General features: G+C 38.9%; 2 protein-coding genes across 3 annotated transcripts in view; both read left to right on the top strand.

Annotated features, from left to right (window-relative positions):
• Nucleotides 1-11,941, top strand: part of trappc9 (trafficking protein particle complex subunit 9) — a 211,984-nt gene extending 200,043 nt beyond the window's left edge. For both annotated transcript variants that reach the window (XM_053333925.1, XM_053333924.1), the window contains 2 exons: nt 9,118-9,341; nt 10,777-11,941. In XM_053333925.1, coding sequence (XP_053189900.1) covers nt 9,118-9,341; nt 10,777-10,956 — 404 coding nt within the window. In that variant the 3' untranslated portion in view covers nt 10,957-11,941. The remainder of the gene's footprint in view (nt 1-9,117; nt 9,342-10,776) is intronic.
• A 13,157-nt stretch (nt 11,942-25,098) lies between these two features.
• On the top strand, nt 25,099-68,200 carry kcnk9 (potassium channel, subfamily K, member 9). Its single transcript, XM_053333926.1, has 2 exons — nt 25,099-25,711; nt 67,317-68,200. Exons 1-2 carry the CDS (start codon nt 25,099-25,101, stop codon nt 68,198-68,200), a joined length of 1,497 nt encoding a protein of 498 aa, XP_053189901.1.
• The last annotated feature ends 3,889 nt before the right edge of the window (nt 68,201-72,089 follow it).

Raw genomic sequence — 72,089 nt, 5'->3', positions numbered from 1 at the left:
CGTGTTCTATACCAAACCTCTGGGGCAGATTCCCCTTCTAGGGAGCAATGAACTGAGCAAACTATGCTTCTGCTACTATGATCATATAGACAAATCTGTTGCTGTAGACACATCTCTTAATATTAATACACAATGATGATTAAAGAAATGATCATCATGAAACAATCTTCAACCCATATATTGTCAGTCTGTCAGCATATATTTGTATTCATTCATTATTTTCCTATTCTTACTTATTCAAGAGTCTCTTCAGATCTATTGTGATTCTCTGTTAGAGCACCGCAGAGTGTACTCTTATTTCCACTTGTCATAGTCCGACATGTTACAATAACTCGCATTGTTAACTGCCTCAGTAAGTGTGTGTGTAAGCATCTTTACGCCTATATCTGTTTCTATCTGTTTAAAAGGCTTGTTGAGTGTGGCTGGAAATGAAGGATAAGGATGCTAAGCAATGATAACCTTGGGTGCCACCATGCAAACAGTGAGCCGGTAGAGTACACTCCAGTTTTCTGAGAAGGTGAATAGAGATCGAATGAAGGATGGGGAGGAAAAAAAAGAGAGAGAGAGAAACTATTATTTGAGTAAACAGAAGTCACTGCCAGTTAGGAATGAGAGTGATGTTTAATGTTTTGGATGAGTAATGTTGTTGCTCCTGTGGTCATGATGCTGACAGAGCAGAGATGAGTGTGCACAGGCTGGAAGCAGCTCAGCACAGTTAGGTGTCCTGCGTGGAGACAAGCCAATATTAGTCTACCGAGCTTCTAAACTGTTGCTGTAACATAACCCACAATCTTTCTGCCTCACGCCTGGATTCCAACGAGCGAAGCAGTTTGATTCTATCCCTCGCATGGTGTCATACCCCACTGGGAACATTTCAGAAGTGGCGTGGGTAGCGTTTCGCTCTGGCAGGAGCAAAACACTACCTATACCTGGAGAGGAAGCCAGGGGCCACAGCAGCAGTCACGGCAGCAGCAGTGCCATAAAATCTTGTGATTTTCCACTTCCAAGATGAACCTCTCGTCGTCCGTGGTGACAAATATCCTCTGACCGGTTGACTTCTGGCCTGGTGCCACCGGTTATAACGTAATGTTGGTGTAGTGATGTGATATACGATCGGGAGTCTGCACAGGGGGTTTTATTATGAAAATTGACTGGATGCTCTATGTGTACCGTCTTGACTTCCTTTCTGGATCGTCAAAATTAGACTGTGTGTATGTTTAACAGAGCAGAGAGCCACTTCTGGGACACTTCTAGAGCGCTTCTGAAACGCGCTGCGGCAAGTCTGGCGGGATGACAAACATCGACTACAGTGTTTCAGTAGTCCGAGTTTCAGCCAGAACTCGTCGCAGACTCGCCCGGTGGAATCAGCTGCTCACTGCTGATTTAAATGATAGCACCCGAGCAGGTCTGCTTGTTTTGGGGTGAAGCTTCTTAAATATGTCCCGTTAACAGTGAAATAATTACTGAGTCGGTGTTGGATTTCAAAGAGCGGCACAGATGGACAGTGATGACTCAGACCCTTTAGAAAAATGCTGCAATAGGAGAAGTTTTATCTGTAAATTTATGGTCAGTTCGTGTTGCCTTCACCAGTTTGCTATCTGTTAGACTGCATATGTTGCTACAGAGAAGTCCAGAATTACCAGAGCTATGCAGTTCAAGATGTAAAGGCCTCCTGGTTCAAACTGATAAAGGTAGAATTGTCTCATGTCCACCTTCAGTGATTCTGAGAATATCCGAGGTTTTCCTGGCTTCTTCTCATCAGAGCAGATGGAATCTTTAAACCCTTGGTTGAAGGCAAAGACAACAGATATCAAGTGAGTGGTTGTTATGGGGATAATTATAAAAGGGGCAGATGGCTTAGGGGTATATCAGAGGCTGCAAGGTTATTTTTAGACCTACTGCAGCACACCGCAACCTTTTAAAGCTCATCCTCCGGCTCCATCGGAGCATTCATCAATGACCCTGCCTGGGTAGCGGCCACTGGCCAGGATGAGCTGTTAAACCCTGATGACCTGGTCATCTGGGCTGGAGCACAACTCTTTGTTACTGTTCATCCTCGAAGAAAAAAGACACTGCCTCTGGAGTACAGTCAACCAGCTCTAGTTTAGTCCTGTGTCTTTATTCTTTTTAATGGGAATATTTATTCTTATTTGAGTCTTGTTGTAGTCATCATGTTTTCTGTTCCAGTCACTTTGAACAGTCTGCAAAAGGAATTTAAAATTTATAAATCTGATTTCTCTGGCAGAAATCAAGACTGTCATGAATAATCCATCCAGTCTCTTCTTAGCCTACTTTTATTTTTATTAATCTATCTGTTTTGCATCTTTTTATGCCTCTATCTTGGCTAGGTCTCCCCTGGCCAAGAAGGGTTTTCAAACTTCATGGGACTTATCTGGTTAAACAAAGGTTACATTTAAAAGTATAGATATATATGAATCTCTACTTTGGGATTAGAAGCAACAAGAATGCACTAAGCTCACTGTTCTTATAATAAGACCTTAAGTTCCATCATCATTCAGGTCAAACAGATAGAATGTTCTTTTTCATTTTACTACTTTAGTATTGATACATGTGTTTTCATCTTATTACTTTCATTTTTTAAGGGTCAGTGCTACATTTTTTTTAAATATGCACATAGGTTTAGATTAAAGTTCTGTTTTACTTAAAGTTTTTTTTGGGAGGGGGGGGTGTTGGAGAATAACTGTGTCTGTGGGTGTGATTTATGAATTTGTTTGTACTGTATATCTACCAAATGTAATTAACCACTGGCTGTAAAGAAATGTATAATATTTCATTTGCCTTCTCTGTGTCTGAGTGAGTATTTCTGGCACATTTCCATTTGTACAAAAACTAACTGTCTTTTGAAGAACTTGCCAAAAAACTGGACTTACAATTGCTTGCCCTTCACAACACACACACACACACACACACACACACACACACACACACACACACACACACTCCTGCACTACATATACACAGTAGCAGATTCCTGATGTAATCACTTTAGCAGCAGACTAACACCCCCCTTTGTTTAATGAACATCATCTACACACTGTACACTCCGGAGATGTCATCACCGAACCTCTCTGAGCATTTTATGTGAGGTGTGATGAACATGACATCTATATTTGTTTGGATCTGATTCGATCGCGCCCCCCCTCCCACCCCCCCTCTCGCGCTGCACAATATTTGTGAGTGAATGTTAATGAGCTGAATCGGCAGCCGGCGTGACGCACGGCATAATCGTGTAAACACTGGCAAATCTCCGAGTGTCGGTCGTTATCTTTATCTTCACCTGCGCTCGCACTTCACGACTGACAGCAATATGGTGAGGGGCGGAGAGGCTCGTTGAATCTGCGAGCTGTAGTTTGATCTGTGGCTTCCATACTCATATAGGAGGGAGGTGTCATCTCTCTCTCTCTTTCTCTCTCTCTCTCTCTTACTGTTTCTCTCTTGGTTGCTGTGGCGACGCCTGCCGCAGCGCTTTGCCTCTGCAGACTCCAGCAGCAGCAGCATCTGGGCAGAGCTGTGTGTGTGTGTGTGTGCGTGTGTGTTTGTGTGTTTGTATGTGTGTGTGTGTGTGTGTGTGCACTAACATGAAAGCAGAAGCCAGCTACACGTGTTATGTAACATGTTGTACTGTACCTGCACGTTAGCACAGTCAGGCTTAATAAACAGATCAATTCCTCTCAATGTATTAATGAAGCTGCCACAACACAACAAATCAGTCTATTCAAAATGAGATATGGATTAGTCTCCCAAGTCAGTTCTTAACAGAGCTCTCGTTAATGCTACCACACTCTCCTTAATATAAACACGCACACACACCCTGAAATGTACTGTACCTGTTGCTTGTGTAGCACTTGTTGGAGCAGTATTTTGTCGCAGTGATGTTTCACCCTCCAAATCCTCATCCTCCTTTCTTGCTGACATTTACTCTCCCTGTGTTTTGTGGTCTGTTTTATTAGTACAATTCCTCTAACAGGCCAAACTGCTCCACTACAGCTCACTTATCTCCTCATTTTCTATTCACCTCCCCAGCTCTCCTCCTTTTTTCCTCCTCCCTTCAGTGAATATCATCATCATCATCATCAGGCTGGGAAGAAACTCTTTCTGACTTGAATTTATTTTGTTAAAGACCCTTTATAGTTGTAAACAGAGAGCAAAAGTGCAATTTTCAAAATTGCATATGAAACCAAACATACAGTTAAATGTCTTAACAAAAGGAAGGAAAAAAAGTTTAGTTTAGTTTGCAGCCTTTAGGGATTGTACAGTTCAAGTGGAAATGTATATTTAATGAATACAAATCAAAACTCCCTGCACATTATTAGTTGGTATTACAGTAATCAGATATTGTGTGCATGCCTGGTCTTCAGAGGAAGAGGATTATCCCTGCAAAGCAGTCCAGTAGAGTACATAATCAACCTCTGTTAACATGTCCTCCCCTATTCCCCAACAGTGCATGTTTGCACCGGGGCAGCTGTGGATCAGGAGGCAGAGCGGTCGTCCACCAATTGGAAGATCAGCTGTTTGATTCCGTATGTCTATGTGTCCTTGGGCAACATACTTAACCCCCAATTGCTGTGCCCAAAGGCTGCGCCAATGGTGAATGAATGTGTGTGAATGGTTAGTCTCCTCTGATGAGCAGGTTGGCACTCTGTGTGGTAGCTCCTGTCATCAGTGTATGAATGTGTGTGTATGGGTGAATGTGTGGTGTAAAAGCACTTTGAGTGGTCATGAGGACTAGAAAAGTGCTATATAGGTACAGACCATACAGCACAGTCCATTTATCATTCACCATTTACATGTAATGCATATATAATAAGACAGTCACTGAAATGACATGCAAACTGCTGACAGTCCATGATAAATAGAGCATGTATGTTTGAGGCAGATTAGCTGCAACGTCACAACTGCACTTGCAAAAACCTCTGGCACTATGTAAGAGCAGACTGGGCAGAGTGACTTTTACAACACAAACACTCTAAAGTGGATGCTTCATTGTCACCAGTAAATGACAGCTAGTGAATAGAATTGTTGAAAACTCCCAATTAAACTGTTGTATTGCCTAAAAAATTATTTAAAAAATGATAATACTAATACCAATCCATGTACCCTTAAGGGTTATAGCTGTTGTGGCAGTGGGCCAATCACATGTCGCACTAAACCGATGAATGCTTGCGTTGATTGGCTGTGAGCAAGTCCATATAAATAGTCCTATTTCCTAGCTCTGGGTGCAAAGAGGATCAATTGCAGGTATCGTTTGATGGGAGATGTTTCAATACTATTTGGTATCAATTTATTTCAATCAATAGCTTAAAGGTATTGAGTAGCGATACCCAGCTCTAATAAGTGCATACATGTACACATGCATGAACGTGCAGTAATGTACACTTAAGGGGAAGACCTCAACAACATTCTGAGGTAGAAACAATAGATGGTAGATTATGCTTAGTACAATTAGAATGACCACAAATACACACCTCTAGGATCATTTATAGAAAATAGTTACAAAAAACATAAGTGTGTTGTTCAAAAAAACATCACTTGACATCTTCCTTTCTTGAAATCTATTTCCCTCCATAAGCCGGAGGGATGTGACCTATGCTTACTCAGCCTCCACAGATACTACTCTCCTGGACATACCTACTGAACACACAGGACTGTGGAGATAAACTGCAGCATGTGTACAGTGGTGCTACAGCACTCAGCTCTGCACGCCAGGAAACACACATCAGATGCTTTTAAAAAGCAGTGTTTTGTTTTGACCTTTTTCAGTCCTCTCTACAGAGATACAAAGTTGTTTGCTGAAGCTCCAGAGGGAAACTCAACCTCTCCGTTCTTTCATTTATAAAAAAAAAAAAAACTGGATACTAGCCAGTGCATCCCATCTCATCAGTGCTACCTTGCCAGTGACAATTATGATAAAATGCAGATTTTCCTTTTTTCATAATTACAAATAAATGGATGTATTTCTGAACAGTTTTCTCTCATCAGAGCAGGCGCCGCTTGTTTATCTGCATATATGTTACCTAAATGAGTCGCTTGACATGCTGCTGATACACAATCCAGGAAAGCAGAGTAGAGCAACTCTGTAGAAAATGTTGCGGCTGTGGGTGTGTGTGTGTGTGTGTGTGTGTGTGTGTGTGTGCGGCTGAGGCTCGTGTGTGTGGGAGTTCATCAGCTCATTACAGACTAACCATCCTCTTTTGTTCGCTTTTAATGTGAAAGAATTTATTTCCAGTTTTAGAGCCAATGTAGGCTACCTATAATTTGCACATCTCCTAGCAACAAGACTATGAACAAACTAAATATAACTACTTGCTTAGGTGTCACTATAGGCTGAATACTAATGGATATGAAAGGGTTTTTTATGTGTGTGTGTGTGTGTGTGTGTGCATGTACTGTATGTATTTATGTGTGTGTGTAATTGCACCATCACTGGCAAACTGTTGCACTTAACAGCAGTGAAAGGTACCTGACATTCCATTGAAACTATACGACAAATGGAAGAATGAGCAGCTCATGGCATGAGGTAGACATGTTAACATAGACACAGCATGGTTTATTTTACAGCCATCCATTGAAATTGGAAAATTCCTGTCTTTTTCTGACAGTTTGCTTTGACATATGGCTCTAAATACGGTAATACCCATGAGCCACTTCAAAACGCTTCAGAGTTGTAATTGGGAAGAAAACACTGCATCAGTTGCTTAATTAATCCAAAAACAACCCAAAAAACCACCAGAATCTGAGAGTGAACTGATATAAACAGCTGAATGTTTTGCAAAGCATAAACTACAGACACACATACCAGAATTTTAAGCTCAGTGATTGGATGATTCTTAATGAAATGCTTCCCAAGAGAGGCTTGTAGCTTTGGCGTCTAAGAACAGATATTTCTCAACACAGGTGATCTAATCTTTTGAGTTTCATGCCCACTGTGGCCAAGAGGAAACCCTGGCGCAACATGAAAATAGTGAGTTCCTTCTTCCCATCTCCCATCTCCACCAGCAACAAGGATGTTCAGTCATTTTAAGGATTTTATTTAAGTATTATGACCTCAGGGTGGGAGTACAGCAACATAAAAGTCACTAACCTAACCGAAACAGGAGAAAACCAGGATCAACAAACAATGCTACCCTCCCCTTACAAATCCTGGGCTGACTCTCAATACACACATAACAATACATGCCAGGTTGTCACAATTTCACATGTCTGGTCAGTCGGTTGGAAACCAGAAACAGAAGGAAAAGCTTGAAGGAGCTGGATGAAGCTGGCATTGAAGTTGCACGATTGGATGCTGAAACCAATCAGCTCCTTGGTACAACCTACACACTTAATCAATACATTCATCCAGCTCACTCACAACCGCTCCACTCTGATACCACAACAGGATCATCCTATAGGGAGGAACGAAAAATAAACATACATAGCATACTAGAGCACACTGAAACAACAACAAGACACTCATACGACTTCTTGGTTCTAACACCATTGAAGTTTTGGAAGTGTTCCACCTGTACGTCACTTGGGTGAAATGAATAAGTGTCATACCAATCTCACCAGCCTTGTTTTGCCTTCATAACATATGTTTTTGGGATATTTTGGATCATTTCCAGGGCAATTTTATCAAATGATGAGAAATACCTTCATTCTATGTTGCATAACAGACCAATATTCAATGGATAAAAACAAGACGAATATTCACTCAAGTCTCTGAGTGATGTCTGTCTCCTTCTCTTTTGGCTTCTTGACTGATTCTTCATATATTTAGCTTCTTTTCCTTGTCATTAACAAAAAATCTTCTCCCAAAAAGCCCCTCTTTAAAACCCTTCAGTGAGTGCTGCTGGATGTCTGTGTTGACTGAAGTGTGTTTTTAATACAGACATGGAGCTGAATGTCACCCTCCTGTAGCTCCAGCCTCCCTGGGGGGGTTTCTCTCACTATGACTATGACAGCGCGGCCTCGGCCACCCGCACGCCCACGCTCGCTTCCCCCACCTCCTGCTGGATTGTCTGTCTATCTAGATACCCCCCCCCCCACCCACCTACCCTCCTCGACACACACACACACACACACGCGCCCCCCCACCCCTCCCTGTACGCAACAGATCGGCGCACCGGCGGCACCGAACTCCAGCTCGCCTCTTTCATCAGGCTGTCACACAGGCTCAGCCGCTCTGACTCACAGTATTTATCACAGCCACGGGCGGAACACTAGAAAGCGTATGACATTCGGTTTGTGCATGCCTGTGTTTTCACATGTGTGTGTTTGTGTGTGTGTGTGTGTGTTTGTGTGTGTGTGTGTGTGTGTGTGTGTGTGTGTGTGTGTGTGTATTATTCTCTAAGGAGTCATTATTTGGGTGATCTCTTCGGGCGCCCTCCTGAATCCCCCCATGTTTCTCCTCAACCCCAGCCAGGAGCGTACGGTAGCTCAGTTCAGCGGGCTTGTTGTTCAAAACAAATCATCGTGTCTTCCCCCCAACCCCCCCACCCCACCCCACCCCACCCCTGCACCTTAACCGAATAGGGGGCCGCATCAGGAGTGACTGGCCACACATTAGCAGAATTGAATTGAGCTCAGTCTGTGTTTCTTGGTTGTTTGTGACAGGAGAGCAGGAGAGAGAGGGAGAGGTACAGCCATGTGAAAAGAGAAGAGAAGAGAGAAGAACAGAAGAGGGGAACGTATTTGGGATTGTTCCACCTATCTCATTTGGTCCTTCCTAACAGAAAATTAGTCATGCATGAGATTAACAGGAGGAGAAATCACTTTAATACCCATGGCTCCGGCACTCTCCCCTGATGTCAATAAAATGTATTTTGGGACAAACAAAGCCTATTGATCCTCCACCAGAAACAGTATGATAGGCCATTTATGGGGGGCGGAGGGGGGGGTTTGGGTTTGGATGAATACAAATGAAGAGAATCCTGGGAATGAGCGTTGGAGCCGTTGCTTGCATTTGAGTGTTGGTTTGAAAGGTCTTAATTCTTGTTCCTGTCAAATTCCTCCCGAGTTTCATTATTGTACAAAATGTTTAGACAAAAGAAGTCCCCCCCTCCCCTCCTCCAGTCATGCTAATCCCCTACTTTCTGTTTTTTCCCCTCTTTCTAGATGTGTTGGTGAATGGGGAGCCATGTGACTGCGATGTCATTGCCGACTGTAAAGTGGGCGACGCCGTGACGCTGGAGGTGAAACTGACCAATCGGAGCAAGAACGCAGTGGGTCCCCTAGCCCTGACTGTTGTACCCTACCAGGACTTCCAAAACGGGGTCCAGAACTACGAACTGGAGGACGCCGTCACCTTCATCGGCTCCAACACCTTCTACATCGACACGGTCAGTCGGTGGCTTCGGTGCTACGCTGATGTAATCCCCAGCAGGCAGCATAAAGATACATTTAACACAGTCACATCGTATTATGTAACCAGACTGCTTCATGATGTCACAGGGGAAAGGAAGAGTCAATTCAGAAGAACAGAACAGAGCAATTTAGTTTTTTCCTGGCAGTTCATAGCAGCACATGTCATAACACATGCATTAATAATGATGGAAATTAGTTTAATGCTAGTTTAAAGTTTACCACCTGTTGCTGCACTTTAAAGCTGAACAGTGACTAAACTGTATTAGATGAACAGGTTCATGTAATGTATACTGACATTACTGATGCCATACTATATTTTTTTACTCTTTAACAATGTTTTGCTTTCTTTTTTTTGCAGACTTTGGTTTTCATTCATTTCAAGGTTTCCAAATTACTAGCAGAAACTTGACCTTTGTACAAATTCAGCATCTACGACTGCACTTCACAACTTCAATGATCTTTTTATAATAATTATACAATGTCATCTACGTTTACAGAATAACAAATTCCTCAAATTGCTTGTTCCGTCCTTCTGAAAGCCACCCAGAAGATATTTAATTTACAATGATAAAAAAAACAAAGAAGGCAGCAAATCTGGACAATTTGACAAACTGCACTTAAAATGCAGTATTAGTATTTCAGGTGTTCTACAACCTTCAGTTCAACTGTGCGATACATATATATTTCTCCCTTTAAATCTGTCCAATAACAATGTCAAACTCAGGTACATTGTCACTCAACACCAATATTACTCTTGTACATAATCTTACTATTATCATATAATATTTTTTACTACTATTGTTTTTGTACTTACTTATTATTTATTGTTCTTCATTCTTTTTTATTGATGCTCTTCTATTTTTACTATCCACTTCGCAGCTGCAATGATGTCAATTTCCCCAACGTGGGACGGATAAATCTTATAAATAATCTATAATATTATAATAACAAATAAATCTTATCTTACTGTTACATTAGAGAAGATATAACTAGTAAATGTTTGTTTAATTCTAAGTCTGATTACATGCAAACACCAGCATGGTCCTTTAAAATCATAATCTAATCTATAATTGATGGGTGGAGGGAACTGAAGTAAAGTAAATCTGTTCTTTTGTGCCAAATCCTAACTGCTGGATGCTGAACAAGTTGGAGGGAGGTGATATAAAAGACATGGTTGATGCCAGAACAAAAGTTTACACACTCCCAAAGAATAAAAACAACTTCATTTTGGGAATTGTTCTGAACTGCTGGGGGAAATGTTTCACATCTGTACTTTTCATCAAAAGCACAGTCTACTTCAAACTTCCTCCACAGCTGGCTTCACACTGGCTGACTGTGTGCCAGCTTCATTATGAGTCTGATCAGAGGTGACTGCTAACGATTCCTACTGCTGTGTTTCTTTGCCATCAGGTTAAACCCAAAGAAAGCTCCGTCTGTGTGGGTGCCCTGCTCCTCCTATACACTGGAGATTTCTACCTTAATATCAAGTTCCAGGATGACAGCGCTGGACGAGAGCTTCCCTTAGCCTGGTTCACTCTGCCCAGTGTCCACATCAAGTCACAGGACACTCCTCTACACGCTGGGGCCTGAAGCTCAGGAGTCTGGGGGCCTCAACACTGTAGGTGTGATGAAAGATGGATTGTTCTTGTTGTCTGTAAATAGAATAGGCTGATAAATGAAATCACATGTAAATATCATTTTGTTAAAGGTTACAGCATGTGTACAGCAGAGTACAGCTTTTGTTAAGATTTAACATTTTATCTTTAAAACTCTTTAGTGCTTTGTTACAGTCAACCAGTTTCAGAACTCCTGATAATAACATTTTGGAGTGAAATCAGAAATCATCATTGAAACGCTGTGATTACTTGATTAGCTTGTTTTCTTAGAATTTAATTTCAGTGAACTTTGATACTGTACTAGCAAATGGTCTTTTGAGCAAAAACACCATGCAGAGTATAAACTACCCCACTGAAGAGATACAGTTTGACATCATTGGTGAGACAGGAGTGGATAAAACAAATATGCTCCTTTGAATTAACCGTGATAACCTATTGCCCGGTTAGCAACTGAGCTAACATGCTAACTGGTAGTTAGCTAACTGGTAGCTAGCCAGATAGCTTGATGAGCTATTTTGGCTGGCTAGCAGTAGCGTTTTACCAGCTAGCTTGCAACTGTCTGAATAACCACTGCATGACCCCACAAATAGTCACCAAATTTTCACTACCCGCTATTTTGTGACATGCGCTACTCGCTAGTGTAACTGAACACTAACACCACTGTCATCCTTTCTTTTTTTAAATCTTTAAACATTTGGTTTTGAATTATGGTGCCATTTGCTGATCATTATTTTTTTCTTAATTAATATATCATGACCTCAAAGACCTCAAAGCCCTTACTGAAGACGAACGCTGGAGATTTGAGAAGTGTATAGCTAGCCACGTACACACACAACTTAACTTATTTCTACTGCTGTATGGACATTTTCTTTGCCTCTGTGCCACCAAATGATTTTGACTGTCTTAGCCTCTTTATGTGTGATATATAATTGTTGTAAATAAATGTTTAAACAAATCAACATCTGTTCATCTTGACATTATTCCAGCTTTTTGCATGCGTCTACCCCAGCTATTTTAACTCAATGATAATCTTTATTTTCTGTCTGCTGAAACAACCTTTATCACCACAGTATTTAGATCTGGCATTCACACACTTCAAAATCCATGAACTGCAATTATCAGGGAGAGCATAGCTGACTAATAATCATTTTTAAAGTTTAGTTTTTGATAGAATTTCCACTGAAGTGATGTCCAGTGATGCCTCACAGTTTATTCTCACAGCTGGAAATATTCACATTTGAACCCTTCTTTGCATATTGTGTGATGGATGAGCTTTGACAGTTTTCAAGCATAAAATCATGTCAAAAAATTGAGGTCCTTCATCACTGTTGTATATTGCACATCATTGAGTTTTTTTGTTCTTTTTGCAGTACTGGGAGTTAACCAGAACACCCGCAGCACTACCAACATACTGTAAAGCATTAGTCATTTTCTGAGTCCATCTGGGGAACCAAAAATCCCTAATCTTCCTGTAAAAAATCCCTCTTCTCCAACCTTTTAGGTTACCACTAGTCCCAGCGGTAGCTAATATAGGATGAGCATTGTAAACTCTCGCTGCAGGCCCTTCCTCCATCCCCTCACTGGTGAACCAAATGTGAACCATGTGATAAGAAGATGCTCAAGGCAGATTAACCTTGTCAACGGGCTCAAACGTCTTGGGGGAATGGGGGCGGCTGAGAGAATTCAACTGAAGTAGCCCAAGAGTTTCATGTGGCTTTGAGAGGGTTTATCAGTGAGAGACAATACGCTCTAACACGAGGCAGTCCAGCAGGGGAAAGACCAGCTTGTCTCCGTCCTTCTGACCAGCCATTATGTTGAAGCTTTGTGTGAATGGAGAGCTTACATCTATTACTGGCAGGAATCCGAACACTTTCTTTTTACTCACACGAAACCTTGCATCAGGAATTAGCCTGTACTTATGTTAAATTATAACGTGTCACAATGTGGCATAAAAATACAGTTTTTATAGGTTTCTTTTACTGTGACTGCCTCTCTTCTTTAAAAATATCACAATCTGAAATATGAGGCACCTGCGATCTGGGTAAAGCATAAAAAATCACAAGCATCTTTTTCGCTGAATGTGCTGATGATTCCTCATCAAGGTTACATTTGAAGCTTAGAGATAACCAATAAATGTGTTAGTTTACATATGTGAATAATACATCAGTGAATCCTCAGTGTTCATCAGTTAGTAGCTTACAACACAAACAATACCAAAGTCATGCCCTCCACGGTTATTAATTTGTTTATCTAGCTATTTATTTATTTGATTAGGAATAGACTGTGTGTGTGTGTGTGTGTGTGTGTGTATACTGGCTTATTCAAATGAACAGCAACCATATGTGGGCAGACTCCTGCGTGCAACAATAAAACTGGATTGTTTCAAGTGTTTCTGTGCTGATGTTAGAGTGTGAACCTTGGTGGACTCAGAGTGCAGTACAGTCTCACTGACACGCATGCAAATTGTATCTTCTGCATATTGTTTTCTGACCCTTGTAGCTGCCTTTTTCTGTAAAGGTAACTTCATTTATGAGCTTGAATTACAAAGCGAGGCGGCAATTAGGAGTGTCCTATCCTCACTTACTAAATCACATTCGCATTATTCACTGTAATTAAATTTCGGGGTTCTGGCACAGACTAACCTCACTCCGCAGAGGAAAGTAGGAATTCAAACTTTAGAGCAAAAAATAAGAGTATCGAGGTGTAAGTAACCCCTCTCCTGCCCAGACAAAGCTGGATTCACCAACAATCAATATTTTTCATTTTGGTTGCCTTTGGTTTAATCATCTCAGACTGACCTGGATGATCATCATGGGAAACGCTGGATGTGCTGTTTGCTGTTTCCTCCCGATGCAAGTTGTGTCCACCAATCAACAGCTGAGACAAAGTCAGTACAGTAAGTAGCGGTACCTTTCCTCTACTACTACTACTTTTATCCAGCAGCTGTTCCTACTTAGTTTAGAACTTTCCCACAACATTACATTCACTATGAGATAAGATTATGAAGTATTGTTAATAAGAGCTTCCTTTCTTTATTTCTCTCACTTGCATCTTCACCTGATTTGGCACCTGCAGGTTTCTTCTGTGGCTGCTTTTACTTTTGGATACTTGAGAAATAACTTTGTTTCAGTAACAAAGGTTCTCAAGTAATCCAGTAAATTGTTGGGCTTCCATAAAGTCAGGAGATTCAATGATGGACAGCAGAGACCAACATATACGCACTTTCAATCTATAGTCTGGATGTATTAAGACTGATGGATATGAGTCATCCTTTTTTCCAGTTTTCCTCAGTGACTGATGGCAGAACTTTATTAAAACAAAAGCATTTTCCCCACAGACCACCATTATAAATAAGATGTCTGTAAAACACTGGGCAGTGATTACTTTTTGTAATATGATTTTCTTTTCTTTTTTTTTATCATTGATGAAGATTTAATATGTTTAAAACTTTCCCAGAGTTTAGACATGTTTTTTTTAAGTGTGGCATCATCCCAATGTAAAGTCTATGCCTTTGGAAAGACATCTGAAAACCAGAAAGAGACAACTTTATTGGCATATGTGCTGGCTGAGCAGCTTTCATTGGAATAAGCTGGCACCATTTGGAGGTCTGGTATCCAGACCTTTAATAAATTAATGGGTAAATTCACACATCTTGGAAGCACCATGAGCTCCATCAGTTTATCATGCAGTCTTTCTGTTATCATTCTCTCCAAGTGTAAGGCTGATTTTGAACCTACAGTATAGTTTATATACTGTGGTCCAAATCAGTGGATAACTTGGTAAATGTGATGTGTTTCTCATGTCTCACATTTTCCAGGTAACTACTAGGTACTGCTGATTTCACTCCTGTTCATACCTGAATGAAAAGCTGGCTATGGGAGCTATTTAGATTATACTTACAGAATACGCCTTATAGTCGGGTCAGATCGAGGTTGTATCATGTTCCCACTTCAGAAAAAACACTAGAACTAATCTGTGGCCAGACCAGACGACTTCCTCTTATGCAATGGTCTCCAACCCTGCTCCTGTAGAGATACTGCCCTGCATGTTTTAGGTATCTCCCCTCTAACACACCTGATTCTAATAATGAACTCATTAGGAAGCAGCTGAAGCTTGTCAACAGGCTTTATAACAAGTTAATAATTAGAATCAGGTGTGTTAGAGTGGAGATACCTTAAACATGCAGGGCAGTAGCTCTACGGGAGCAGGGTTGGAGACCACTGCTCTAAAGGGTTTTGATCCTCAATGCAGGTTTGATAACCCTGATTACACGTTAACATAATGAGTAGTCCCCTTGTAAGTCACATTTGAAATGCAAGGTTTGTAATTGAGTATTTTCCACTTCTACCAGAAAGAGTCTCTTGTGCGGCTTTAAAGTTTTGTAGTGTTTGATTTGATGGTTCTTCATTTCACCATCTCCACCCTAAACAGTAAATTGACCTCCACACGCCGGAGAACAATCCACAAGAGACTTTAAGCCTCTTGTCTTTGAATTTAAATGAGGTTTCTTATCACAAAATCAACCCCCGTGTTATTAGCCACCAACTTTCATTAGCTTGGATCATACCTGTAATTCTGATCATAATCAGCCTAACAATCATCCATCAATCTGTACTGATGCACTTCTGTTCTGCCTGATATTAGGTGGTTAGAACATTGATGAAAATGAGTTGTTTGCTGAAGAAATCCCCCGGAGCTCAGCTGAAAACAGTGCAGTGTGTCACTCTGCATGAAAACACTCATGCAAATGAATCTCTGAGAAACCAGAGTTCAATTAAATCCCCTTCTCCTCTCTTTCAGTATTGAGTGGTAAGTCACGTCCATTCAGTATATAACAAAACTGAGTAAACCCCTGTGCAATAACACTAAAATGTTAAATGATTCAATATTGTATCATCTTACAATAGGAGTCTGGGGCATTTGATCTTATTTGTATTTAAAAACAGGTTTAAAAGGACTAGACTAGATTAAAAATACAGGCCTCAAAGTACAACCTGAATTCAACAAAAGAGGACACCTGTTATCCACTGAAACAAAAGATTTCCCCTGACTTACAGCAAAGACTAATTGCCTGAACAAGTTATGAAAGGAGCTATGAGCACCACAACTTTCTCGGCTTTGGCTTGGGTTATGTGTCATACAACATGGCTCCACATGGTAAGCCTGGTTCTGCCTGAGGTTTCTTCCTGTTAAAGAGGAATCTTTCCTTGCCACTGTCGCCAAGTGCTTGCTCATGTGGGAATGTTGGGTCTCTTTGAATTCAATTAAAGAGTACGGTCTAGACCTACTTTATGTGAAAAGTGCCTGGAGATGATTTTTGTCTTGATTTGATGCTATATAAATAAAGATTGATTGACTGAACACATAAGAAACCAGATTGTGAGAGGGAGATGGGAGAGGGTAAAGGATCATCAGTAGACTACTGAACAGATGCCAGAACACAGCTGCAGCAGTGGTTAGGAAGTACAGGAGGACCCAGACTACCAAAAACAGGTGATTCAGTGGCCGTTCTCAAAAAATGACAGTGGCACTATTCACTATTTATACAGCATTGCATGAAAAACAGACGGACAAGTGCTTCTGACTCAGCTGAAGGATTATCAGTGGACATTGGTGTTTCAGTGACTGCCCAGACAGTGTGAAAGTCATTCCATGAACCTTTCAAGATGACGTCCAAGAAGTAAATCATTGCTCACATATCGGCACAAATCTACAAGATTAAACTTTGCCAAAGAACATGAAAGGAAGCCTGATGAATATTGGCTGTACATTCATTGGTCAGAAGAAACCAAAATAAATCAGTTTGGATCAGATGGGGTCCAGCATGTTTGGCATGGACCTAGAAAGAACTACCACAGTGACTGCATAGTGCCGACTGTGAAACATGGGACTGTGCTGATGTGGGGTTGAATGAGTGCAAAAGGTGTAGAGGAGATGACGATCATAGATGACACTATGAATGCAAGTTTGATACCAGAATACTGAATGAAAAGATGACTCCCAGTCTCAGGAATGTTGGCAAGAGAGGAATTTTCCAACGTGACAAAGAAAAATCTGACCTGAATCCAACAGGGAGCATTTTAAAGCAGGAAGGTAGAGCAACAAAACTTTGTCTCATTAGTCTCACTAATGAAGGGTGTGCTGACTTTTCGTTCTTAAATACAGACCTTTCATTATAGTTCAATTAGTCAGACATTCTGTTTTTTGAATTAATTGGCTTAATTTGTCTTGGGTGTCCTTCTTGACCAGGTTTGTACTCAGTTTTGTTATACAATAAATCTGCAAACCTGATATGCAAATGATCTCAGGATTGGAGCAGTGAAGGGGTGGAGGGTTAGAGGGTTGGGGGGGTTGGGAGGGGGGGGGGGATTAGGATGTGTGCCGAAGAAAGACGAGCGATTTGACACCTGCACTGCTCCTTCACTCTCGCGCCTCAAGCACTGCAGAGAGACAGAAATCCTGCCAGAGAAACGCACGAATCCTCATCCGCTGCATGTTTACTGATCCACTGTGACTTTCTGACTTAATTAATGTGCTATCTGCTGCAGCACATGAGCTGCTAAATGTGAAATAAACCTAACCTGAACTCTAAAGTGTGGCTGTGTAACTGCAGCTTATGTAAGAACTTGCTTCCAGTTAAAGTCTCCATGAAATGAAGAAAGCCTTTTTCACCTCGGTCACTAACCTTCCACGTTATAATATCCACCACTGTCACAATAAGTCCAACAAAAATGGACATAATGTGTGTTTTTAAAGTTAAAATTCACCCTTAACTATTATCTTCTGACCAGAGTTTCATACCTAGGTTATGTGTTGATAACTGAGCCATCTCCACGACAACTCAACAAGCCCCATTCACTAATGAAAATTCACTTGAAAGCTGTGGATAAGGGTATTATTTGGACTTTTAATGATATAATTTCAGGTAGATTTCAGTTTCTCAGTTTGTATATTTGAAATTTAGATACAAGAATTTAATCCAAGCTGCCAGCACCAGAATATTCTCATTAGTTAAGTTTAACCTCCAATGTAAGAGCCAAATAACCACAATGAGGACCCAAGGCAGGATTTAAGGTCTGTGTCCACCTATTAAAATTTTTGTTTGAATTTGATGTAACCACAGAAATCTTGAGAGTAAAAGTTCAATTTTGAATCTTAGAAACGAGTAAAAAAAAAAAAAAAAAGTGATTAACGGTCAACTTCCTAGGCTTTCATCCATGACTCAAGTACAGGACGTCGATCACTTGATGACATGTGATTGTTAAAAAGGATAAAAAACATTGTAAAAGGAGCCTGTGGATTCTTCCAATGAATATAATTGGGTCACGTTATGATAAATAATTACCATGACAACCGAACACACTCATTCCGCCATGGAAGACCTTGAGATGTGTGTTGAAAGCTCTGGAAAAAGCTGGTATGTCAGGGTTAAGATGTTATTTTTTATCACATTTAACAGACATGAGTGCATCAGATGGTTTCTGTTTCACCATGCAGCTGTATTTTCCGCTCTGTTTACGTCTCTTATGATGATCTCAAGGCTGTTTTGTAGAGAAGTGCTAAGTACCTTTTTATGTGTGTGGAGAGACTGAGTTATTTGTAGAGTATAAACTCTTTCCCCAAGTCATTCAAATCCCCAAATTAACAGAATCATTACCAAGAATACGACCTGCTCTGGCCATTTATATTCAACTCACCCTAACCCTAACCCCTAGCCCCCGGACCCTCCTCTTCTCCGAGCCCATATCCAGATCCTTCCCCCCGGAACTAACCTTAACATTCTCTCTGATTTTGTTATTGACCGCCCTCCGCAACCTAATCCTAACTGTTTCTTTGGTCTTCTTCTTGACCAGCATCTGGAGCCTAACCCTAACTATCTCTCTACCTCTGCTCCTGATTGATTTTTGGAGACTAGCCCTGCCCCACTCTCTGACCCTAACCCTAATCTTAACCTTCCCCCTAGTTTGGCTCTTAATTGGCTTCTGGAGACTAACCCTAACCCTTCTCTCTGACCCTGATCCATTTTTTGAGCCTAACCCTAACTCAAAAATACACTGTTTGACAATGTATTGGAAATCAAAGGGTTTAAACAATAAAAAGGCTGTGTGCCTATGCCATTCATTTGGTCGAGAGGTCAATGTATAAAAATCCACTTTCTAAAACCCAACCCTACCCTAACACTAACACTAACCCAATCAGCATAGTCTGCCTCTAATTGATATAATCTCCATTTGAAACATGTTCATTTTCTATATACTAATGAAATATAGTTTGTCTGGTTCCAGCAAGAAACTGTCCACCAACTGATTTCACTATATGATAGATTTGAGGTGGCTACATCTTGTTAGTCAGTTGATCAATTGGGACTGAGACAAGGTGTCAGCATCCTTACAAAGCACAGCACAATGAAGAAAAATGGTTTAACGATGAAGGAGATCATTGATGATGATGATAATTGCTGTAATAATTAAAGCTATGATGAGTGTATTCTACATGTATTGATTTTATTGGTTTACATTGTTTGCTGTGAAGCAATATGTCATAAACACCTTCTTAGTGCGGCTGGTATTGATATGTGCTCAAAAACACAATGATGCATCTCCATACTCTTTCAGTTGGGGGCAAATTCACAATAAGAATAACAGAGAAGTATTCATCTGTCAGTCCTGTCATGTCTAACTTCTCACATTCATCACTGCTAATTGTTCATGTCTGATGTCTGCGCTGTCAGTTTAGATCACATGAAGAGAAACCCTGCCGTCATGCAGCTTTCTGAAAGGATCTCTTTCTTTCTTTCTGCGCCTGTGCTGGCCTGTGTGATGAGCAGAGCGGCGGTTCTGTAAGTTCTGTGTCATTACCATGGAGACTAATCTAAGAAGTTGCCATTATTAAACTTTTCTCTCTCTCTGAGCTTCTCCAGAAATGCATTAGGAGTTCTATAGGTGGGCTGAATGAGGGGGGAGGACTTGGAGATGTGAGAAAGCTAAATATAGAGCGACCACAGATCCAGACGCTGTTGATTAGTGGGGCTGTTTAGACTCTTTAAATTGCTGCATTTATGAAACGCTGTGATTGATGTCTCGGCTACCGTGCGCACCCGACTTCTCATTGCTCGGCCCTGTTTTGCGTGGTGTTGATGCCACGTGCGTGTGTGTGTGTTTTCTTGGAAAAGGTGTTTCATTTCAAGCCTAAAATTATCCGGACTGGGAAGGAAAAACAAAACCTTTAAAAGCCCACAGAAGAGGAAATTACATCAATGCATTTAAAAAAATAGCAACTTGTAAACACATTAGTGATTCAGAAAGTTCATAAAAGCTTTTACATTTGCTGTTCTAATTGCTCAGTTCACTTTGAAGAAAGATTTCCCCTCCATCTTCATTTTGGACATAAAAAACAAACCAAATAATTAATCAGTATTTTAGGGGAAAACCAAACCTCAGTTAAATAACATGTAAAATAACCTCTTTCTTTGTTCCCTTTAAGAAGACCTACAATCACACTGTGCTCCAGGCTGTGATATATGTACAAATGTATTCTTTGCATTTGGAAGTGAAATGAACAGAATGGATCATGCATTTCAAATAGCTACATACCTGTACTCTAAATGAGCTTTTGGCTCATGCTCCATACACTTCTAATCAGAGTGCAGGAAGGTGAACAGTCCAGGATGTGATTTTATATTATGGATTTATTCTCTAAAAGAAAAGTAGCAGAACATTTGCATTAAACCGCAGGAACTAGTTCCTAGAATTAAATACGGTATGCATGGTATGGGATTTTACTATAGCTGGATATTATTCCCAGCTTCAGACACCTTACATAAATAATAGGAACTTTTCTGGAGGTGTACTTACACATTTTCCTCTGTAACAAGCATGTTTCTCATTAATATAAGATGAGACCAAAAACAAAGTTTGGAGCTCCTGATGCTCTTGTAATACATTTAATATGTTTAATTTGAGGTGAAGAAGAAATACACATTTGGGCAGAGACGTGATCATCAAGTGACATCTGGAAACAGCACCCTGATGATTTCACCCTTGCTTTTGTCTGAATGTGGAACCCCAATCGTGTTTTGACCCTTTGCACTTAACATTGACACCTGACTGTCTGAGTAACACTTTATCCTTACTAAGATGGCCCTGGTTTCTGTGTGGATACCCATACCCTCCCTTCTTCCATTCCTGCCCTTTTTATCTTTTCATTTGCCTTGGTCTTACTGTATAAAATACTTTCATTTGTTTCCTTCTCTAAAAGATTATGTAGAGTGCAAAAACTATGCCTCACAAATGAGGAATCAGTAGTTGTTCTTGAGCTTTCCATCATATCATATGATCTTCATCAGCAGATGGAAAGATGTCATTGACCTGAAGAGGCTCAATGTTTCTTTTGTTTCATCCCCAAGAACTGTTTGTGGCTTAAAAGCTGAACTTAAGAGTTCATTCTTGGTCTTGGGCAAAAAAGCTCACCACAAGATCATGTCTAGCTGTTCTGAAGCTTTCAATCATATTGCATGATCTTCATCAGCATGCTTTTGCAGCTTGAAGCGGTCTACACATTAAATCATTCAGGCATAAGAAGGGTAAGAAAGAACAAGGGGCAAAAAACATGAGTAAAATATATTATTAGGTTAATTTAAAAAATATATAATGAGTCATGACAATAGTTTGATGTGCACATGCTCCAACAGCCTGATGCCTCTTCGGGTTAGCAGAAACAATCTTATCATAATGCTATCCTCTGTTGATGCCAGCAGGTAAATCAAGCTGTCACATTCATGTGTCAGTTACATAACAGGCGTGCTGTAGCTGTGAGGGATTAACTGCCTTGCTCAAGAGCACTTTAAGCTTTCAGATGGGTTGTGAGAGTGTCTCATCATGTTGGGCAGACGTGCACTTTTCATCCTCAATGAATGATGAGATCTGGTTTTGTTTTTGTTTTTTTCAGCAGGGCTGGATTAACCCTCTTCAGGCTGCCCGGGGCAGAATTTTACTGTGGGCCCCTATTGACCGCCCCCCTCCCCCCACCACCACCACCCTCCATCGCTCCTACTCTCTGTCAATCATGTATGTATGACTTAGTAAGTAGCCATTTTCAGAGGTAAGTAACTAAATTGAGACCTAATGTATTTTTAACATGACTTTTTTCTTATTTTAAAAGTGAGCTCATTATTCACTCTAAATATTTAATCTTGAATCAACATCACACCATTCATCAAGCTGAAACAAACCTTTTAAAGTAAAGGAAAACCACTTATTAGAGTTTAATGAACTAGTTATTAAATCTGTAATATTTTTTTCTTTTTTTGTAGTGATGGATATTTTAGTGATCCTTCACAAGAAATTGCAACATCCACACATAACATCATATAGAAACACATCACTGACTATCCCCATGGGGGAAAAAGCACAAACTTAATAAATAGTATAATAAATACCCAAAGGTTGTATTAATAAAACAAATATATGTATATATACATGTAATGAACAATAATAAAAAAATACTCTGGGTGAAAAGGTGCCAGTAAAAGTGCACTGCAGTATCTAAAAATATCTAAAAGCACACAGTCTAAAAATAAAACCACAGACGTTACTTAAGCACATTAAACAGGACCTCATATAAGATGCGGTATTGTATTATAACATTAGCACCTCCACTCTGAGCTTCAGTGTGTCAGATGAGTCTAGATGTGGATCACAGGAATGGCCAAGTCTTGGGTCAATGAACCAATCTACACAATATCACCCAATCATTTACTATTAATAACTGAAATGACAAGAATGGGAGGGTGGAAACGGTGGAAAGACACTCATTCCACATACACATCACAGTAGATTTGATGTTATTGTCATTGTACATGTACAACTAAATTGAAAGCAGTCCTTATAGTGTCATAAGTAAAAAATGACGGTGCTTCTAAAAGAATGAAATAATTGGTACTAAAACTAAAAGGAAGGTGAAAACACATAATGCACACACACACACACACACACACACACACACACACACACACACACACACACACACACACACAAACAAACAAACAAACAAACAAACACACACAGACATTCCACACACTGCTATCAATATTGCACCATTCCCCTTAATATTACACTCAAAATTGTTGTTGCAGATATTACAGCATCAGGTTTTTGGAGCATTTAGAATAAAACAATAACAACATAACATAACAAGAATAAATACATGAATTGACCACATTAGACTTACAAAATATCCACTAAATAAACAGCATCATTTCTATATGTGAACAATGCAAACTGAAAAATAAAAAGCCTTAAAATCAGACCCCCTCATCTCTCTCAACCCATCCCTCCCCCCTACAAGATGAAGCCTCAAGATCAGGTAATCATGCAAATGTCATCCTGAGGCCTCTATTTAAATGTATAGTGTGTTAACAAACAAAGTGTGTAATGAATAAAATTACCTCAAGGTAGCTGCCACAGTGTTGAACGTGTGCAGCCCTTGGGGTCCTTTAAGATTTTTGGGGGCCTTGAGGGCAGTTCTCTGCTATATACAGAGGTGGCAGCTGCAAGGCGGATTATCTATCAAATCAATTCATCTCTATTCCTCCCTGCTGCATTAGATGTGTTGCTATGATTCTTGGTAGTGAGTGTATAAAATGACAGCAGTGCGCTACCAGCCTTTCAGCCTTCAGCACCATGGACAGCGCTGTGTCAGCTGCAGGAGCCTGAACAGGAGCGCACATGTGGAGCTGCTGCCGGAATGTACACACACACACACACACACACACACACACACACACACACACACACACACACACACAAACACACACACCTACACACACACCTACACACACACACACACACACAAACACACACACACACACACACACACACACACACACACACACACACACAAAGCCCCATCTTTGTCCAAGTGAACCTGTTATGTCCATCTAATGAGTAGGAGTGGTCACCGTTGGGAGGGGTCGGGTTGTTGGTGGTGGGGATGCAGTCAGTTGTGCCCCCAGCAGATGTTTTCCCCTCCCTCGAAGAGAATCCTTCTAAGAGTGGGCAGACACTCACGCTATCAGAACTCAGATGAATCGTGACACTTGGAAAAAAAAAGAGAGAGAAAAAAAACAGAGACAGGAGGAGCAACGCCCACCGATTAGAGTCTGGAGTGTGTGGAGACATAAAGTGTGGAGCCTTCAAAATACGAGCAGTTCGTGACACGCATGGTTAACTTAGAGCCCCCGCACGACCAAGGAAAACACATGTATCTTTTTCTTTTTCTTTTTCGTTTTTTTCCCTCTCTAACGCAGCTCAAACTGATCAGCAGACAGTAAGGGCAAGGCTGTTTGGAGTGCGCATGGATGTGCGCAACAGAGCGTGAGTGCCAATGCAGGCACGCAACGCGCTGTAGCCTTTTATACATTTAAGTTCCATCCAGCACTAAAGTCTGCTTTTTTTCTTCATCTTCAGCTTCTACACATCCTCACAAGATATATATTTTTATTTTTATTTTTTTGGAGGAGGGGGGGTGGGGGGCTCTTCTCTTCTCTGATATGGAACCTGTTGTCGATGCGTGATTGGAATATTGTTTTCCTTCTGTAACAAGTGGTGAGTTGATCCAGGAATAAAGGAGCTGATGATGAGGAGAGGAAACATGTTTTAATGTGGAGATCTGCGCATTTTGTGTGAATAACATTTCCTCCAACTTGATGCTCCTCTGCTACACTCTGTGACCCTCCCGTCTTATCGACGACTCAGCAAATTTCTGATGAGGATGTCCGCTGTTTGTGAGGAAGATTTAAGGATTTCAGGGACAGACATTTGATTTTTTTCTCCTTTCTCTCCTTTTTCTCTATATGGGGGAATGGCTGCTAAAAATAGCCTGAATGCTGATGAGGCTACAACGAACAGGTTGGTGTTAAGCTGAAACTTAGAGACATGCGGAAAGATGCCTAGTTATAGGACCTTTAAATTCCTCTCAAAGTAAGAGTGGAGCATCAAAGCAGACAAAAAAAGGATCTCTCAGCGATTATTTATTTGGTTGTGAGCTTTTATTGAGACCAGTTTAGTTCACTTGAGGAGAATAGAAACCAGCAGACGATCTTGGAAGCTGCTTGTTGATGGCACTGCGCACCGGGAGGACTTGGTTTGGGCAGGTCTTGCGCAGGGTCTCTCGGCTGCAGGGCTCCTGGTCCAGGCGATCTAGCAGTCTCTTGTGTCTCTCCGCGAACCAGGAGCAGGATCTGGGAGTCTGTCCCCGGGATCACCGTAAGGCGAGGGAATTCCACCGCTGCCCCGACACCGGCGTCCACCTCGGTCACCGTCACCGGAGCGCACCTTTCTGCGCCTCCGCCTCCAGGCGCTGTCCACACGGCTTTCCTCACGCTTGCTGCGCCTTCCCGGGGAATCCGAGGGGACATGAGCCCCTCGGTCGCCGGTTCCTGTTGGCCATGAAGCGGCAAAACGTGCGGACCTTGTCCCTGATCATTTGCACGTTTACATACCTGCTCGTCGGGGCCGCCGTTTTTGACGCCCTGGAGTCTGACTTTGAGATGCGGGAAAAAGAGCAGCTGGAAGCCGAGGAGAAGCGTCTCCAGGGGAAATATAACATCAGCGAGGATGATTACCGCAAACTGGAGACCATCATCATGGAGGCTGAGCCCCACAGAGCCGGGGTGCAGTGGAAATTCGCAGGGTCATTTTACTTTGCCATCACGGTTATAACCACCATAGGTAAGTCTTAGTCACCCCAAACCTGTGTGCTATAACAATCCTCTATAATCCTTACATCACTGCAGCGCAACAGGACGTGGTTTATTATGAGGACAATTACATTTTCATGGCAATACAACGCTCTGTAGGCAACAATTACGCGGGAGCACATCTCAGTTCATCTTATATTCAGAGAAGCCTCAAACAAACCGAGCAGCTGAGTAACATGTACATACTAACTACCACAGCTCTTTATATAAAGTTTTAAGCAACATGTTGCAGTGCTGACTCTGTGGCCCCAAAGGGAGTTACACTGCGTGGATGAACCTTTGTCATCGGGGTCACGCAACATTAGAATATTTGGACTTTCATCACAATCACACATCATCTAATAAAACTGATGTGACGTGGCTTTGGCGCGCTCGAGTGCACTCACAAGGCTGAAGCACGCATATGATGATGTTCTTTTTGGTGCAGCTACAGTTGCGTTATGATTCAACTTGGACTTTGGTGCGTCACCGAGATGCAGCCCAAAGTATGACAGTAGTATACCGAGTGTGTACTCCCGATATTTCCCTCTCTCTCTGTGTGTGTGAAGAGTGTAGAAAGACACATGCAGAGCTCTGCAGGAATATAACGGTGCCGTGTGTGTGTGTGTGTGTGTGTGAGAGAGAGTGAGTGAGTGAGTGGGACTGATCGGTTGTAAAGAGAAAGCAGCGAGGATGAGCTGCAGTGTTGTGGTGCTGAAGGGACAGCTCCTCTGAGCCCAGCCGCAGGCAGGACTCAGAGTTTAGATCAACAACTGAGGTCTGACGTCACTTCTGTTGTATCCACTTTACTTTTTTCATTTTAAAATATTCACTGGATTAGATTCAAATTATATTTTTAGGATCGATTGGGAATTTGGAACAAATGATTGATGCGTAATTAAAGAGATAAAGGAAAGAGAAAGCAAGAAAAAAATGTACATTATAATGTGAATGAGAGCAATTTAAATGCACAGATCAGTTGTGTTATCATGAAGGCATTTTTCACCACTTAAAAGGAAGCATAAATTACATCAATTTGACGCCACTTGCGATGATGCATTTGCGTCACATTTTATTTATTTCAGGCTGTCGTGGTGTTGGTGGTAAACTGAGTTTCTCTATGTTGACGCTCCACCCCTGTCTACAATCAACCCCCCCCCACCACCACCACCCCTCTCTCCCCCTTTCTTTCTCTCTTTCTTTCTGCATTTTAATCACTAGAACACTGAATGAAGCTTTGGTGAATTGAGTTGGAGTTAATTGAATTAAATCAAACAAGCTCAAATTCAACCTTTCAATCAGTCTACTTTTAGATTATGCGGAAGGCACGACATTTAAAATTAACTCCCCTTTCCACAGAGGTCACGGAGATGCACTTTTCTCCATTATGGAAGTCAGATACTATTATTCAATATGAGGACTTTTAGCTGTGGAGAAACTAATGCACCAGGCCTGTCCTCCAGTTTGCCAGGCAACACTTAAAAAGGGGGGTTGGGGGGGAGGGTGGCTGCACAGACCAGTGAAGGTGGATCCGCTGTTGTTTCTAGGCTACAGCGACGAGAGCCATTGTAATATTCATGTTCTGTGAAGTGGTTACATTTACTCTGTCTCCTCTGCGGAAAGCAGGACGCTTTTTTATGCACCATCCGACTCTTTGCAGTAGTAACAACACTTCAGAGGACATTCAGACTTCTGTTGCTAAATGTGCAGGAGTCATCCTTATTTGGCCTCTTGTTTTTCTCGCACATAACCTGAGAGGAAGAGACACAAACCTGTTAAAGATGAAACAATTCAACTTTAATGTAGACTGTGAAGACATTTATTTGGCTACAATAAAGACAGAGAGGAAAAGACACTGTCAGAAGAAGTGATTATTACTTGTTCTGATTGCAAGAAATGAATTTATCACTTACATAGCACAAATTACACTCCATGTACCAACATAAACACCAATCAATAATGCTGACAACACAGCCTGCATTATATCCTGAAAACCAGTGTGAGACAGGGCAAAGCAAACAATTTAATATGTGGTAATTTATCAACTTTTACTGATGGTAATAACATATTTTGTTAGAATTTTACAAGATTTTGCCCCTGTAAAGAAGCTATTCCAGGCCAAGTCTTATTAAAAGCAGTCAAAAGGGGTTCTTGAAGGGTTTGTTTACACGTTAGAAGAATTTGGAATGATATCAAGCATAACAGTAGAGCTTACATCATTGCATTTGAGCTCAATTGGATTATTTTAAATGTGGTTTAGCTTATATTACACCATCATACAGTATATATCAAAACAAGGTAAATACTCATACTGCTATTGTGATATCCACTCCCCTAAGGGTTAATATTTTATCTGATGTTATCTTGTCTTAAAAGGTGAATTTGGTTGTATTTTATATTTTTCTCATTGTCAACAAATTCAACCCAAAAAAACAAACCCAGCAATGAATTAATCCTACTTATAATTCTAAGGATTGTCTTATATTAAAAAACAGATCAATGAGCCAATTTGTTGCACTTTATTACCAAGAACACACACTGTAGTCCCCCCCACCCCTCCCACCCAATACTCACTAAAATATCAAATATCTCTTTAGCCACAGCTGAAATGGCCCCCAAACAAATACACTCTTTCCTCCTGTGAGGGTAAAGTTTGCCAAAAACCGACAGTGCCTACCTGTTTTAGGCAATATTTTTTCTAGATTTACAGCTTCACTAGGAACAAATTGGCTCCGAGCTGAGAGCAACAAACAAGAAACAGACTAAAATGTTGGTTTTGTTCTTGACATGGGATTTATTGACAGTAAAAAAAAAACAGAATATCACAACCTTTATCCTTCAACCATATCTCTCAACCCCAGTGTGATGCCCGCTCTGTGAAATAGTCGATACTGCATTTTGCCTGCCGTCTGTCTGTATTCAGTAAAACTAGAGGTAGCATTCCATAAAACTCAAAGTAACTTCTCTGTTAAAAAGAAAAGACAAAACAATAGTAAAGTGGTAATACCTCACAGACAAGAAAATACCACGAGGTTAAGACAATCAGAGGAAAATATCTTTCTATTAGGTTCATATCCTTTTTGTGATTTGCCTTCCACCATCTAGACGCTCCTCATGCGGCAGACCCATTTCATCTGACATTGCGAGTAGTTTGATTCCAAAGCTAAGAATTATTTGCAGGTGCCCGGGCGGCGGAGCTTTGATTTGATGAGTTCTCTAGATGATTGGAAGGCTGTGCTCAAACATAATGTTCGGCTGACAGTCTAAGATGTATCGCTGTACCAACTCCTGACTGTTAATGCTTTGGTAGAATATTTCCTTATAAATAATAGAAATGGATTTGCTCCTCTGCACTTGTATCAGCACATTTTTTCCAAATCATTATTTTGGACAGTAAAAGTGAACAAAGTGAGACTAGCTTTGGTGAAAGAGGAGTCTGCTGCTAAGATAAGGAAACCATTTGGACTGTGTCAACGATGAGCTGTTTGTGGAAACTAATTAAATTTAGTGTCATCTTACGGGACTGTAAAAAGAAGGTACAAAGATGTCTATTAAGATATGTGTCAACACGCTCTCTCACTGCTCTCTCGCTACTCTCTCGTTGCTGGATCTGTATGTTTTCAGCTGAATAAATCAAACCAGACCCCAAATAACCCTGGAGAAACCTAACAATAAACGCCACCATTACACATCCATCATTTGTTCACCTCAAATCTGACGACCTGCTCTTTATTTTCCCAGTAACATCATAGCACTCTCAATTGTTGCACTTACCTCGGCACCCAGAGTATAGTATTTTATACACTCAGGTGAGAAATTAATAACCCAGAAAAAGCCCCCCTAAGAAATACAGATGCTTTCATACAGGGTATGAGGGGTCACTGAATAGTTTAATGAGTGTGAAAATGATTTGAGTCATATGCTACGGCTTTCACAATCCCCCAGATCTCAAAACAAATTGAACACCTGTGGGAGATTTTGGACTGCTGTGTTAGACAGCTCTCCCCCCGCCGCCATCATCAAAACACCAAATTAAGTGTTTTTTGGAACAATGGTGTTCATCGCTTCAATAGAGTTCCACAGACTTGCTGAATCTGTGCCAAGGAGCACTGAAGCTGTTCTGCGGGCTTAAAAAAAAACAAACTTCATGCTTGGTTTTTCCCTTTCCGTTGTATTGTTAATGCATACATACAGATTTATCAGCCTTATGTCAACATCCTCTCCTCTTTCACCTTCTTTGTCTTCCTCACTGTCCTCCTGTGCTGCATTCCTTCTTCTTGTCATCATTGCCCTGAATAATAATTAAAAGCACATCTTATTTGCATAAAATGTATCAAAATTGAAAGAGATTCATCACGTGATGTAAATGTAAGGGAAGAGTAAAATAATAGAATGTAGAAGAATGTGAAATAAAAGCATATATACATATGTATTAAAATTACATTTCAAAAATCCCAAGAGCTGCAGTACAAGAAGAGGTAACATTAGTGGTTGCATCAGTTGTAGGCATTGTAGTAGAAATACAAGTAGGAGTATTAGTAGTAGTACTAGAGGTAACAGCAATGGTAGCTGTAGCATTTGTAAGATGGACTGTATCATTATTAATGGTGTAAATTGTATTGTGATAATAGTGGCCATACTGGTAGTAGTTGCAGAGGTATTAGTAGTAGCACTTGTGGTAGCGAGTACAAGTACTTGTAGCAGCAGCAACAGTAGGTGTAGGTATTTTCGGTAGTAGCAGTTAAACTATTTGTAGGCGAAGTAGTACACTAGCAGTAGTGGTGTCATTAGTAGTAGTTTTAGTATTGACTGTAGTGGTGGCATCAGCAGCAGTGGTAGGGATACCAGCAGCAGCAGTAGTAATAGCATCAACAGTGGTGGTAGTAGTAGTAATAACAGGAGTTACAGTAGTAATAATAGCATCAGCAGCAGTAGTAGTAGTAGTATCAGTAGCAGCAGCAGTAGTAGTGGTAGTAGCAGTTACAGTAGTAGTGGTAGTAGCAGTAGTAGCAGCAGTAGTAGTGGTAATAGTAGTAGTAGTAGCAGTAGCAGCAGTAGAAGTATAGGTAATAATAGCACTTACAGTAATAGTAGTAGTAGCAGCAGTAGTAGTAGTAGTAGTAGTAGTGGCAGTTACAGTAGTAGCAGCAGCAGTAGTAGTAGTAGTTGTGGTAATACTAGCTGTTACAATAGTGGCAGCAGTGGTAGGAGCTTCTTTTCCAAGCTTTTGAGACAACATTGGGGTAATGTAACACATTAAAAAGTAGTAGTAGTAGTAGCAGCATCAACAGCACTAATATTAGTAGTAGCAGCAGCGTCAGTAGTATGTGCAGTAGCATTGGTAGAAGTAATAGCAGTAGCAGCAGCAATCAAAGTAATTGCAGTATGAAAAAGGCTGAATCTTGGGCCTGCACTTTAAATTGAGTACCTGCAGCTACACATTTACTCATGGAGGACTTCAAAAACTGAAATCTACAGCTCCAGGCCTCACCTGACTGTGCTTTACTGATAACAGGCTAAACACTGTCAAATCTTCAGTTCTAGGGAACCTCTGGTAGAAATCAGTGATCAGATGCTCATCCTCATTATCATCATAGCTCCATAAACTGCGTGTGAGCCCGAGAAAAAAAATGTCCTGAGGTCTGAAATTGGAGACCAGCTGTGATACTGTTAGCACATGTCAGACCAGATGTCTTGAGGGGTCCGTCTCAGTTGCCATGATGAGGCTGTAAGAAATCCCCTTACCCCCTCCACAGTACTACTCCTCCATTCTGACTGAGCTGCAAGTCGACTCTATTTATTTCTGTGAATAATTGCCCCCAATGTGACAGTTAGTGATGACAGCATGTGGTCAGTGCAAGGTGTTCTGACCGAAACTCGAGGGAGGATAGCAGCTGCAGCATGCTGTAGTGTGTGCATACACCTACCTTTGTCACAGTGTTGAGTCGCTCATGTTGCCGGGAGACTAAAGACAGCTTAAAAGGTGAAAGTCATCTCTGCTAAATGTCTGGAAATATCAACATGAGTAGATACAGTAGATATGCAGCTCAAGGACTGACTGTTGTGGATATGTGAGCTTACATGAGACCAGAAATATTTTTGAGCAATAATTCATATTTTGCTAAAAAATCCCATCTTTAAATTTTAAGATTATCATTCCAAAATACTCTACAATAATTAACTTTTTCCTTCTTGTGTTGTTAGAGTAGTAAGGTTTCTGAAACAAGATTTAAACCATCACCACCAACATTTCCTGGAACTCAGACTAATGAAGTTTAACCGGGTTTAGCAGCACTTCAAGGCTACATTAAATGGCAGACGAAAACATAATTGCTTTTTAATGAATAATGTATTTGCTATATAAAGAATAATTAAATGAATAATATGTTCTGAGAATTAAAATTAATTGCAGATTTTACAGGCTTTAGTTATGAGGTTGGAAGCTTCATATGGTTCTTGAATGTCATGACGTATTTAAAAAAAAAGATGAAATGGAAAAGTATACAATGTGCAAGTTAATTATTAGCATGATTTGGTTAGCATGAGTAAAAACCCAAACAGACAAAGAAAAGAGTGTTGTCTATGGAAATTCAATCACAGCAAGTATCAAACTACTAAACATACTAGTTGACAGGGATTGAGAAAATGTATGTATAGCAGAACACGCTAAAAATAACACCATATAAAGTTATTTCTTTAGAACCTTTTAGCAGTTAGCAACAGTTGTCTACTCACACATCCAGAAGACATGGGAAAATATTAGCAATTATTTTGAACCATGTTTGTGCCCACATGAATTTTAGTTCAATATTAGCTCTGCTTTTAACACAGTTTTGGTCTCCACCAACTCATGAGGGAAATATCTTTAGCTGTTAAACACTCAACTACGTTCACAAGCTAGTTGCTAACTTTGCATGCTGGCTGTTGGTGCTGGGCAGATAGCATACAATGGGTTTAATTGATATTTTTGGGTGGAAACAGCTGCCTATTGTGGCTGGAAACTGGATTAAGAAGAGCAAAGTTTGTTGTACATAATAGTAAAAGCAAAGTACATCTTTGCTAAAATGCTAAAGAGTTGAGTAATAATTCTCTGTGGGTTTGTTGCTATAGACAATATAAATCATCCCTTTTGCATTACATATAGTTACTGGATCCAGTACTCTCAAAACTAGTTTTTGCAGTCAGTAGATCCAATTGTAATGCTCTGTCATACCAGTCAATGGTTTGGACATATTTCCTCATTCAAGTAAATGGGAAAATGCATCCAAACGTTTGACTTGTACTGTATGATATTAACCACAATGGGATAAGAACCTAAGGAAATCCCAAATAAATATTCCAAATCTTATGATAGCTCACCAGTCAAAAATGTGAACATCATCCATTATTATTTACGTATTATTATAAAGTTAAATGCTTTTCTTTGAAGAGCAATTTGAATAGGTGCCATTCTCACAGGTCAATTCATCCTGTGTCCTCGCAATGAAAGCACTTTATGAAGATGAGTCAGATGGGGTGTCTTTGTTGGACCTATTGTGTCAGCCACGGTTTCCATTACGCTGCAAAGCAACTGCCACTCACAACACATCTTTCAGCAGGATTTCTTGATTCACACTCATACAGTTTATGTGCCAGTAGGACAAGTCCACTTAATGAGAGTGCATTATGATTCAAAACCTTTCAAAAGAATTCATTATACAGTATATGGCCTTTTATAAATGACATAGACAAAACGGAAGGTAAATTATGACTCCCAGTTGGTGATTATCATTCAGGAGAAGTATCACATTAAGCTTGTTTGTACCTTAAAACTCCATAATGTTATTTATTATGTTATGACCTTTTGTCTACACAATCTAGGATAACCGTAGCAGTTTAGGGCTTAAGTTGAGTCCAACACTTGTCTGTTTTAAAATAGGCTGGATCCACAGAGAGTTTTGTATATGATTTAGATGCAATATAAGAACATATTTGATCCAGGCAGGGTAATAATAGTGTGCCTGTAATGGTTTGGGCATTGTTGTATACATGTTTTCAAGGGGACATTTGCATATAGTTGATGTGCTATATGATTTGTCTGATACTCCACACAGGCCAACAGCTGCTAAAAGCTGTACTTTACTCCTGTTCGACTGTCATCCTCTGGTTGATTAAACACAGTTCTTGATTCCTGAATCTTGATAGGGAATGTGTGGTGGAGTCCTGAAGATGTGGAGCCACTGGTGCTGAAAGTAGGTGCGGCATGGTGCCCCCCACTTTACCCTCTTCTCATATTCTTTTTAAGCATAGACTGTAAAAACCATGATGTCACCCTTTGGTTTGTGGACTGCCATTTTGAAGCCCCAGATTTGGCAATTGAATGTCGCCATATTTGAATTTTGGAGCCAGAAATGACCATTTGCAATCTATGGTTAACTGTGATAATGCTAATGTTAATGTAAAATATTGCTAGCCGAAAACAAACCTAAAACCAAAATGCACTAACTGGAAAAACCAAACAGCCGACTCCTTACAGAGTCTTTTAGTACAACCAAACTCTGAAGATGTTTAGGTGACCAAAATGTTACAATTCATTTTCAAGAGCTTCAAGCACACTGTAAAATAGCAGCAGCTACACTTATACTTCGTGAAACTGGGTTTACACCTTGGTTGTGTAACATAATCATCACTGTTGCCGTGGTAGCTGCTTGTCAACCACAAGGTAGCCATGATCTACACTGCTTTATCGTCTATTTTACGCCAAATGGGACCTTAATTTACAAAATGAACATCATGCTGTATTGAAAAAGACTGGAAACTATATAGCAATTGGAAAAGTTAATACTGATGTAATAAATCAAGTGAGTAGTAGGGTCATTTTCTCATAGACTTCCATACAATCAAACTTCTTTTTTCAATCAGTGATCACCCCCTGCTGACAATTATGAAGGATACGGGTTTAAGGCACTTTTGCATTGGCTTCAATTTCCAGACTAGGAGCTACCCACTTGTTTTTCAAGTCAATCACTTACGGTAAGAAGATCCTGCATTTTGTTTCTGTTCATGTCAACAGCAATGGTAAACACAACAGCTTGGGAGCACAGTGCCAAAGCTTTAGGTCCATCCTGTAGGTCCTGTGGGCTGCCACTTGTTCAGCCCTGACTGGTTTGAGCTGAGCCCTATTTCTGCTTTTCAAAACTGGTATCTTAATAGAACTTAACATGGAGCATTAGAAAGAGGGAAAGAAATATGGTCTTGTATAAGACATATTATAGGCAGTAAAGTTACCTTTTACATTGACCAGAGCGGTTTCCAGTGCTTCATGCTTTTCCCCACAGCACAGAGATTGGTCAATAATTACAACTGCAGCCTGGGTGTTGGGTGTTTTTAATTAGCAGAGATGTGGACACACAGAGCTCTCCACAATCACAAACCAACTTGTATTTTGCTTCTTTAAGTCGCTAGTATTTGTCATCTATAACATGATCCACTGAAATGTCAGAATACAGCTATTAAAGTGACTGAGGCAGGTCTGAAATGTAGTAGATTAATGTCTGAGTCTTACAATAATGTTCAGGTGTCACTGAATGTAATCCGAAATGTTGCAAGAACATCAGTACCGATGTTCTGTTAGTTGCCCACAGCTGGGTGTGTGACAGATTCTTTACTTTAACTTTATTTAATACCTGCAGCATCACACAGCAGCTCATACAATGAGTGTGTCTTTAGATTGAGATAGTGATGTGCATATTTACTTCATTAACATCTGATTGGTCAGGATCTGACACTAATTGATTTGTGTTGTGCTACACATCTACACTATTGACTGTATAGAGGTCAGCTGTTACACACAGATTCCTGTTTTACTGTATATGGTGGAATTGTGTTCAATAAAGCAACACTTACAGTATAGATGAATCCTAAAATGTTCAAGTAGATAAAATCCAAGATAAGCCTAAAACCCGTACCCACTTGGTCCCCCCACCTTCCCAATGTCTGACTGTCCTGTGTAAAACAATACAAGGGGCTGTGTTAGTTTGGGTGTGTTATTAAAAATCATGATGAGACAATGAAATATGATCCAGAAAGTCTAGTTGTATTAACAGATTATTGTGATCACAAAAACAGTGTACAGTGCTTTGTAATACTGACAACTCTGGAAAGTTATTGCTGCAACCCTGTTTACTAGTGTGCACATGTGGAAGAAGTCTGAAAAATATTGACAGAACCATGTGTACACAAAGTATGAATCACACACACTTTTTGGCCCCTGCACTTCTGAAATGAATTCAGTGCCCCTTAGTGTGGAACCTCTGGACAGTGATTGCTGTGTGTTCATGGGGGTAAATGTACTTTTTGAGATGGTCTGCAGGGTGGCTCAGTTTAGGTGAACACACAGATTGTCCATCTATGCTGCATTTTGTCACTGATTGATTGGAGAGCTGGATATACATTATCACTATACTTCAGGGCAGTTTCCCCCTTACTTATCCTGGCAGGCAGCAGAGTTCTTTCATCCCCAAGAGAACCTGTTGATGGTTCTCCTGCTGTGTTGGTGTCCTTTGTTCATACCTTGTACAAGTCTCATTTGAACATCAGAAAGCACAACCATGGGGATAGTCAATAAGCTCACTTGCTCATGAATTTTCTTGATGACATATGGACTGTAATCCCCTGGGTTTCCCATTACTTAGTATGGATTATGTAAATCTCCAATACATCAAACAAACAGGATTTCATTACTTCCTCTTTTAAGCAGCAGTTAATGATTGATTGAATGATTGAGCATATTTTATGTCCAGGTGATTCGCTCATTCATAATGTATGACACAGAGTTTCATAACAGGTGTTTCTATAATGATTAAAGTATTAGGCAATGTCTTTTTTATTATGCTCACATTTTAACAGCATTTTAAGGATAAAGGGATAATTTTTAAATGCCATGAACGTGTTTCTCACAGATTGTATGTTCCTCAAATGTTTAGTTATCATCAAAGCAAAAAATAAATAGAGATAACTTATATAGGAATCACACAGCTCATCATGTGAAAGGCAATAAAATATAAACTCAGTTAACTTCCTTCATAATCACACAGCAGCTTGTTCAGTGAGATTATAGCAGACCTTTATCGTGGGTATTCTTTTGAAACATCTTTGGCTTTGGGGTGTTTATACTAAACCCTATGGTAATACTTAGAGGGTCACTTCACATTTATAAATATTTTTTCCCTTATCTCTACTTCTAGCTACCTGGTGGCTAGATGTCAGTTATCTAGCTATGATGATAGTTTTAGTTGCTCCCCCAAGCTGCGATTATCCAATCATAGCTTAGCAACTGTAACTACTCATGGCAGGCCTGTCAAGCTTTGGATTTCTCATGTTGAAGTGCATGGAGCTGTAGTAAGAGTGATACTCTGTATCTAAAGGGGTTGTAGCCTTTGTCGTACAATACAAGCACAGGAGCAGAAGTATGAGAAATTAATGAACACTGCGCTTATCTGCTCTACATTTTCATTTCAAATACTACACTATAACACTAAGGCTAGCTCTGTGCTGCGATAGCTACACAAACAATGCTACTTCTTTAGTTCCATGTCTTCTTAATGGACCATCAAGTGGTGACTTTTGCCAGAGACAAAAAGATTTAGTCTCAGTCCTTTAGAATGATATCAGTCTCAATCAACTGACAGACTTTCGCTGTTGGCATGTTGGCCTTATGCTAGCTAGCTACAGCTGTGAAAACAGTCATTGTTTTGGCTGATGGTGGTCTGCTGGAAATTAGAAGCTTTCTTTTGTTTACTTCTGTGTGAAATTGAAGACCTATTGCTGCAAAAAACTACTGTCTGTCTTCTTTGTATTAATGGAAAACTTGGGTTGTGGGGCTTCATGAACTGTCAAATGTTTAGTACTCTATTCTCCTCCATTATATTTACATACAAGCACAACATTCATGTGTATTCATGGATACCAAAGGATACCATGGATATCAAAGCGTTAAATCAGAAAATGTATAATTTGGTCATTTATGTTCCTTTAAAAATGTAATGGTAATTTTTCTCTTTCTACCAGATCATTGTCTATTTTGCTTGAAAATTAAGAGAGATCCCATCCATGTCAACACACATAAAGAGATTTGGTGAATTCACAAACCACCAAAGATTTAAACCATATGAAGATCTGGAGCCCCATTTCATAACCTGACGGACAATTTAAACAGTTGAGGCTGATCAGTATGCAGCATCTGAACACTCCTTTCATTATTTAAAACTTAACAGAAGTAATCATGTTTGCTTTGCTTCAAAACAATTTAAAGTGTCGTAATGTTCCTTCAATTCATTTGATAAACCAGGAGTAATTTGTTTACATCCGTATTTGCATGTGGAATGTTAAATCATAGTGTTTAGCCTTTTCATGGTTTAATTTTTGATGGAACATCTATTAAAAAACAAATAAGACTATTTGTTAAAAAAAGGGCAGATTCCTCTGTTGTAATTCTCGAGTCTCTGCTGTTAAATTACCTGGATGTAACCAGCAAGTTATGTCAAAGATTAATGGAGTGTTGCTGAAGTGTTTAGTGGTTTTGTTCACTTCAGATTTTTATTTCCATGTTCCCAATTTATGAGATCAAATCTGTGCTGTATATTAACACCTCAGTGTTTGGCAGACTGCTGTAATTTCTAACAGTGTTAGATGAATTTGTACTCGCCTTTCCTCTTGAAACAAGAAAGTTGTTAATATACTGTCTGACTGCTGCTTATTGAAAAATGATTTGAGGCATTCACCCTAGTTGCACTTTGTAGCCAGTAGATTATTTTCACTTTGCCGGAGCGTCCTACCGGGAGCTTGATGGAGGTCTCCACACAGATCGATGGGAATGTGTTCCTGTGGTGCTGATGCTCTCTGTGGGAGTCAGTGGCTCTGGAGCCGGCTGGTCTGTTTTCACTTCTCAGAGGGTAAACTGTGCACACAAGGTCCCTCGGTACAGCACAGATTGCCCTGTAGCTCTAACCTCGAAAACAAATGACAGAAGATGAGCTTTATTTATCCACAACAGAGATATGAGAGAGTCTTTCTACTAGTATTCTTCAAGCATGTTTAAACATTGCCTTATCTTAAAGGGAAATTCTGGATTATACAAACTGGGTATCATTTTCATAGATTTGTAATTAAACCTTTATTCACATCAGTTAACTGCTGCGATCAAAGAGAGGTTATGGTAGCAAATCTACAAGCTTATTAACAGCCTGACTGATGGAGTTTGTTGTTGTGATGTCGTTATGTACCCAGATTTCAGCAACTGCTTAAATAGCAAATATTAAACTGCAATTTGAAGATCGGCGTTTGGATTCCCAACTCCTCCAGTCCACATGTCAATGTGTCCTTGGGCAAGATACTTAACCCTAAATTGCTTCAAATGGCTGTGCCAACAGTCTCTGTGAGTGTCTGTGAATGGCTGAATGTGACTTGCAGTCCTAGAAAAACGCTATATAAGTACAATCCATTTCACTTGGGAGCGACACAACATAAAAAAATGAAAGTGAATGTACGAGCAAACAGTTACTATTTACAGTTATTATTATGTGTACCATATTTATGTTGAAAAATCATGTAGAGCAGAAAGTTTTTAGTGGTAATGTATTTGCCAAATGTGTATTACTGAAAGGGGAAAATAACGTCAGCATTGAAACATGTAAGAAAAAGTTTCCGTGCTGATCAATCACAGTTCTTGCAATCTTCTTTCTGAATTTCCTCTCATGGTAAGCCTGATGTGTAGTTTCATGGAGGAGGTGCACATTAGCTGTGATGTAGTCTACAATTTAGCTATTGACCCTACACATATTGCCACCAAAAAGCATACAACACATTTAAGTATGAGTGAAACTATAGCATTAATTTAAAGCTTTATGCTTTACATTAAGGATCAAGCCACAATAAAGATGTTTGATTTTCCTGTTCCTATTCAAGCCACATATTATTACAGCTATGCTGAGTTTGGTAGGCGAAGGCACACACCAACTTTAAGTTAACTTTTAATCTAGTTCCTTCCTGGCTCTACACCTGTCATTCACCTCATAGGGCTATAAACAGCAACTTGCTTGAGGCCGAATAAACAGGTTCCATAAATCTACAACAAGTTGTTGGTGACACTTCCAGCCGCTGTGGCACTGACTCCATCTATCATAACAGTGTCAGTGGCTTGTGGCCAGCATTTTATGAGTGTCTTCTCATCTGTGTAAAGAAAGAAGAACCTTCTATAATAACAAATGTGTCTCACAGGCCAGCAAGAGACTTCCTTTTAACCTCTGAGTTTCTTCAAGTGGTGGTGACTGGTGGTTCCACTCCAGCACAGATGAAGCAGAGTGGGGTGACAAGCACAGTGGGCTCATCCAGGCTCAAGTGGGCCAACAAAGAAATGGTCAGTTGGGATATATCTAAAGGACATCAAGCATGACTTGTACTGTCCAATTATTTATCTAGGAGGGATTATCACAGTGACTAAGCAGCTGATATTTCTGACATCAGAGTCTTTGAAATGTAGTAATACAATAAATCTTATGCTATTCAATACACATGCTTCACTAGTGCTAACAAACTGCAATATTACTTAACATCACTAAACCTAACTTGAACCTCGATGTGCCAATTTCATATATCTTCATGAAAAATTAAAAAAAATAACATGCCGAACACCCACTGCAAAAGGGTCTGCTTATTAATCATATATAAGTATTAATGCAGTTATTTCTTTGAAATATTGATATGAGAACATTAAATATTGCAATGTCCTATAACATGCATGTTGGGATACGTAATGTATGAGACAAGATGGTATCAAAGTACAGATTTTAAATTTTATACTGTAACACCACCAGATACTGACTTACAATGCAAGAGGTTTAAATTCATGCTGCAAATGTTGTTAAACTATATAAGAAAAGAAAACTTAACCCTTACATATGGTTTGAGTCATATTTGACCCATTCTGAGATTCGAATTATTAGAGTCTGTATTTTATGACTTTTCCTATAGTGGTTTTAAAGGTTACCGTGAAGCCTACCATTCAAATGTTGTTGCATCCCTCACTTTCAATTAATTAACAGAAATAAATATAAATGTTATGTTCCTGTTTTAGGTAACATAAAAGCATAATATAGTGTAAATGTCAATGCACTTTTCCTATAATAGTTTCAAATCTAAATAAAAGGTATAGGCTCTTATTATAAAGGAATGCTTAAGCCGGGTCAGAATATGAACAGTATGTAAGGGTTAAAAGATCATTCAGTTTTTTTACATCTTAAATCTTAATTTGTTTTTGTAATTTTGGCCATTTCTTTTTTTTCTTATTATCAACAAATCCCATGATGAGAAGAAGTATATGATATACCTTATTCCTCAGTGCATTCAACTCCTTTATTGTCCGAAACTATTGTAAACACTTATCCATCAAATGTGTATTAATCCACAGCTAAAAATAGTCCCCAGTAAATACACCCTTTTCTTCCACTTTGAGTAACATTTGTTAAAAACTGAATAGCAGAACAGAATAACTTAGCCTTTAAAAAAAAGAAACTATATATCAATAGCCTGCTTTAAAAATTGTACATCTTCACAATGAACCAATGGGCTTGGATTGTTGGTTTTGGTCATTTCATTGGATTTGGTGACAATACAAAAAATATAGAATAACACCAGCCTCATACTTTCTGTATCTCGCATTAGGAATATATTTATTTATTTATGGCATTATTATACTTTACACCTTAGAAGTTATTATTTCCCAACAGTCAGGGAAGAACGTGAGTGAGCAGTGCAGCACAAGTTTTGACATTTACCTCACATCATCCATTGGTTGCCAGTTGCCTTTTGATCCACTATGGCTGCCCTAGGCTGAGTCAGCATGACACAGTACCCAGCTGCCAAACGGCTGGGTGTTCCTCCTTGCTGCTTAGACACAAGAAGGATTTGCATTTCATCTTATTGTTATGTTCGTACTCTATTCCCGCAGTCTCACATCGTGCTGCTTTCCCTCTCTGACACATTGTCTCCCTTAAGTACCCGCACGTAAAACTCCAGGGTAATTTATGTAATTTGTCAGCGGGAACAGTAAGAGTGCAAATGACCAATGCTACTCCATCACTACCACCTGCTGTTAATTCTCTCCTGCCGGACCCTGACAATCATCTTTTCTCTCTGTAGCTCTTGCACTGTAATGCACTCCCACACAGTCTTATCACAACCACTTTATTCCATCTGTAGAAAGAGTGGGAGTGTGTGGTCTCCTGTATGAGTTATTGCAACAGAACAGCAGCATGAAATCAGCGTTGGAGGCTTGTGCACAGTGTGTGGTCCGCTAGCGTTTTTTTGAGTAGTGTCTCTGATACTAAATGCGGTACCCCTGGAGGGTGGAAAACAAATACAGTGCAATAGCACAGTGACAGTAGAGCTACGCAGGCTTGGGAAAAAACAAAATAAAAAAAAAGCAGTGAGATGAGATGAGGGTATAATTCTCACAGCATCAACTTGCTGTTTACATGGAATTGCTGAGTGAGCATATGAACACAGTTTTTTTTAATCATGTGATGATTAATGCATGCACGCAATATAAATGAAATTATAAATAAGTGAAAATGTGCAGCTGAATTTATATTATGATACACAATATTCAACATGTGCTTTCAAGAACTGCGCAGTTAGTTAATTGCTGCAATATTATATGTGCAGGTGTATGATGATTCATGTAAATACAAAGCTTGAGCAGTTACATGTCATTATGTGCATATTAGAATTGCAGATCTGTCACATAATTAATTGCTATCAAGTCCAGCTAACGTGATACAAAGTGGACTGAACAGAGTTAAAGGTGAAAAAAAAACAGGAAAACCAGCTTGCAGCCAATTCTGTTCAGCTGGATTGAGCTTGGAGAAGCCACATGACAAACAAGCTGTAGTGTGGAGCCAAGAGGCAACTAGCTGACCATTAGTGAAGGCTGCCCAGCTGCTGCGGTTCAACATAATGACAGACCTGCTGGGACTAACATTGCATGTCTTCGTCTCACAAAAAAAAAAAAATACCCGAGACATCAGTTTGCGATGACCTTCTGACTAAAGCAAAACATATCAGTGTTACAAGTCTGTTGGCAGAGAAGGCAGCAGGGCACACCAGGCCAAGTGGTGTCAGTTTCTCTTGGGAGATGATTTTAGTGAGAATGCGAGTGCCTGTTGCTTAGCAGCACTCAATGGCCATATTTCCCGATGCTGGGCAATGAGCTTCATTAGGTGAAACAGGGGATATAGAGTGACACCTGGGACAGCTCCAAGTCCTGCCAGGAGCAAGCTGCAGGATGTGAATGCGACCTGACTTTAAATATCTGAAGAAACTGTCATGATTCAGCATCGGTATGATCACAGTGTGCTACAGCTGCTATAGAATGCACTCAGTGTAATGTTCTCTACAGAGGTTTAATTGACATTTTGTAGGAAGAGCAAGGAGATTATCCTTTGAAGTTAATGACAGTTATCAACACTGAGGCGAGCAGAGATACTGTTACTGTGCTCCCAGTTCCCCTTTATTCTCTAGTTCATCTGGTAGAACATAACACTACAATTAATCTTGCCTGGAGCACATTTACAGAGAAAAATCCATACCCGGGTAGAGCAATATTATTAATTTATTTATCTTTTTCCATTTCCATTTTATTTATTCATTTCTTCAAATATAAAAGGCACCAAATAACAAATGCCAAATCAGATACCACAAGTTAAGAAGCAATACAATTTTATAGATGACTTCTGCTAAAAATAAAATGGAAAAACATACAATATAAAGGGTAATCAATGACAAAAATTACTGAAATACTCATAAGGTAAATAAAAATAACATAAAATAAGGCACATAAAATGAACAGAGCAATGCAGACATTGAATACATACATAAAGGAGATGATAAAGCACAATGTAGCCAGATGACAGACATTGCTTTGTCACATTTTGCTCCAAGCACTTTGCATACAATTAGTGTGCATTACAATATCTCAGAGACTAATTGGCATGTCCAGTCTTACAAAAGGGAGGTCAAAGATGCTCCACTGATTTAAATGAGAACTGAATGAACCTGAGAATTCAATTTTAAAGCAGCAGTAATCAATATTTGATATCAACAATAGATCACATGACTACCTGTGAAAGGGGTCACTTCTAGTGATGAACCCAGTTAGAATTATCACACAACTCTGCAGTTTCCCCCAGCTCTGATGAACATTTAAACAATAAAAATCAATATATATATTTTGGGCCATTTTCTGCCTTTATTGGATAGTGACAGTTGAGAGAGGACAAGAGGGGAAAAAGACATGGACTTATATGCAACAAGCGTCCATTGCTGGATTTGAGACATGTATGTTGCAGTTTTGTTGCATGTGTCTTAACCAGTCTATTGGGGCTGACCCTGATGAGTGTTTTAATGTCTTTCAGCACACTGTTTTGGTTTAATGACCCTTATTGTAGGAGCCATGTGTTTGATTTGTACTAAATGTAATATTTCTTTCAAACACCAGGGGGTGCTTGGTAAAAGCCAGTCTGGGCACCATGTTATTATTGGGTGTTGCTCTTTCAACTTTATGTTGAAAGCTTATTAGAAATGACGGACAATCCAGAAAATAAAAGCCTTGTTTCTGTGTACAGTTCTAAACAGTTAAACCCATTAGTGGGAAACAGTGTACGATTTACTGTTACTTACTGTTTTAGCTTTTTCTCATTGCTCTGAAAGCGCTGCTTCCACATGCAGCATGCAGTGGTATTTCATGAAAAACCTGTTACACTGTTCAACACCAAACATCAGACATAGTTAGTGACTAACTGGTTAACATATTATAGCATTTAGCTCCTAAAAACCCACATATTTCCCTCTGGAGTTGGTGGAAACCAAATCGGAGTCAAAAGGAGAGTGGAAATTGGATTCCTGACACACAACTCTAAATGAATTCTAATGTTGCTCCGTGTTTGTTGGATGTGTAAACCAGCAGCTAGTTCCTCATATCAACTTTATGATAATATGTCAGTGTTGTGTTTATAGCTTGATTTTGCAACCCTCAAGTGGGCAACAATGTTACATTTTTGTAAGAAGTCAATAAAGCATACCACACGAGGTAGTTTGAATATGTGTGTTGTATATAGAAAGAATCTTTATCAAGCTGAGTGAAGGACTGTATTGATTAGGAGCAGAAATAGAATTTGCTGTTCTTTTCAGCATTATTTATGATAATGATGGATGTAAATATGCCTGCGCCTCCACAACACTGATGAAGAAAAAAACACACCATCATATTTATGTTTATGTATTTTACACACTATATATCTGCTTCAGTGACAGAAAAATAACCACAAATTGAGTTTGTGTTAAATGAGGAACAAACCAGGTGTTTTAACATAGTGATGAACCTCATTCTTCCATGATGAAGCAGAAATCCATACAGCTCTGGTCTATAATTGTAAGCTAAGAACAAGTAAGCCTCCCTGCCCAGTACTAATTACTGGTCTCTACATTATTGGCAGCCCATCAACATTTTCCTTGACTGTTTATTGGTGGAATAACTTTAAAGGTTGTGTAGCTGTTTCTGGAAATAGCTTTTGCTTTCAATTGCTTCTGTTCGAGTAATCTGGCAACGTTCCCTCTCTGCTAAATGTCTATTAAGAAGGTAATAAGTTTTACTGGAAAATGAAAGGATCCAGTAGGGAAGTGAATGGAGGGGTGTTGACTACAGAAACCTTTACACTGTCAGTCAGGCACATTGTCAGCTTCGGTGAGCTAAGTCATATCTTAAATGGTAACATCTGTTTCTTACAACTTGGATCTCATTCTCGGAACATGGCGACATCGCTCAATGTAATTCAATGGGGCGAGTGTAGCCAGAACATAATACAATATAAATATAATATAGAATAACCATTTTATCTAATGTTAAAACTGAAAGTGAGCACATACACAATCTTGATAACAGTCCCTCATTGCACTGAAAAACTGAGCATGCTCAAAACAAGGTCAATGTTGAACCAGGATGTTGGTCTTTAAACTATGATGGCGACAGTGTGTATAACAATATTTTACAGTCTGCATTTATTTTCTCTTTCAAATAAATTTGACAAAGTTGGGGGTTTGCTGGAAGTCGAGTCTTGACAGTAATTATCTTGTGAAAGTGAAATTGTAACACTGACATTATCTTGCATTGTTGTATGAACATGTGAAACAATTACCTCATTATTGTTATTCACATTAAGCAATTATCATCTCCCTATTACACACTTTTCATCAAGATATCTTCCCATTAGTACATCTGTTAAAACTCTCTACTTGATAATTGAATACTTTACACTGATATCACCTCATTATTAATGAGAGAATATTACACTGATGTAACCTGGCTATTGTTAGCAGGTTAGTTTGTTCTTACCCCACCATCATGTTGTCTTAAAAAAGTTATGCCCAATTATTGCTCCCCTCCACATCTAAATGATTTGATTTTTACACAAATGCATTTTGAAAGTCTTCAAATTATTCATATTTATTGATCAAATAACACTTGTGTTGATTGGCTGTGAGCAAGTTCATACAAAATGATATATTTTCAAGCTCCAGGTGCAAAAGGGATTGATTGCAGGTATTGTTTGATGGGAGACATTTCGATACTATTTGGTATCGATTTATTTCTGTCAATATCTTAAGGTACAGAGTTCCGATACCCAGCCCCTAACCCTAACCCTTACCTCTAAAAACAGCATGGCATTACCCCTGTTGTGCCAAAGATATTATTCTTATTATTATTAACTTCTTACAGCTCTCTAATTGCCTTATTCTTACCAAGCTGGATGGATTGTCAATATATGGCCATTTTCTATTCGACATATATCAGATCATACTGTACGACTGCTTGGGTGTCCTGCTCCACCTGACTTCTTTTTAGTAATGTTATGCTCCCAGATCTTGGTGATAAGTTCAGTATAGATGGTAATAATGCTGTAAATGCTGTATATGGAACCCAGGTTGCTGGAATGATCCTTTAAAGCTTCCTTGGGCAACTCTGCAAGTTGGAAGTGATGAATGGCAGCAAATATTTGAATTCCTTTCATTCAAAACTGCCCAGAGCACATTTATTATGTACCAAGCAGGCTTGTGTGTGTTCATTATAATACAGAAGGGTACATTTTTCTCACAAGGGAGCCTGATAACTCAGCTTTTTGTTTTGCCAAAATTCCAGCTAATGTAGCTTTAATTATCATGAGATTTAATGCAGCTCACAAAAGCCAAAGAGCAGCTCTCAACGACAGCAAGAACAAAACCCACTGTCAATCTAAAAAGAGCCCATACTGTGCACCTTATGTGATTTAAGCTCCCCGAGGGTTAATACAAGTTACACTCATTAATTCATACATGAAAAACAAACCATATATTTTCGATCTGAGTAATCTCACAAACCGATCCTCGTTCGGCCGCCCGCTGTGAAACTCACATGATCAGTGCAGCGTGCCACTGACAGCTTAACATCTCATAGTAAACTCCTCTAGTCATGTTTATCATCGGAGCTGCCGTAGTAGCTCGCTCACAGTCTGAGATCACTAGCAGAGGACAGATGCAAACAGTCTTCAGAGGGGAGACTTCAAAGACAGCTCACAGCGTGCATTTAAAACGGAGTAAATTAGTGAAACATCCTTTCAAATGAAATATGGAATTATGATTTGCCTTGAAGGTTGCAGACGCATGAGTCACCTTTGTTAATACTCATCTCCCCCGCGGTGTTTTATCAGTGAAGTTGCTCCTAGGAAGTGTTATGCCGGAGTGAAAAACAGAAGATTGAAGAGGGCTGCTGTAATGGCTATCTGATAAGGTGCCGGATGAGTCATTGTTGATTAGTAGTTTCTCAGGTGATAGGTAGGCCCCTAACTCCCCTTTGTGAGAGTACGCGTGTGTGCCCGCATGCATATGAGAGAGAGTGTCAGAAAGATAAATACAGAATTGTAGGTGTGAATTTGAGTAGGCAGCACCTCTATAATTTTAAATCCTTGCCATTTACCTCAAATGCTCTTTTATTATAAAGCATTGCTATCATCATCATCATCAAGAGTCTAACTTGAGCTAGATGTGACATGTCAGAAGACAAAACTTGTTTATACACCAAAAGGTTATAGAATATTCTCAATGATAGAGGAGGAAAGAATATATTTGAATCACTTTTGACTGGTTATCCTGCATGTATCTTTCCTGATCCTGCAGCATGTGTCTGTTTAGTATTCTTAAAGTGGGATTTGCCACTACAGCACAAACTTACCTCAGACAGTCCAATATGTATCATCTGAATCAACATAGGTAGCTCATTATGTTCACGGAGGACAATAAAAGACAGCAAACGAAAGATTGTGAAATAATTCTTCTCGAACTTGGGTTGTATTGATTATAAACTGTCATCCAAAACATAAAGTATTTGCAGGTGTTCAGGCTGCAGTGACTTGAATCTGTGTTGTTCTGCTGGTAATTAATCTGAGCAGACTGCTATAATGTCACGGTCACACCGGTCAGTCTGACAAGTTCTGGCTGACCTGCACCAGATGCTATTGGCTAAAAGAGTTATTGTATATCTTGTAGGAAATGTCATCGACTGACTAGATATCAAGAACAAAAAAAATATGTTATTTACCACTGTGATGAAATCAAACACCCTTGGCACTGTCAACAAGACAGGTGTAATCCAACATACCCAATCAATATTTCTCAGTAACAGAGCCACAGTAAATGTGCTGTTTCTAGTGCTTCACAACACTCTGTCATACAGATGTATAAAATAATAAGTATATTTCTGGATCAAAGCTGCCAACTGAAGAAGTGTGTCCCATGAGATCTTCAGTCGTATGTGTTGTCTGCAATACTGTGGTGTCTACGGTTTATGTATTGTCTATGGTATATGTAGTGTCTACACTATGTAGTATCTATGGTATATTGTATGTAGTGTCTACAGTACATGTAGTATCTAAGGTATATGTAGTGTCTACACTACAGTATATCTAGTATCTAAGGTATATGTAGTGTCTACACTACAGTATATCTAGTATCTAAGGTATATGTAGTGTCTACACTACAGTACATGTAGTATCTAAGGTATATGTAGTGTCTACATGTAGTGTCTACAGTATTTGTAGTGTCTATGGTATATGTAGTGTCTACATTACGGTATATGTAGTGTGTAAGGTTTATGTAGTGTCTACAGTATATGTAGTGTCAACATGTAGGCTCTACAGTATATGTAGTGTCTATAGTATATGTAGTGTCTACGGTTTCTGTAGTGTCTATGCATATGTAGTGTCAACATGTAGTGTCTATGGTATATGTAGTGTCTATTACATGTAGAGTCTATGGTATATGTAGTGTCTACAGTATATGTAGTGTCTATAGTATATGTAGTGTCTATAGTATATGTAGTGTCTATAGTATAAAGGCTCAACCACTGTTGAGGAAGTGTTCACATCCTATATTTACATAAAAATAGGAATACAAAAGTGTAAATGTACGCCTCTCCAAGTAAAATAATGTATTCATATTTTTTTCTAAAGGTCAGCTTAAAAAATAGCAAATTGAGTCTTTTTTTAATCATTTATATTTTATAGATTTCTGCAGTGTGAACAAACACAAAGAACCCCTAATGAGAGATCTGTACAAAACAACAGTAATAAATATTGACATGCAAAAAACAACCTACCCACCACACATAATGTATAGATATATTAAATTAAAGAGTACTGTTCTATTTGAGAAGTGCCTTGAGGTAACTTTCTTGGTGACTTTGGCACTCTATAAATAAAACTGAATTAGATTGAACTGAATAGATATAACATACATATAATCATGTCAGTCATCTCTCTCAGGTGTTGCTAAGTCTAACTGCTCAATATAATGGTGTATAGGCATACTGTATATTTCCTGCAGAAAAGTTTCATAGGTTTTATACATACAATTTATACTTGCAAGGTAACCTTAGTTGTCAGAGAAATATAGTGATTGAAAAAGTACAATATCTCCATTTGACATTTGGTGGAACACATGGACAAACCCTCAAAGCGTCATGAAGCCCATTCACAGCTTTTTAGAACTGCAATTCCTGATCTTTTGGCAAAACAAGCTGTGAACACTGACATACTCTCATCCTACACAGTTGATGGCAAAAGTTGTTCACAAACAGTTGCTCATTTACACATCCAGCAGACATGGAGAAACATTAACATTCATTTGGAGTCTTGTTCTAAGTCCAGTATTGACTCTCCATTAGCTCTATATTGGTCACCATCAGCTCCTGAGGGAGATATGTGACTCTGAGACTCTGCTAAATGCTGTTACGTTCACCAGCTAGTTGCTAACTTTGTCAGCTGAGGTGACTTTGTCTGGTGCACAGCAGTGCAGTGGGTGTATCAGAACTTTTTCATTGAGAATAGCTGCCTGCTGTTGGGAACTTGTTGAAGAAGATGCTGAGGAAGAACCAAAACTGTAAAGTCGGAGAAAGCCAAAGCAATCAGCAGAAAGACATAAAATCACCTTATCTTCTGATCAAATAAAAAAAGTATTGTCAGCATCAGTTAGTCCTTTGATCCAAAGCTAATATAAAAATATTGAAAGACTGTAATTGAAGTGGTGTTGAAACAATGTATCTAAGATCAAAAATGTAGCCCAGTTTTAACATGCGGAAATGTTTTGATTTGCAAATGTTCACTGGGTGGTCACCAGTCATGTTCGGCTAAGACAATGAGTCACTTTCTAAAATCTGACAAGCTGTCACTCTCATCCATGATGACACTGAGGCTGGATAATCCTTACTTCTGCTTGTTACTTCTGCCTGTCACACGCTGCTGTTTCAAATGATTCTCCCTCCGCCATGCCGGCTCATTACCATACTCAGTGATGGCATCTCTCGCTCTTGTGCATTCTCTGTGTATCCCATATCTCAGTGTGTCTGTTGGCTTCTGTTCTTTATAGCCTTAGGGGGTTGCTTATTGCGCTTCCCGCTGAATCCTGTGCTGCTGTCTGGATTCATCAGGGAGCAGACTCATGTGAGGAGCTTGTCTTATGAAATAAGAGTCTAACCATTCATGGAATAAGTGTCATTGAGAGAATTACATTCAGGACAGACATAATAGGACTACTCATGAGATGGATTACATATCTAGCATACATATCTTTTACCTCAAGATTTAAGTCTCAAATGCTCTGAGGAGAAACTGCATCTTAATTCCACAGGCAGTATAGAAGATTACCAGCTTCTCTGCTCAGCCTGGTACATTATCTCCTCAGGAAAAACACAACTAAGGGACTACAAATGTAAGCCTGGACTGTACCTTATATTGTTGCCATAAATTAACTTTGCAGGGATTCTGCCCACATTTCTTAATCCAGCTGGTTTCAAATTTTCTGCTTGACACGCCAAAAAAACCAATATGACCCTCCGCGTACAGAATTTATTCCTGTTTATTTAGCCTTAATTGCTGGTGCAGGCAGTCCAACGCTTGCTTATGCACTGACCTTGAGAACCTCTCTATCTTCAGTCCCGACAGGAAATGTGCAAATATGAATGCAGATGTGATGGAACACAACAGTAGTTCGGCGAGTAATATCTGTCTGCTCCGGTGTTTGACTTGCATACCTAAAACGTCTGATTTGTTGCTGGTTTTATGAGGATGTTTTGAATGCTTTTATGTTGCTGTGTACCACAATGTTGTGTTTCCTAGTGACTGTAGGGCCAGAAAAAGCTGAAATTGACTGAAGAAAAGGGTAAGGAGTTTGAGGTGGAGGTGTTTTACCTAATGTGTGTCTTCTTCTGGTTGTGACAGGGATTTTCTTCTCTTAGTAGCAAAAAGGTGGTGTAGCATGAACATGTAGAATTGCAAAAGGTTTAAATTAAAGGTGGAGTTCAGGTTGGTTAACCCAAAAAAATATTTGACACAAAACTGTATTACCATGATGATGTTTTCCTAACAGTAAAGCTGCATATTGATATTTTCCTAATGAGTTTATGGCCTCAAGTTTTAAGGCTTCTTATACACATCATGTCATTCATGTTGTAATTTTGAGAGTATAGGAGTCACATAATGTGTTTTCAGTTCATGGGTCAAATAACTATGTATAATGTAAAAGGGGTTGCTCAAAGTAGTGAATCAACAGAAAAGTTCCATCCAACTAAGCAGGTCCCCTAAATCATAGTCATTTTCTGCCACAGTAGGCAGATGTGTTCAGTGAAAATGGCCAAAAAACTCATTATGCACCAACTTAACCTGAACCATGACCTTTCCCTGGGTGGCATGGTGGTACAGTGGTTGGCTGACACTTCACAGCAAAAACATTTCTCGGTTCAAATCTGCCAGCAAACTGGGGCCCTTCTGTGTGGACTTCACATAATCTCTACGTACCTGAGTGGGTTCTTTTAAGGTACTCCAGCTTCCTCCCACAGCCCAAAAACATGCGAGTTAGGTTAATTGGTCACTCTGAATTGTCTGTAGGTGTGAGTGGTTGTTTTCCTCCTATATGTTAGCTCTGTGATGGACTGGTTACCTGTCCAGGGTGTACCCCAACTCTTGCTCCCAATGCCAACTGGGATTAGATTATGGGTCATTCACAAGATCAAACTTCATAGTTGGTTGTTCGACATGGAAGACTTGTTGGTAGCCTTGTTGGTCAGTGTTGTGTTTATAATATCTTTCCACTGTGTTTAAGCAGTCAACAATCAATCAATTGTAGGTTTAAAAATAATACTAATGTTTGACAAAAGTAGTCATGAGATCAACATTGACTCAAGGAAGGAAAGGTGCTGAGTGCAGTCAATTTTTGTTGAAGTTTATAACTAGTAGAACTTCATCTACTGTAGCGTTTTCGCATGGTTGTTGTGTTGTCCAAAATAGGACTGTGAGAATATGAGAGAGGTGATGAAACCCCCTTTTTTTCTCCTTTATCCTTTCCTCTTTTTTTCTGTTGATTAAGTTTTACTTTCTGCACTGTATGCGGTACTCTTTATCTGCTCAGCCATGGTGGCAATTCACATTAAATATTTATTCTTCTGTTTGTTTCAAACAAACTGTGAACATAAAAGACATGTTTTCCTGAGCCAGAGGATTTTTCCAGAAAGATTCTACACCTCAAAATCAAGTTATATTTAGTTGCTTTCGTACTAACCACATTTATCAGAAAACAGTGATATAAACATTCATTTAGGAAACTGTTGAATGATTACTTTAAGCAAAATCTGCTTTGTGTCTATATTTTCTTTTACATTTTATATGTATATATATATATATATATATATTTTTTTTTCCTAATACTCTATATCCTGCACTCATTGTAATGCTTTGGATAAGAGCATTAGACAAAACACTTAAAATGTAAATGTGATCTTTGTAAGCTGCAGGCTGGCATCTCTGATATCAGTGGAATTGCGTCTCTGTCAGTGTAGAATTTTATGTTTGACATTTTTCCCTTAACAATAGTGTTAAGACGACTACCAGCTAGAAGACCGCAGTCATTATGGGTCTACAACAAAGTGGAATTGTGGGAAGACTTAGTGTTTCAGAAAGCACTGATAGTGAAAGGTTGCCTGCCTGTAGTAGGTAACCATAGTGTTCCCACTTCCCGGTCACATTAAGCTCTTGTTGGTGACGTGGGGGAGACTCAGAGAGCTGAACAAGGTGTTCTCACCTCTCTGCTCCCTGTTCTTTTTGACCTTCATTAAAATGCCATGGCCTGCAGCAATTAATGCCACCAGGGCACCTGAAATACGAGGCAGATTAACCCGCGGATCAAACGAGCAAAAGGCATTGGTTTAAGCAACTGCTCGACACTTGTAGAGTTACTACCCAGTCTGTGTCTGGGTGCTAATGAGGGACTGCCTTGATAGTGTCGTGAATAATGGATGATACATATTATACAACTAGCAACAAGTGAAAAATAAATGAAAACTAAAGGAAGGTGTCTATTACACTACTGCGCTCTGTGACAAAATGGTGTGTTTAGAGGATCAAATGTTAAGTAGATCTCAATTATGTTTCCATTAAATGTTGTTTCTCTCTTTCTCTATCCAGTGAGAAAACAGGCTAGATGTGATGCTGCAATTTCTGCTTTGTAGAACATTTTATTTAAAATACATAAGTATAAAAAAAGTATACATGAATGTGTCTAATAAGTAATACAAATAACAAAACATCCGCATTACACTAACAAAGCAAAATTAAGAATTGTGGACAATTACATTAATTTTGCACGGACAGTATTTTATAGCCATAGGTAAGACGAGTAATGTGTTACTACATATATTAAAGCTGTAGTAATAAATATTAATACTGCAGTAATAATACCAATATTTCTATATGACCAATGGATCAAATGGTTATGTGTAATTTAGCAAGTCAATTGATGATCACCTAACTCTGCAGTTCTCCTCAGCTTTATGGAGTGTTTTAGCATCTGACAATTCGTTTCATATAGTCTGACCACTGTAATTATTAAAATCGCCTTGTTTTCAGCTGCTACAGAAAGCTTTGTTCAGCAAAAAAGCAACTATCAACTAGCTTATTAAAATAGTGGAACATTTAGATATTGTTCTCAGTAGTTGGTGGAGGCCAAAATAGAGTTAAAAGGAGAATGAATACTGAGCTTAACTTTGCAGCAAGATGACAAACACAACTCCATATGACTCCTGATGTTGCCCTCTGTGTGCTTGGGGTGTAAATGAGCATTTTCTTTACTAACACATTCACCATGTCAGCCTTTTTCAGCTTCAATTTGTAATTATTACTGTTAGTAGATATACACAGCAGTAATAGCTCAATACTTTCTAATTCCACTTATGTTTAGAATGATGGTTTCACACTAATGTAACTATTACTGTATTACTTGGTAAATGTGAAATGCTCTGGTTTTCTAGATGAAGACGAAGTTTGAGTTTGACCTCAAGTAAATACTGATGAAAATATTTGTCAGTGGCACAGTTAAGCCCTGATGAAAGGGCAGTACTTTCTCACTATTTTTTATCCATATGATTTTATATCTTTTTTAAAAAAAAACTTCCAGACAATCCTGGCTTAGATAATATCAATATGTTTCACTAACTTCAAGAGTTGATTAAAAAAACAACCAAAAAACTATTTATGCCACTATTGCAAAAGAGAGTTCCTCAGTGAGGTGACCCTGAAAATGTTTATTCTCAATCAGTTTCTTACTGTTAGCAATTATTTTCTATAAACACACAATTTTGTGCCATTTACACATGAGAGATTTTTGTATTTTTGAGTCTGTTGGTTCATTTCTCACTGGTTTGAAGTGGGTTGGGCTCAATTAGAATAAGAAGATGTCATGTACAGTAAGTCCATGCACCGATCAGGACTGACGAGTATTTGAATCAAAGTATGATGATGAAGGAGTTGGTTGCTTACGTAGCCAGGTAACTGTCTTCACACCTGATCAAATCACACCCACAGTCACATTTTAAAGGGGACCTATAATGTCTTTCTTTATTTTAAAACACAAAAGCATTTGTTTCAGACTGCTCTGAACGCTCGATTTCCAACATTTTTTTTCTATTTTCAGTCTGAGCTGATGTTGGCTCGTGACGGATTTCTTTATATGGTCATCTGCTTCACAAACAGCTTGCGAGTTCACAGCTCTTATCTGCTAACATTATGGTGTTTTTCCATTGTTTTCAGGGTAGTCACTCTGAGTCATGACTCCATTACACAGCAGGACCAAGTAAATTAAGTATTTACCTGTTGGAAGTGTGCTGGTTGTCTGCAGCTCCTCATCAAACATCATCATCACTGTGGCTGTTACTGCTTCTACTTGCATTATTTGTAACTGACTCACTCAATAAGTAGTTCTAAATAAATGGCCATACGTTGTTGTTTTGACTGGTTTTTAGCATGGTTAATTCAGTGAGGAACACGTTCACTTTCCATAAATTCTTCATAATAAAAGTCTCTGTTATTTAGTTATTTAAATACTTAAATTTGAGGCAGTAAAGCAGGAAATGTTTGGTTTGTATCAGTGGTAACTTTACATGACTGATACAGTACATAAACAAAAGTGTGGGCTTACCAAGAGGGGACCTTAAAGAGACAGTAGCTCAAATGGTCTTTTCAGTGACACAGTTTATAATGAGAGGCTGCATAAAGGGTCAGTATAAGATAGAGTTTTAAAAATTGTAAATCATGCAAATCTATTCTAGTGGAGTCCAAAAATAAAAATTTACATCTGAACTTTAACTTTGATTGTTTCTTATTTTGGCACAAATATTGAGAAACACATTAAACCAAGATTCCAGGTGCTAAAAGGGTAACTACTGAGCAGCAGATGAGAGGCTGCCAGATTACATTATCATCTTATTATCATCTGTCCTTTAACGAGAACTCTTTCAAGGTATAGGCTGTTGGTTAATTCATTAAGCCATTATGACTGTGAGATACTCCTTTTTCTTCTCGGATGGAATACATAATTTATTTATGAAACAATAACAGAATGATATAATACTTAGATTAAAGCTGCCAGCTGTGCCAATTAAATTTAAGCAACAATGACTCAAACTCACTCACACAAACTAGTGGAGCTTACATTGTGGGTGTGGGCAGACATTCAAAGTAAGTCATAGTAGCGGAGTGGATTGAAGCCAAACAAGGGTTGAGTCATGCGGTTTTTGATGAGAGCTGTGGTGGTAATTTCATAAATGTGTAAAAGATTAGAGACACTTTTGATATGACTATGAAGCATAAAAAAACAGTTTCAGTGTGTATGCGTTTTGTAGTGTGCTGTAGTTGGTCCACCACTTCTGTCCACACTGAAATCTCAACCACTGTTAGATGATTTTCAATGACATTTGGTGGACATATCTATGATGCTCAGATAATGACCCATGACTTTGGAGAACCCCTGACTTTTCATCTAATGCCACCAGTAGGTCCAAGTTGTATTATCCAGTGAAATACATAAACAACTCTTGGATGGACTATTTTGTATGCATTAATGGTTTCCTAGAGAAGGCCTTAGAGACAATTGAGAGATACATTTTCTAAATCTGATCTAAATTGTTTTCTCTCCTGTGTTTATGACTTAAGAACAGGAAAAACAAGGTTTTGCCAGGATAATGTTTCTAAGGTTTTTTTTACTGTTTCACAATTTTTTTAAATCTGTGAAACAGTAGTAGTTGTTGTTGTTGTTTAAAAAAAAAGAACAAAAAAATCAGGATCATTTCAATAGTTTAGTTATTTGGTTATCGGCTGAGGTGCACCACTACAACAAGTTAATTCATCTTTTCTTACAGGTGAGTGTTAATTTCTCAATGTACTTAAACCCAATGAAAAGATATTGTGTGTTAGCAAGTAATACAATGTCTTTCTTTAGGCTAGACATTTCTAAATTTTGTTATATATTTGTCCAACCCTGAATATAATGTCAATAAAGTTACCACTACTACTGGCACTAATCTGCCGTTATTTTTAGCTAAACTGACGTTAGCTGTTAGCTAATTTGCTAGCTAGTGAGCAAAAACCGTATTGTTGATGGCTAACAGCTGTAACCTGGGTAAAGTCATCTGCATAGCTAACATTAGTTAACTGTAACGTTAATCATTGTAACAGAGACAATTCATCCTTTATGAATGTTTTACCAATGAAAATAAAAAAATATATATAAGTGGGACATTTGAACACTTGCTAGGGGAATAGGATAATTGTGTATATTTAATAATCGTTACACACAGCAGAAAAATAGAATAAGTACTTTGGATACATTTTAATTTTGGCAATATAAATGAATATGGTCGTTATTCATATTTATGATTTGGAATTTGATGCTGTTTATTAAATATTGCAATTATAGTGCAATGCTCATTTTTAATCAGAATTGGGTTGACAGTTGAATCATTCATACTTGGTCAATTGGTTGTCAAACATTTTTATGTCAAGGGCCCCCAAATTGATGTATGACAAACCATGGACCCTAATTCGATAAGACTTTGTCCAAGGGACCCCCATATGAGACTGTAGTTGTTAAACATGATTTAATAGAGAATTCCACAACTGTCTGTACTGTAGGTGGGAAGACAACCACGGTTATTCTGATCTAACTTCTAATGAGTAGGAGATTAGTAAAATTGAACTACTCCCTATTTTTATTGGGACTCTCTGGAACCCCCTCAAGGATCCACAGGGGTTCCTGGACCCCAATTTGAGAACCAATTATCTAAATTACCCTTTGAGACCAGGCAGCTCATTTGTGTTTGTTTAATATTCCAGAGGGAAGTCCAACCTTTGACTTGTGGGTCCAACAATTTCATCTTACACGTGTAAGCCACATCATGAAGTAGGAGGTCATGAAAGGTTAATAAGCTTTGTTTATATATTTAATGAATACAAAGTAATACCAACTATGACTCTGAATGATGCTGTTTTATTTCAGAGGGCAGAATGAGACCTCCACAAACTGTTGGGGAGAAATTCAAATCTGATCAGCTGTGCGTAGGTAAGGTGGTATAAAATATGACCCAAGCTATCCAAGCATATTTGAGCAGTGAGCTAAACTTGATTGTGTTCGCAGATGAAAGTGCTCAGAGAGAAAATAAAGTGTTGTTAGTCTTACCTCATGAATACTTTCATGTGAAACACAGTAATAATTGTACAACGTGCAATGCCTTAAAAAGATCCAATTTCAGCTCACTCTACATTATAATTACACTTCTCACTTTCAGTTGTACATTCCCTTTCATTTCTTACTTTTAGACCCTTCTCTTTGCTTGTCATGATATGTGAAATAAGATAATTGTTGAGTGGAGAGGAGTCATTTCATTTAAATGAATCATCCTTCCTCTTGATAAAATCTGTAAGAGAAATACAGTATACATAACTCAAATGTCAAAGCACACCCGAAGGTTCCCTTGGCCATGTACCTGAACCTGATCAGATGAGAACATGACAACATGAAGTTTCTGGCTAATGTCACTATTTGCATGCTTTTATAGATAAAATATTACAAAATTAAACCATTTAATGTCAAGTTGGTTCCATATTGGTAATGCCAGCCAGGCAGTAAGCTGAAAACTTAAAAGACCTTTATTATCAGTATCTAATTAAACTATATGCTATGAAGACATTTCTTTAATATGAAAAAGTTTCCGAGCATTCAGCTTAATAGCAAGTATGGTTTATTATACCACTTTACCAATCATTTGAGCATAAACCATAGTCCATTACTCGCTCCATCTTTTAGGGCTTTTCATTTCATCCTAAGCAAGACTGTCATTAATTTTGAAAACACTGTAGGTGGTTGGTGCTTCATAATCCTAACAGCCCATCAATTAACACAGAGATGTTTTTAATATATAAAAGTTCATTTTTGTCTGAAATATCTGTTGCTCAATTTTATAGGCAAATATATGAAAATATTTGCCATTACAAAACTAATTGCATTTTTTCATTTGCAGAGCAGACACATTACCACTTTTTCTTTGGTTGTTTCCCACGTTGCAGTGTTCCCATTTTCCTTAAATACATATATATATATATATATATATATATATATATATATATATATATATATATATATATACATATATATATATCTAAATTGTTTTTTCATTTTGTTTTATTGAAATTAAATGTTTTAATTAATAAACATGTATAATAATACATATGCTGTCTGTTGTTTTTATTAGACTGCATGATTGTATGTGTCCAAATTTTAGATCTTGAAGTGCTTATAATATGCAGCATTGTATGTATGTTTTTGTTAACTTGAATGTTGCACCAGTGAAATGTGACAGAAATGCCACACATTGTTTGTGTTGCAAATAGAAACCACAGGTGCCACACTTCTTTACCACAACTTTGCCTCAAAACTCATTTGCATGTGAAAACAGGAGTTTGCTGCTACAGCACCAGAGGCCTACCAAAGCTGTTTAGCAGAAGGCCTGTACTTATGTAAATGAGGCTTTCTAACAACTGAATTACCCAAAAGAAGGTTGTCTTTTGCTACCAATAAACATGCTATCCAGACTGAGATATTTAAAATGTGCTTCTTTTAGACTGTTTCATTGTAAATAATATTCAAAGGCACAGTCCTTAAAGACTTAGTATAATGAGGGTAATTCAGACAGAAAAAAGCTTCTTGTGGAATGTTATTGTAAGATGTGTCATTTTGTTCAGATGTGTCATTTGATTTGTTACATATCTATTAGTTCATCCTCTCTGAGGGCAGCCTTAGTATGTTAATGGGGATGTCAATTTAGTATCATAGTATATGAAGCTTTGAAATGTGAACAAATTCATGGGCTGCTGTGTAATTGGTTTCTATGGGAGATCAACATTGGCTAACAGGTGATGAATAAATTGTCACAGTTGTAGTGGATGCTTTTGATCCACTAAGATTAACTAAACTGGACCAAACTACTTTCATTTCTTGTGGACTAATTAGCTGATATTCCTTTACAACTGCTGAAAATGAACTGAGCCAATCAGGGTAACCTGGGTAGATTATAAAATCTCTTCAAGGAAGCAGTTTGGATATCTGAAATGGTTTGATTCTATGGATATCCAGGGGGATAGAGAACATAGGGCTTCCATCATTTTCATAACAACAGTTCTTTAATGATTGATTGATGAATTTGGGCAATTTTAAATGAACATACCGAATGTTACCAAAATTAAATGAGATTTAAATTCACAATTTTCATTGTATTGAATCTTTAAATTCTTGCTTCCACGATGTGGAGTAGTGCTGATTAAAATATATTTCTAGCCACAAGAAAGCCATGACATTAATGTTACTTGACTTGCTAACACACTTTGTGGAAGAAAAAGGATGCTTTGAGTCTATTTAGAACATAGGGGTGCACTTATGTGACAAAAATGGGTATTACAACAACAAACACTTTTTAAAAATGATCCTGACAAAAAAAACAAAAAACATTCACCTACCAAACGTATTTCACAATTGGAAAAAATAAATAAATCAAATTATCCTTGCAAAGCTTTTTTTATGTTCATCCGGTAAATGATTGTTTCTTCCCATCTGTTTCACAGATAAAAACAAAAAAGGAAAGATAATCCTGGCAAAGCTTTTTTCACCTGTTCTAGGTTATAAACACAGGAGAGAAAACAATTTAGATCAGACTTAGAAAATGAATCATCGGAATTTTCACTTTCCTTCCATACATTCCAAATGCTGTATCCCAATGACTTTTGTGATCTCCTGACGTGTCCTGTAGCACCTCCATGAGGTTAAAATGTGTGATCTTGAGTGAAATATCTCAACAACTATTAAATGAATTGCCATGAAATTTGATAGAGACAGTCATGTCCCCTTCAGGATCAATTAACTTTGGTGACCCCCTGGCTTTTCATCTAGTGCAGTCATTAGACAGATTTCAATTTGTGAAATTGGAAGACTTTGATGTCTGCCATGTGGGTGTTGATTGACAGCTGTGATTGATAGTTTGTCGTTGCTCTCCTGGACTCCCATTCAGTCAGACTGTTGTCACAATATTTTAAATTCAATGTTGCTTGATTACAAAACCTAGCTTCATAATTTAACTAAAGTAACTAATTTTAGCCCAATTGTGTGCCACTCTGTGTTTCCATTAAGCTACCATTTGCTTCAGTTCAAGGTAGTGAGGCATGTTTCCTTTTTTCTAGGCTCCAAACCAGTTCTAATGCAAACCAATGCTGACATAAGTATTTTTCTGAAATGACTGCTGTACTGATTAAGCTGTAGACTTGGTTCTGTTTTATAGTAAGTAGGGCTATAGAAAATATTATAACATGAAAGTGTATTGAGTCACACTTTTAACCCACTCCTACTTAAAAATGACACTAAACATATTTTCACGAGGCACCTTTGTGTCAATGTGCTATCACACTTCCCACTCTGGTTTGTTCAAACATTTGAAGAATGACTCAACAGATGTGCAGGCAGCGGTACAAAAAATGTGTTCAGTTGAAATTCTGTGAGAGAAGCTGAGAGCATGACTGACCTAAGATTTTGTAGTTTGTAGCTCATGGTAGGATACACTGAAAAATCCTGTTATTGTTTTTATTGTGTTGTTTTAGATGAATCAATATTTCATAAAAGCAATCAATTATCCAAACACCTTTAGTAATATTTTTTACAGAAAGCCCAGATTGATGTTTAAGGAAAATCTGTTTATTATAAGAGACATTTCTCAAATGAGCACCCATGTACACATCAGATTAGAATTTTGGCCAACCAGGCAAATTTTCAGCATCTCAATTGGTGAATTGTTGTTTTCCTCCTGTTGCAGACACACTTTGTGCTTCTAGCTGATAAGACTGCTGTGTTTTTACATACAAATCTTGCCTGCAGCAGCTTGCAGGAGAACATGAATTGAAAACATGTCTTTCTTTTCCCCCCCTCAACTAAATGCCTGCATCGATGTCCAGAACACAACCCTCCATTTTCAAAATGTGTCTTATGTAATGTTTGAGTGACCGCGTCTTTCTTGTGCTTTTATCATCCAGTAAAGACTGTGATTCCACTTTCCACTGCACTACACACTGCGCTGTACACAAACACACGTTTCACCTGTGCACACATGAGCACAAAAGCACCTGTGCATGGCAGGGCTCTGTGTGGCAGAGCAAATATGTCTGTTCCCAAGACAACAGCAGATAATAGAGTCATTATAAGAGGACAAACAGATTACAAAGCGCGGCACTGCCACGGAAAACACACATCCCATCAAAGACATCAAAGAAATACTTTAAAAGACAAGCTCGCAAAAAAATTAATGGCATAGTTTAAGTAATAATCTGTGATAACTTTTTACTTTTTTTTCTTTTGTTTACTTATTTGAGGCTGAAAAATAACATATGTCTGTTCAAGGTGTCAGATGCTTTGTAGAAGAGAAGAGATTCGAGACAAAAAATCAAACAGAAAGGCTTCCAGGAATTTCTTGTCTTATTGTCTTGTATCAGTCAATGATGGATGGCAGCAAAGTGCGCATTACTAGATATGTAAATGTCACTATTTATTACCTTTACTTTACTTTAGTTATTATCTGCTCTGTAGGTCTGCAGGTCATCTTACTGAGTCCCTGTCAATCCTTGTGAATCATCCTTTATTACCTTGGAAATGTAAACACACTAATGAATGTTGGAGCTGAAACTGAAACAGCTGGAGCTGATATGACATCACAAATATGGATACTTTGATCATTAATGATAATACAAGTTCCTCAAACAATACAATATGTTGGGGGAGGTCTACCATGTCTGCCTTATTATTTCTGCCTTTATTTGTTTTATATGTTAACCATTTCCCCAGCCTTTTATGAAGAATTACTTCATCATTTCCACTTATATGTAAGATTCTCCATCACACTTATATCATCTATGATTGACAAGCATGATTTGTAACTTGGTGCTTCAGCCTTGAGCCAGGTCTTAGTAATGATCTTCTTTCCAGCCCCCAGGAGGATCTCCTGCACAGTTCCTTCCAAATGTCTGAGGTATAAAACAAGACAAGATTTAGGAAATTACATAAGCCAGTACTTCACAGAGAGCTGAATGAACATCCCACCAGAAAGGTTATATCATGCATTTCCAGAAAATGTGTATGTGTGTGGTCTGGATCCATGTGGTTACATCATCTCCAGCAATGCTGTTGAGCATTCATCTGATTACTTTAAAATATGTTTTTGTCCTTTTTACTTACTTTTTACTACTCACAATACTGTCAACTACCATCACATTAGCACTATGGTGTTAAATCTGTTCAACTTTAAACTCAAGTAACAGGATATCACATCAAACACTTGTAAGGTGTACAAGTGTGGTCACTCTGCAGTCGCTGCCTTCTAAATCAATACCTAATACACTCAGGTCTGATTGCAGCTTGGAGAGGCTGTTGAGACAAACCTCGAATGAGTCTAAACAGTAATATTTGTTATTGGGTGTATAATGCTGTGAATGTAACACCACAATGTTGAGAGATTATCTGAGGAGAAGATCAGTGATGAACCGTCAGCACAGACGACTTTCAAATTAAATAAGAGCTGTCATTTCTGCACAGATGCCACTGTAATTCATGATGTCCTAATTATTCTTCGAGAACAAATTCAAGCAATAAAAATCAATATCAATTAATTTGCTAATTTTCAGGAAGGAGGAAAGAAGACAGATGGCTGGGTAGAATACAAATCTGTCCTGAGATGTAATTATAATTGACTAACACTTTTTTTTCTTTTTTGGGACGCCACAAGCATGCTTCTTTACACAAGGTTTACTTTGACCCAAACTTGTTATAATCAGTATGTGGACATTCCCAATTTTATTTTCTCTATACATGAATTTGAATATATTATGTGTCACTCAAGAGGCAATGTCTGTGAATTTCTCCTATCCACTATAATGATTAAACCATAAAATTGTAAAATACAGATTTGCATCATATCTGGATTGGGCTTATCTTATTTCCACAGAGTGCATTACCATTAATATCCTCTCCATGTTGTATGGAAGAGCAATGAACATTTGTGTATTTTAGATATTGTGAATGAGGTCATCCATGTTGTTGATAGAAGCCGCTCCTATTGTGCGTCTGTGGAAATCACGTGCCCGTCGCTGCTTAGTGTTCAAGGAATTCAGTCAGCTCATTTGTAGTCGGCACAGAGCCGGGCTGCTGCTGACCTGCTGCTGATCCTTCAGCTTCCTGCACAGGCCTCCAACTTCAAGGTTCATACCGGTGTGCATCTAATAAAACACCTCTGTATAACATGTGTGCCTACCATTTCCCAAAGCATGCCACAGCATTTTAGATTCTATTTTCTACTCTTCTATTTTCTGCCATGCCATTTGTTTTATGTCGAAGTAGAAGGAATGTTATTTTGAGAACTCAAAGTCCAATTTACTGGCTCTTTCAATAGATTTCATGCCACTTACTTTCTTCATCAGTGAAGTGAAGTTAATTGAGTATAATTTCTTCTAATTACTCTGTAGCCTCAAGTGCATTTTGGTTTTTGGTGGTGCTCTGAAATTAATAGAAACTAATGGGGTGGCTGTTGCTCAGGAGGTAGACCGGGTCATCCAACACTCGAAAGATCGATGGTTTGATTCCTGGCTCCTCCAGTCCACATGTCGATGTGTCCTGGGGCAAGATACTTTACCCCAAATTGCGCCAATACTGTATGAAAGTGTGGGAATGGTGATGAGCAAGTTGGCACCCTGCGTGGTAGCTGCTGCCATCAGTGTATGAATGTGTGTGAATGGGTGAATGTGACAAGTGGTGTAAAAGCGCATTGAGTGGTCAAAAAGACTAGAAAAGTGCTATATAAGTACAGTCCATTTACCATTTACTATTTAATGGCAAAGGAAACAAAGTAGGAAAAAAATAAATTTTTCATGCACATTTCCATTAAACTATAGCAGATTTGTAGTTAAGGGCAATCATGCCTGTAAATAAACAGTGAGATTCCACTTTTTAACAAACGTACTGTAGTACAATTGCATTGTGTTTTCTTTGGTATTTTATGTCTTTGTTAGAGAGCTGACAGTAGGGAGGTGACAGGAAATTAAGGAAGACAAATGAGGCCAGACTTGGGACTGGGGATGTTGTGGTTCATTGTCAGTGCATTAAATCCCTCGGCCACCAGGGCACTTCCAGTTATGTCCTTTTGAACTGAACCAATTTTATACAGACCAAAGGGGATACACAAGATTATATAAGATGGCTAGACTTGAGGAAATATGTTCATTGAACTTCAAATTGTAAATTCAGTCAACATCTGGATAAGTCACGAAGATAAGGGATGCCCCCCCCCCCCCCTCACTTTCAGTTGTATTGTAAATCCATTTCAGAGTCTGATCTCTATTACAGATTTTACTCAGAATAGGAAGTTAATTTATATCAATGTTGGCTCAGAGATATGATCTGTTGTTGTGCTTTTTCAATAAATACAATTGGGCTGAACTGGATAATCACCATGTGGGTCCACATTGCTTTCAATTCATATCAAAAAGATATGTTACAAATCTAAAAGGCATGTGTTATATGAAACTTGACTGTAAGTGTGTAGTAATGTAGTCAAACGAGTTTGAACTCAGATAGAGTGCTATGGAGTTTGCTAAGAAGCTAAAGTTTGTTGTTGAGGCCTCCAAAAAAAAGACAATCCAAAAATATTTTGTCACTCATTAATTTCTCATCAATGTCAGTGCAACATTCACCCTCCTTTTAGCTCTGTTTCTGTTTTAATCAACACCCGGGGGAAATACAGTATCGGCCTCTTTAGCTGCTAAATGCTCCAATATGCCCCAATATGCTCACCAGCTATTATGCTGTTTGGTGCTGGTCAGGTAGTGTGCATTGGATTTATGGATGTCATTTGCTGAAGACAGGTACTGAGAAAATAAGAGTTAATAAAAGTAGAGTTAAATTGTGGGAAAACCAAAGACGCTGATAAGAGAGGGACCTGCAGGGTTGGTAGCAAATCTTCATTACTAGGAGTGGCTGCTGTAACATTCCAGATCTTCATTTTATACTTTGTTTATAAGAAAATTGGATTTTGTTTTAGCTTTAAATCTACATACAGTAATAAATTGGCTTGAAAGCTTGATCTTGCAGTGTTTGTTACATGTGCTTGTATGTTCATTTAAATTCCACTGACTGAATAACATGAATTGTACATGCAAATACACCCATCGCTTGTGTAAATCAGGATGCCGGAGCTGAGATTTATTTTTCTAAAGTGCATGAACACATGCTCAAGTGGGTGGAAAGCCATATGGGAAAAGACAGAATCAATATTTGAGAGCGCAAAACAGCACTCGCTCAGGACATATCTGTAAAAAAAAAGAAGTAGAAAAGAATAAATAGCTGTAAAATACACCAAAAATATTATGTCTCCATTTGGAAGACAGTTGCTGAAGTGATACTCATGCCAAGTGATGGTGGGTGTTTCTTGGCTAAGATTTTGGTGTTTAATGCTCACAGTTATGGGCTGTGGTAGAGCAGAGCTAATCAATACTCTTTTTTCAGCCCTGCATATTCAACAGCGATCGGCTTCATTCATACTGCTTCTCTGAACTAACTTTACTAACTTTTCTGCAGCGCACACATGTTCATTTATAGCGAATTTGAAAATGACATCTAATAACGGGTATGAATTCTATTGTTAGCCCCATAGGTTGATTTTTGAAAAGTCTATGTGTGAGTCAGCAGCTTGTGGTGTAAAGATAAAGTTTAATTAAGCTAAAAGCTTCACTTGGCTCCTCCATGACTCTTTTCCAATCCTTCCTCCAAAACTCTTCTACCTCACCGGAAACTTCTGACTAATTGGATGCCCCTCCCACCATAATCTTTGAGCCCAAATAAGATTAACGAGCGGACACATTCCTGTGGCTTGCACCTATTCAATACCCCCTTTTTTTGGCAGTGTTTCCATTCTTATAGAGATTTCTTGCTTGGTCATGTTTGTAAACAGAAGCTGAACTGGGGCTTTTTTTTTTTTTTAGTGGTCGGAGTAACGCTTGTAACGCTGCCGCTGCTCCACAAGCATCCAGAAATGTTCTGCATCACTAATTTCTTCTGTCTGTCTGCTCTTTTCTCAGGATACGGGCATGCAGCGCCAGGAACCGACGCAGGGAAGGCCTTTTGCATGTTTTATGCCGTCCTGGGAATCCCTTTGACTCTTGTCATGTTTCAAAGTCTCGGTGAGAGGATGAACACTTTTGTGAAGTACCTCCTGAAGCGTATCAAGAAGTGTTGCGGTATGAGCATCACAGACGTGTCCATGGAGAACATGGTTACCGTGGGATTCTTCTCCTGCATCGGCACACTGTGCATTGGGGCTGCGGCCTTCTCACATTATGAGGACTGGAGCTTCTTCCAGTCGTATTATTACTGCTTCATCACATTAACAACCATAGGCTTTGGGGACTTTGTGGCCCTCCAAAAGAACAGGGCCCTACAGAAGAAGCCTCTGTATGTGGCCTTTAGCTTCATGTACATCTTGGTGGGCCTGACAGTCATCGGAGCTTTCCTCAACCTGGTGGTGCTCCGCTTCCTGACTATGAACAGCGAGGACGAGCGGAGGGATGCAGAGGAAAGGGCCTCGCTCGCTGGGAACCGGAACAGCATGATCATCCACATCCAGGATGAGTCGCTGCAGCGTGGCCGGCGGCGGCGCGAGCCGTACCGGGCGGAAGTGACTGATTTGCAGTCGGTGTGTTCCTGTATGCACTACCACTCGCATGACTTCGGCAGCTCTGGGGGAGGGATGGGAGGCCTGGGCTGTGCCTTCTCTCATCAGAACTCATTCAGCTCGCAGCTGAACCCCAATCAGTACTTTCACTCGGTTTCCTACAGGATCGAGGAAATTTCGCCCAGCACCTTGAAAAACAGCTTCTTCCCTTCGCCCATCAGCTCAGTGTCTCCGGGCCTTCACAGCTTCACAGACAATCACCAGCTCATGAGGAGAAGGAAATCCATTTAAACCCAAACACACACACACAGGAAAAAAAAAAGAGTTTTCATCTTTTATACACAAGGTCAAACATTTCCAATGCTGCTCCTTACCAAATCTTATTTCAGCACTTTTTCCCCCCTTTTTTGGTTATATGTAATATAAAAAGTATTCTTGGGAACAGATGAAGAACACTACGCAGAGCAGTAAGCGTGGACACAATGGGATGCAAAGCATGAAGCATGGATGTCTATTTTTTCAAGAGATCGCTCCATTAAAAAAAAACACACACACACACACAAACACACACACACACACAAGACCTTCCTTATGATAGATTTACAAAACATAATTGATATATTAACTTTGGTTACATACCAAATGATGCACACTTTGGGAAATGCTATTTTTCAAAAGGGAGTATGCTTGTTTCACCTTAACTTGAAGAAACTTTTACCGTTGTGTACTATTCCATTGCCTCACTGCAGACAGAGAATTTAAAATGACTTAAAGCATCAGGTATTGTTTTCTATAAGCAATCATATATTTCAATGGTTTTGCCACACATCAAGCCAAAATATTGTTGCCAATATTAGCATGTGCATTAGATGTCATTTAATGAGTGTGCCATGGTTTTGTGACATTCTTTAGTCTGTTTTCAGCTGTATGATGGGCATCTGTTTGTCTTAAATTCAAAGGATCATACTGCTGTTACTGATAACCCTAACGCATCTGGCCAGAACAGCTTGTTTATCTCTGATTTATATCAATATTTGACTATCAGGCTTTTAGATTGAAGCTATTTTAGATCTTGATTGACTATTTTACACCAATATTCAGATAATTCCACTGTAAAAGAGGCAGAGAGACCAGTTGCTTGCCTTAATAGAACAAAATGCAATGCAGCCAAAGATATGTCACGATTTCAGCATTTCAATAAAGTGGCACTTAAAAGTTGGAGAATACAAAAGAGGCAGATTTGACAAATAACAGTGAAAATTGACAGCAGAAAATAAGATATCCTGATTTATTATCCTGATTTCATTATGGATCCTACAGTTCCTATAATGCAACTCAATAGGGTCATTAGACCCTGCATGCCTTCTAAATACCTTCTTTCAAACATCCTACCTTTAGTTTGAAATGCATCTGTTTGTTTTAAGCTTAAACCAAGTTGTACTCCCATTGAGGTGTAAACTAAACTGGACCTTATCACTGGCATGCCTTTTACAGACTAGATGGCCATGTAGCTTAATACAACTTTTTGGAAACGCATTATGGGAGACACTGGGATAGTTGTAACTAGTAGGAGCCGATGAGTCAAGCTGAGGAAAGTGAATTCATTTTTTCTTGGAAAATTATCAAATGACTCAAATTAATGAAGTGAGCATCACAGACATGATGATCTAACACAGTGTAAGAGGATCAAAAGGTGGATTTGTCTTTAAACCTGCAGCTACAAAATAATCAAAAGAGAAATTAAATTATTCCAGCTGAATTCATAGGTGAACATTTTTAACCAATGGACACGTATGACCACGATCCAAAGTGCTGATTCAAGGTTACTTTCCTCATACATAATTTATGCCTGGAGCGGCTGATTCCGACTCACAGCATGAACTCCTCCTCACATCTAAGCATGCAACACCAAGAGCAAAACTGTTTTATTGTGCAAGAAAAGCATGTAAGATCTAAACTGACAACTCTTACGGTTTGGATGCACTTTGGAGCCATTAGCGAAACACAACCTGATACATGCATCGTCACGGAAACAAGGTGAAAACAGCGAGCGTGCGTTAATGTGAGAGGACAGCTGAAGATCGCTGATAAGAAAGTTATAAAGTTAAACTCAGTAACGTCAGTATGATCCTTTCAGTTTCTGTAAAATATCAAGAGAAGAAAAAGGGATACGGAAGATTTTTTTTTATGTTGGAAAGATCTGATAAGTGCATGAACTTTGTATGATGAATGGGGATAACAATTTCATAATAATAACTTTACAAGTATCTTAATGGCAAATAGTATTAAGAATGATTTACAACATAAGCTGTTTATTTTGCCAAAGTCCAGCAGTTTTTAAAGGGATAAACTTTATTTACCTGCTTTCTAATTTCCATTCAAACAAACTGTACAATAATTGTTCTCAGGTTTGAATGAATCACCTTTTCTTTCGGTTTGCTCCTGTAACAAACACTATTCCAGAAGTGCAAGTTCATCCGTCAAGCAACACAATGTACATATCAAAATCCTCATTTCCAAATATTAAGAATTTTTTCCAAGACAGGCAACTGAGATGCATCATCTCACTGAGGCCTGCGCTGTGTTTGATGCAGATGTGTAACCAGGAGTCCGTTTGCATTATATAGCATAATTTTTTGAGAGCCAGAAAGCTGGAAAACATTTAAGCAATTCTGGATTTTTATGTTGATTACAGGCCTGTTTTAAAGCCCAATTTGCCTTTTTCTGTCACAGCTGGTCCAATGTTAGCTTTCCAGGACAGTATTTTCACTATCTATAAGTTAAATGAAGCAAGATGGTACCACCACACGTAGTTTCTGACATTTTAAGCTGTAAATGTATATTTAGATATGTATTGTTTGTAAAGACTAGAGCTTTTTTTAAGTTGCACAGGGCTGGGAGCTCTTTTTTTCCCTTAGCAAGTTCTACCCTTCAAAATCTATCAATATTTCTGGAAACTGGCAATTCTTACGCAAAATTTCTAGACTTTCAAAAACAGTTACCTTCTGTATTCCTTACAGCCTTGTGTCAAACAGGCATCTATTCATTTCCTTGGTAGCTGAGCATGCCTCGCAAGGTGAATGCCACTCTGTTTGGGCAAATGGTAAAATGCCATGGATCCTATTCAGTCATGACAAACATAACCAGGCGTGGAGTCCGAGATAAGCCCGAAAAGCATTGTTTCATTATTGGAACTCTAGCGGCTTATCTAAATATACTGTACAATATGTTTATAACAACCTTTGGAATAAAAAGGCCTTTTCACGGCTGAGATGCATATGTATTTTTACACATTAGCATACGTGCCTTGAAGAAACAGCGGTCAGTGTTTCTGTTGAAGTGGGCACATTTAAATATGGTGGCTGCGGATCTGTTTGTGCTTTAGCAAACCAATAGGAAGATAATGGAAGTATGGCTTTAGGGCTACTAATAGCGAATATGTGATTAATGTATAGACAGATCTAAGACCGGAGAAACAAGTTCATATAAGGAGAAATCACCATCTGATCTTATGCCTAGCTTCTAGGACCATCTGTAGATTCAAGTACATAACCAGCGTCACAGCAGATTCATATTTGTGGTGAATAATCACTTTCTCACTTCCTACAGAGAAGGACTGGCTTAAAGGATGGTTTCAGTATTTTATAACTTGGATCCTCTTTTCATAGTTTTGGCTATTACTCCTTTTGTTAATAATGACATTGTATTTAACAAGTTAAATGCTGAGATTTGGAAACACAGTGAAATTGCTGAAAATGAGGCTAGTGAAATAAGGTTAGCGCACAATTGCCTATAGTGTACATAAAGCAGACACAGAACAACATTGGCATTCACTTAGAGTTGTGTCTCTGGTTATATGATGAATGTAAGTCCAATATTCATTCCTTTTTGTTCTGTTTTGGTCTTCACCAACTCCTGAGAAGAATATCTGGCTCTTTAGATGCAAAATTTTCTGCTATGTTCACCAGCTACCTGCTAATTTGTCTGTTAGCTATTTGGTGCTGGGCAGGGAGCATACAGTGGGTTTATCAGTGTCTTCTCACAGATGTCTGCTGTTAAAGGAGGTTGATGAGAGAGGAGTATGTGTGTCAGACTCCCAAAGATTTGTCTTTAGAAGGAAAGTCGGCAAATATTGAGAGATGGACTGACACATTGTTGGTCTTTGGATTTGTTGATAATG

The sequence above is a fragment of the Scomber japonicus genome, chromosome 15 (genome assembly GCF_027409825.1).
Source record: "Scomber japonicus isolate fScoJap1 chromosome 15, fScoJap1.pri, whole genome shotgun sequence".
In the NCBI taxonomy this organism is placed as follows: domain Eukaryota; kingdom Metazoa; phylum Chordata; class Actinopteri; order Scombriformes; family Scombridae; genus Scomber; species Scomber japonicus.
The sequence above is the reverse complement of the archived record's forward strand: the minus strand, read 5'-3'. Positions and strand labels throughout refer to the sequence as shown.

Excerpts from the sequence above, each read along its gene's own strand:
- kcnk9 (XM_053333926.1), top strand. The coding sequence starts at position 25,099 with ATGGCACTGCGCACCGGGAGGACTTGGTTTGGGCAGGTCTTGCGCAGG. Across the intron at positions 25,712-67,316 it reads CACGGTTATAACCACCATAG|GATACGGGCATGCAGCGCCA; the intron begins GTAAGTCTTAGT and ends CTCTTTTCTCAG.